The 72,089-nt window shown below is 44.0% G+C and overlaps 1 protein-coding gene across 1 annotated transcript; it reads right to left on the bottom strand.

The window, feature by feature from the left end:
* Nucleotides 1-30,398: 30,398 nt before the first annotated feature.
* On the bottom strand, nt 30,399-56,950 carry LOC125124695 (GSK3B-interacting protein-like). The gene is given in 3 exon segments (XM_047774726.1): nt 30,399-30,521; nt 56,478-56,800; nt 56,803-56,950. Coding segments are annotated over 3 exon segments (594 nt in total).
* Nucleotides 56,951-72,089: the final 15,139 nt, after the last annotated feature.

Raw genomic sequence — 72,089 nt, 5'->3', positions numbered from 1 at the left:
ATCGAGGCCCCATTCTGAGTTCCCAGTCTCCAGGTGTGAAAAGGTGGCTAAGAAAGAGAAATGGGGTTATTAAAGATTGTACGCTTCTGACCCATATTTATAATTTTCCTTGTCCTTAGCATTATCATCCTAACGTTAAAAACTGTTTCAAGCTACTCCAACTTTTAGAAGTGAACATCTTAGGGTAGTATACATACAGAAATCTCAACCACTTTTCACAAAATGAGCACACCTGTGTAACCACTGCAGCCCAAGAAGCAGATGTTACCAGCACCCCCCACAACCCCTTTCTTGTCTCTTCCGGTTACTACCGTCGGCATACGTTAGCTTTTCAAAGGACTTTCACTAATATTTCTCTCCAGCACACTGTGAAACAGTGAGGACACTAATTGCCATCGACCCCACATTAGAAATAAAGATATCAAGGCTCAAAAGATATGAAGTGACTTGCCCAAGGTCCTGGCTACTGAGATGTCAGCCTTTCAATCCCATTTTATTTCCATTACATCACATCACCACTGTGGTGCCATCATTGTGATTGATTAAATGCCCACTGTGGTAGGGCAACTGTCTCAGAGGTCACTGTGTAGAAGAGTCATTTATTTCTTATGCACATTTTTGTGTTTTTGTTAGATTTTCCTCCCTGCCATTTCCACCTGGGACTTCCCAGAGACATCTAGCCCCTGTTTTGATGCATTTGGACATCAGCTTCCTCTACCTAGCATCACTTTTCCTTTTTTTTTTTTTTTGTACCAGAAATCTTCTTTAAAACCTCACACACACACACACACACACACACACACACACACACACACACAGAGCTTACCTTTTCACTTGTGTATTATTAGTCCATTTCCTCTGCTTCTCTCACTGATTTTTAATTGTCCAGATCTGCCAAACTGGCACAACTTTTTGCTAAACAGCTAAGGTCTTTATAACCAGACGTAAGGCCACATCCTTCTCATGTAGAAAAGGGAAGTAAGAGTCAGATCAACTAATTTAACATTTAATGAGCAAGCAAATCATTTTTTTATGAGAATGTGCACCCCTCAAAGATATCACCATCTTTGAACAGCTGCATATGATGTGGCTTACGTGGGTTGTTTCAGCTCCTGCACAGGAGCCTCTGCACTGGAGCCTCCTGAGGGGCATTCCCACTTGGAATGGCCAGAGGTCTTCCTAAAATGCTTCATGGGTGGGGAGGGAATTCCAGACCAGACCACCTGCTGGAATCACATCTTTCCCTTGATGTGAACAGGCATCCCTGCCTGTCACCATCAGAAGCCTCACTGAAGCCCGGCCTCCTCGGGCAGGTGCTGGATGTCCCTTATGAGGACATCCAGGCAGGGACTGCACCTGACCAGCTGTGAGCTGCAGACTGCAAAGGAATGAGTAAGCAGTGATTTTTTTTCCCCTAGAGACAGTGCTTGATGCAAGATTGTGTTGATTTTCTAGAGAAAGTGTTTTTTAAAAAACATTTTTTCTTTTACATTCTCGACTGTAAAAGACAACAAAATTCCACTTCAGGAAGAAAAGCAGTCTGTTAAAATTAGAAGCTTTATTTAGAGAACCTAGAAACTTCTAATTCCGAATTTGAAATTAGAAGGTCTGAAAGGATATTTTTCTAATCTCAAAGTGAGGGTGACTCTCTTTTTCAAGATAGGCTATTTCCCTGTGCGTAGGATGCTACCATTAAGGAGACTCTATCTAGTCCATTAAGCAGAATGTAAGTCTGTGTAATGCACCCACAGGTCCAGTAAGTCCCCTGAGCACCAAGACAAGATCAGGCAGGTCTGAGTGGTAGAGGATGAATCTGAGGCCATGGGCCTTGCCCGGGTCTGTCCGTCCCAGAGGGAGACAGAAACAGACTACAGATTCTCTCCTGCAACTCTGATCAATAACTGAACTGGCAAAGAAGTGGGGGGGGGGGGGCAATATTTTATGCAGAAAGCAGATGTATCTTGGAACAACTGCTTAGGAATTTCTTCTAATATGAGGCAGATATTTTCCGACATTTTCTGATAAGTCAATAATGAAGGATTGTTATCAATGAAAAGTAACTTGTTTTCCTATTTCTGTTTTTATTCGAAAGTTTTATATATTTGAAAATGACTGTGACAAGATTATGTCCTATAAAAATGACTGACTGTGAAGAGGGGGGAAAATCACCCCCGCCCAACATCTCCAAAGTGTGCCACAGAAGAAAAAACGACTCAGAAATGAACGTTAGATCAGTTTTCACACTCCTTTATAGTTTTTCGGAATGCAGAGATGGGTTTCAAGAGTCAATAAGCCTATTTATGTGAAAATGTTTTGGAAGACATAAAACCTGCACGCATATAAAATGCTGATTCCTTTCTGGCTTCTCTTTCACATCCTCTTCTTCCAGAAAGTAAAAAGAAAAACTTCTCAACTTTGGAATATACCCAGGTGCTTAGTTAAGAGAAAAATGTGGCCACATGTGAAAACTCATCTTTCTTCAAAATTCTGACCCTGTCTATGAAATAACTTGTTCTTTAACTCTTTCTAGAAATAATAGGAAAAGAAGTGGCTTTGTGTTTTTCTTTAGTCAGATGTGTATTTGGAGTGATAATTTTCTCCTCCCTTCTAAAATAAACAAACCAATGGTCTTTTAAATCCACTCTTCTAGTCTGTTGCTCTCTTTCTTTTCTCTAGTTACTTATCTACCGATCATCTCTTTAACCTCTAAGCTTTGCAAAGTGGGATTAGTCCGCAGTATTTATTGAGCACCTGCTACATTGCAAATCCCTTTATTCCTGATTTAAATATAAGGAACAAATGAAAGAATTCCCAACACTAAGCTGCCTCTAACAGCAGAAACATACACTCACACAACAAGAGGAACAAGCCATTTCAGCAGGAAACAATGGCGTGGGAGGAAGGCTAGGAGGATAATATTTTCATTTCTCCATTAAAAAAAAATCTGAATTGTCTGCAAACTAAACAGCAGTTGCTTCTTGAAAATATCTTTCTAGTGTGGCAGTTTATTCACAACATGCCTAAAACACCTAGGTGCCTACGTGGTATGGGGGTAACTCAGTGCAAAACTCTTCCATGCAGGGAGCTAAGAATTTGAGTTTCTGCTCAAATTTTTAAGGCTTAAAAACAAACAAACAAACTAATAGTTCACCTATTGGTCTTATTCCTAGTCACTAGTTTTTCTCTGTGAACAACTGAAAAGGGGGAGGAGGATGATTTGTGATCAGGCCCATTACAAAATACTCATACTACTGTGAACTGAGACTGTGACCTACAAGAACAGAGATTATGTTCCATGTGGGTTTGTGAAAGAGTCCAATACAGAGGCACAGTGAACAGTCCCAGGACATTCCCCCCCCCCAATTCTTAAACATTTTATTATAAATCAAAGAAAAAAAGTAAAATAAATTGTAAAAATTTTAAATAAAGAAAAAGACATTTTTCTTGTTTTAGAAATTTTAAATATTTTCCACTTGCAGAAATTGTAGACATACTAATATGCAAACTTAGAGAGTCCAGGATTTGGAAGAGTTTTTCGGTATTCAGTTCAAGCATTAACCTCACCTTTTAAGTTGTCATCGCCAAGGAACAGAGGGCAGGTCACCAAGTTTGGGTCTTGTTTTCTTCACAAGGAACCAGGGGTACAGAGGACAAAAATAAAATGCTGAGGCTCTGTGTTCTGTTTTTCTATTTAAGGAATTTAATATTTCTTTGCCTTCCTCCTCTTTCCCTCACCCTCCTCCCCCCATCTGCATACTTAGCTGGACTCCAGCAAACCAGCCCCCACACGTCATTAGAATTATGTGGGATGGGATCCTTTATTTTAGGGAGTTGGTGGGTGCGAGTTGTTATTGTAACTCTATTCTGTAACTAAAGCTTTGGCATGTAATAAATCTCTCCCCAAAGACTTTTGGATCTTTGATTTGAAAAATCGGATTCCTTTTGTGGAAACAGTTGACAGGAACCTAAAAGGATTAGTTGCATTCCACATAGGATAATTTTTACTGGCAACATTTTGAAACGATTTGGTCCCTTTCAGACCTTAAACAATGTCCAGAAAAATGATCTAAGGAGACTTGTATTGTTTTCCTTTGTCTGTGAATCCGTTTGCCGCTTGTGCCAACGTCTCCATAGGGTTTTGACAGGGTTTTGCGCCTGAGCAGTGCACCGAATTAATTTTTGATCGCCCTTTCTACTTGGTTTGTTACCTCCTTCGGCCAGCGGCGCAGCCGTGTTTTCCCAACATCAGCCCCATGAAATGAAGGGGGAGCCGGTAGTTTGTCTCTCGGTGGCGCCGCGTCTGGGAGGGGGGTGCAGGGACCCGTCGCCGCTCGCAGAAGACCGCGCGTCCGTTGCCCTTCGGCCGGGGGGCCCTTGATCGGCGACAGCTCTTTCTTAGCACGGGTAGGCGAGGCAGCGCTCACTTCCTAACCCTTCAGGGTCTGACAGCCCTGGAGCCCTCTGTCTATCAGGACGGGATGCTGAAATCAAGAGGGCGAAAAGGGAGATGATTTTGCTTTTCCTTCCTAACAACACCCCTCCCCCCCCCCCCCCAAGCCCAAAACAAAAAATCTGGAGAGGCCTGCCTTCGCCCAGCAGACGGTCGCTGTGCTGCTGCGCGCGGGCCGCGGGCAACCGCGCTCCCCGCCTCCCCCGGCCCTCTCCACTGTTTATTTTGTTGTCAGCGGACTTATCAAGATGTTAGTTTGCTGGAGGTTTTGACCTGCCCGGGCGCTTTGGCTGCTCAGCCCGGGCTTTCCCCTCTGTTTTTACACCTGCACAAACTCTACCGCACTCCCTTGTCTGATTTATGGCCCAATTAAAGGTTCAGTGTTCTTGAAGCCACCCGCGCTGCTCCCTTCCCCGCCTCCCGCAGGCCGCGGCAAGCGCTGGAATGCGCCGGCCGGGCAGATCCGCGCCCGGCGACCCGGAGCGCGCGGCCGCGGGGCGCGCCCGGGGCCCTAAGCGGCGGCGCCGCCGTGGGTGACGGGCCTGCGTGGGGAGAAGCGCGAAGGAAGCTCGCACGCACACGTCCAACAGCCGCGCGCAATTAAGCCCCGTCCCCAAACCAAAATTATTTCCTACGTGGGGTTTCGGCCTTACTAGGACTAGGCGCAGCGCCGACGGCGTGCAGGGCCGGGGGCGGGAGTGCGCGGTGAGCGGCCACGTGGTGTGGCGGGACACTGAGGCCTCGCACCGACCTTCCAGTTGCGACCCCCCTCCCCTACGTCCCTGTACCGGGCAGGCCAGCTGCGCTGCCCAGGCCGCGCCTCTGCACGGTGTTCCGGGTGAGGAAGGGGCGGCCGTGGGGCGCGGCAGGGCGGAGAGGCGCGGAGCCGGGACGGGAGGCCCTGTGCTGCTCGTCTGCGGCCCTTTCTTTCAGCCTCGCTCGGAGAAGGACGCTCGTTCGAGGCCCTGAGAAGCTCCCTGGAGAAGCTGGAGGTGATTGCTGTCGGCCTCGGCTGTGCGAGGGAAGCGAGGGGTCAGCGACCGCCCGGCCAGAGAATCTGCCCAGAGCCGCCTCCGCGGGGCGGGCGGGCCGGCTCCGGCTCTAGCCTACTTCTTTTCGGCCCTTTCTTTCTGGAGAGAATAAGCGGCAACCCAACTGAGATTGGCAGCATTGAGCATCTTCCAAACGCAACTCTGTCTTCTTTCCACCTATCAATCCACCTTTCTAATTAGACTAATTAGGAGCGCTCCGGAGTGTCGCTAGGCCCAGGGACTGAAATGCTTAGACGTTGTGAAAAGAGCCCTGAATGGCCACGCTGGGGGCCGGGCGCGGGTCTTTGCGACCCATTCAGCACAGAGTAACAGTGGCTACATTTATCCCCGGCCATTGAAAAGAGGCTCGATTAAAACGTTTGGGAACTAATGCCACCCTGCATCCCTTCTCTAATTAGAGGAGCCCGGGGCGATTTCGAGAACGCTGCTGAGACCCCGCAGACGCAAGTCCTGCTTTCCGCCCTGTCAGCGCAGGCGATTTCCTTCCCGGAGACAAAAGTCCGCCACCTCCCCACCTGTTGCCGGCCCGGCTTTCCCGCGCGTCCCAAGCCCCTCCACTCTAACCCCCAGGCTCAAGGCCCAGAAAACTGCGTTAGAAGGGGAAGTTGAGGCAGCCCAGTGGAAAATGCTCCTAGTTCCTTCTCCCTGTCTCGGAATGCACCCTTGAGCATTCGGCAGGCTCCAGGTTTTCCTCTCCATCTGTTTCCCTTGGTACTTATCGCATTGTCTATGTATAGCTTGGGTTTACCCCCTCTGCACCTTTTCTGAACATGAAATTTCCAAGTCAAGAATCTGGGAATGGGAATCTCAGGTGCCCTCCTGATCGACTGTACTATTTGAGTCGCACATTTTGCTGTAGGAGTTCTTCATTTGCATTAATAATTTGTACTTTTTGTCACCAGCCCTTTCTAAGAAATGTGTATTGAGCACGTACTGTTGCCTAGACAGATTCTTACTATACATTTCAGCCTTCTTGCTTCCTTCTTAGCATATCCCCAGACATGCCTTAGGAAGCTGAATTTGACTTGGTTCAATTCCTCAAGCAAGCTTTAGATTCTATCCCTGGGGTTTCTATGTAGATTTTATCTTTTTTCGTGGCTTAGTGGGAAGGTAGCAAGACACAAGGTATTAGGGAAACGTGATAGAAATAAGAAGTAGCAGACACATTTCAACTACAGGTTTTGTGTATGTGTGTGGTTATTTGTTCATTTTCCTGGTGAGAGGGTGTTATCTGATATTTTTACAAAAATCTGAAACACACTGTGTCTTAGAATAAAGGGATCAAGGGGGTTTGATTTCCTCCTCTTTCTTGCTCTCCTTTTCTTTTTTCTTTCCTTCCTTTTCTTTCTTCCTTCCTTCCTTTCTCCCCTCCTCCTCCTTCCCATTACTCTAATCCTTCATTTTGGAATAGAGCCAGATGTACAAAGAAATATCATCAGGTCATTGTTCTTGATCTTGTTAATTTAGAAAATGGAACCTCAGCAAAAGATGCTATTAACTAAATGTCAACCCACAGCATGCAAAAATTCCTTGGATCCAAACTTCAAAAAAAGGAATGAAAGATGTCATGTGAGTGAAAGGAATCATGGAATTTCTAAAGCCCTAAACTGATCTTAATAGAGTTTTATCGATTCCACACCCTGCTTCACAATATTTTAATTTAACAGTTAAAATATGCATAAGATTGCAACATAAATCTAACTAGTTAAGAAGCTGGGAGGGGCAGAGAAGAGGAAAGAGACAAGCAAAGTGGTTCATTTGCATATAATTTGCAAAAGTTAGTGTTCCTGAAAACTTTGAAGTGAGAAACCAAAATAGATTCTGTCTGTGATTTTTAATCATCAGACCTCTTATTTTTTCATTTCAGTTAATAATTTTAATTTTAATTAAATAACAGCAACTAGAGTAATGTGCTCAACTCCTAATAGAACTTGGTAAACTTTATGTATATCAATGTCTGTCTGTCTGCCTGCCTGTCTGTCTATCTATCTATCTATCTATCTATTTGTGTAACCACTACTTAGATCAAGTTATGGAACATTTTAAACACCCCAGAAAATTCTCCCATGCTCCTGTCCAGTTAATACCACCCCCAACCACTATTCTCATTTCTGTCACTATAGATTAGTTTTAAATGTTGTTGAACTTCAGGTAAATGGAATTCAGATAATTATAGTATGTATATAGTCTTTTGCTTGCCTTCTTTACTCATCAATATGTTCTTAAGATTCATCTGTTCAAACTCCTATTTATAAGACAATATAAATGATAAGTCAATTTATATAGGTCAAGAAGGGCAGATCGACACTGGAAAGCTTTAACCTACTCTGAAATTAAAAACAAACAACATTAATTAAAAACAAACAACCCCCAACTCCACTGCCCCCTTTAAAATACGTCATACTCTAGATTATAAGTATGTAAGTAAACAAATATGATAAAATATTTACTTGCAATAACTGTTAGTTACATCATTTTCAAGATGCAATTGTGGGTAAATGCAAGGAAAACAGAAGCCACAAGATGCTTCTGTCACTGGAATCTATTTCCTACTTGCCATTTCAGTAGTGGGAAGTACTTTGGGCCTCTTCACAAAGAATGGCATGAACTTGAGGGGGAAAGTAAATTGCATCCAGTTTGTTTTATCTCAGACGTGCAAGTACTTAGTGCAACCGCCTGTCAAGTGCACTCTGAATTTTGTTTGAAAGTATAGCGTTCATTTTGCAACTGTCTATACTTTGTCTCATCTATGGGTCATCATACAGCCCATTTGACTTTGAGCAGAGAAAGCTGTTTCCTAGATATGAAAGAAACACAGCAAATCTGCAGAATTAGGCTTGTCCTGCTGTTCCCCACCCTCCCCAGCAACCCTGCCACAAAGCCTGCTCTCTCATGAATTCATGCTGTGGGTGATCAACCAAAGACAACAAGTGCAGCTCATCATCAGGGGTCCTTCCTTCCAAAAAAACAAGAGCATGCAGCCAGTACAGTTTTTTTTTTTTTTTCCTCTCCAGGAAGGACAGTATTTTTAGGCATTGGCATTTATGTGCCATGGAATAAATTATGAGACTAGGCAGAAGAGACTGAAATGAGGTGTTGATTGTATATTACTGGATACTGGTAAAACTAAAGTAGAGAATACATGTTTTTACAAGCTTAAATCTAAAAATCAACATAAATATAAAATAAGCCATATGAGGTTCATACTCAGGAAGACATTATGAAGACAAAAATCATCTCTACTAAATTATCATAGTACCAGTCATATAAATTGAATCATAATTTCTAAAAATAAGCAAAAGAACTACATACCTATTACAATAGCAAAAATTTTTTAAAAAGCAATAACATCAGTTGCTGGTGAAGATGCAGAGAAACTGGATCTTTCATACATTACTGATGTGATTGTAAAGTGGTATAGTCACTCTGGAAAATAATTTGTCAGTTACTTACAAAACTAAATATGCACCTATTATATAGTCCAGCAACTATACTCTAGGATGTTTATCCCAGAAAAATGAAAATTTATTTTCACAGAAAAATCTGTACATAAAGTCCACAGCAGCCTTATTTGTAATAGCAAAAAAAAAAAAGAGAGACAACCCACACATCCTCTGATGAGTGAAACTCTGGGATATTCAAACAATGGAGTACTACTCAATAATAAAAAGGAATAAAATATTGGTGATGCAAAAATTTGGATCTCAAAGGCATTATGCTTAGTGAAAAAAGTAAATCTCAAAAAGGTTACATGCTAGATGATTCCATTTACGTAAGATTCTTGAAATGACAAAGCTAGAGAGGGAAACAGATGGGTTGTTGCCATGGGACAGGGAAAAGGCAAAAGGAGTTCATATATGAAAGGGAAGCAGGAGGGAGTTCCTTTGTAGTGATGAAAGAGTTGGACTGTTGTGGTAGTTACATGAATCTACACATAGAATAAAACTGCATAGAACTACACACACACAAACAGACACATGAACTCATGCAAAAAATGGTGGAGACTAAGTCCTCTTATAATCTAAAAGCTACTTAAAGGTGTTAGACAATGTCAGCTTCTTTGTTTTCATATTGCACTGCAGTTCTATGACATGTCACCATTGCAGGAAGCTGAGTGAGAAATCTGTGTACTATATTTGCAACTTCTTGTGACTCCATAATTTTTTACCAAAAAAGCTAAAAAACAAGTAAAAGATCCTTTAGTCAGTGTCTCATTAATAGACCTCTCTGCTGATGACAAGAACTTTCACTGGTTGATTTCTCATAATTGATATCAACAATGAATATAGCCCTGTCCTGGCAACAGGTATTTATAAGCAATATTTAAAAGACTTATTTCAGATAGTATTTTTCTTCCTTCTTTCTCTCTCTCTCTCTCTGTTTTTCTTTTTAAGGCTGCACCTACGGCATATGGAAGTTCCCAGGCTAGGGGTTGAATAGGAGCTACAGCTGCCAGGCTACACCACAGTCACAGCAATGCAGGATCTGAGCCGCTCTGCGATCAACACCACAGCTCATGGCAACGCCAGATCCTTAACCCACTGAGCAAGGCCAGGGATCAAATCTGCAACCACATGGTCACCAGTTGGATTCATTTCCACTGCACTACGTTGGAACTCCCTCAAATGGTATTTTCCATTGATAGACCCTATGCTGAAAACATCTTGGAGCATAAGACATAAAACATTTTGCCCATTTATTTGAAAAACTTCATTCTTTGAAGGTGTATATATATATATATTTTTTGGTTGTTTTAGGGCCACAACTGCAGCATATGGAAGTTCCCAGGCTAGGGGTCGAATGGGGGATACAGCTGCTGGCCTATGCCACAGCCCCAGCAATATGGGGTCCAAGCAGCATCTGAGACCTACACTGCAGCTCATGACAACGATGGATCCTTAACCGACTAAGCGAGGCCAGGTATTGAACCCCAGTCCTCATGGATACTAGTGGACTTCATTACCGCTGAGCCACGATGGGAATTTCCTGAAGGTGGATTTTACTTTTGCAAATAGCCAAACATCACTCAGAGTCAAATGTCATGAATAAAACAGATGACTAAGTTGGGTAAAAACAGTTTTTTTGGCAAAGACAAAGTGTCCCTGAAAATTTATCATCTTGTGTAAACCGGTCACAAAAAGAGTTCTCAAAATGTCCTTGGGAGTGAGACCATCCTTGGTATCGGTATGGCCTCCTAGAGCGATTGCTTTGAAGGAAACATTCATTTGCATGCATAATTTCTGATGAAGATTTAGAAATTCTGCCTCATTTCTACAGTCTGGCTGTAAATTTGATTCTTGGAAATGTGTGTCTTCGTTTGAAAATAGTATGTTAAACAGGGTTTTGAGTGTATAAAGCGTAGCCCTTACTAATCTCTTTGTAGGCAAAGTAGTGCACCTTACCTTATCTGTTGTGTAATTTGAACTATGGCAAATGAAGTGTTTAGGAACTCTAGACATAGTTGTGGCTCTCTTGCTCCCTCTACCAAAGCGTAAGGGTGACTCAACGGGGACCACTACTGGTTAAGTTGTTAGAAATCTCCATTATGTTGGGTATGAGTGTGTTCAGCCCTCATACTCAACAGTTGGCACAATTAAGGCACAGGCTTCATGCAGACCCAGCCCAGGAGATCTGGCTTGCCTATCTGTAAGTGGACCATGACATGAAAACAATCTAAATTCCTATTGTAAGCAGACCAAATCATGAGTGACTGGATTTCAGACAAGTTTTGAGTCCTGAGGCCAGTATTTTAACCATGGTACTTGTTCTTTTCCTTGAATGTTTTATTGCTTGATTATTTTATTTCCTCTAGGAATTGTGGAGTTCTAAATATTATTAGTGGTTTACCACTTTTATACACATGTATCCTATTATTTTTAGAGATTTATATGTGGAGAGGAGACTGGCCTCTTTTATTCCACCCATTCATCTACCTGCTCACATAGATGAGCTCCAGTCTGTTTAAAGAAGCCAGAAGGGACCATAGAGAATCTAAGACTTGAGCAGAAGAACCAGATTACAAGTATCTGACAAAAAGTTGGTTTTATTATAGACAAGTCTCTAGTGAGCAGAAAAATTTCTCACTTTGTCTTTATTTATTTATTTTTTAAAGGGCTGCACCCGTGGCATATGGAGGTTCCCAGGCTAGGGGCTGAAGCAGAGCTGCAGCTGCCAGCCTATGCCACAGCCACAGCCACGTAGGATCCTTAAGCCACTGAGTTTTGCTCACTTCTTAATTTGTTTGAAAACAGTTTTTTATTTTATTATATTTTTTGGCTCTACATGCAGCATGCAGAAGTTCTTGGACCAGGGATCAAACCTGCACCACAGCAGTGACAATGCTGTAAACCTGCTGAGCCACCAGGGAACTCCCAGTTTATTGTTTTAAAAATAAAGCAACTTAGGAGTTCCTGGTGGCACAGTAGGTTAAGAATCCACCTGTCACTGCTGTAGTGCAGGTTTGATTTCTGCCAGCCTATGCCACAGCCACAGCAATGCCAGATCTGAGCCCAGCCTGTGACCTACACCAGAGCTCACAGCAATGCCAAATCCTTAACCCACTGAGTGAGGCCAGGGATTGAACCTGCATCCTCATGGATACTAGTCAGATTCATTTCCACTGAGCCACGACAGGAACTCCCCTAAAACCACTTCTTATGAAATGCTATAAAAAGTCAAAACCGGAGTTCCCGTTGTGGCACAGTGGTTAAACGAATCCGACTAGGAACCATGAGGTTGCGGGTTCGGTCCCTACCCTTGCTCAGTGGGTTAACAATCCGGCGTTGCCGTGAGCTGTGGTGTAGGTTGCAGACGCGGCTCGGATCCCGAGTTGCCGTGGCTCTGGCGTAGGCCCGTGGCTACAGCTCTGATTCGACCCCTAGCCTGGGAACCTCCATATGCCACGGGAGCGGCCCAAGAAATGGCAAAATGACAAAAAAAAAAAAAAAAAAAAAAGTCAAAACCTGGGAATTTATTACCAGATTCTTGGATCTATATGTATTACAGGCATAACATAAAAAAGGGGTTGAGGAGTTCCCGTAGTGGCGCAGTGGTTAACGAATCCGATTAGGACTCATGAGGTTGCGGGTTCAGTCCCTGCCCTTGCTCAGTGGTTTAACAATCCGGCGCTGCCATGAGCTGTGGTGTAGGTTGCAGACGAGGCTCGGATCCCGAGTTGCTGTGGCTCTGGTGTAGGCTGGCAGCTACAGCTCTGATTAGACCCCTAGCCTGGAAACCTCCATATGCTGTGGAAGCGGCCCAAGAAATAGCAAAAAAAAAAAAAAAAAAAAGGGGGGGGTTGAAAAAAGTTCAGCTAAAGATAACATTAAGACAATGGCAATCAGAGAAGAAAAAGAAATAAAAGGAATCCAAATTGGAAAAGAAGAAGTAAAACTACCACTGTTTGCAGATGACATGCCACTATACTTAGAAAAACCCTAAAGACAGCACCAAAAAACTGTAAGAACTCATCAATGAATTTGGCAAAGTTGCAGGCTACAAAATTATTACGCAATCAATTTCATTTCTATATACTAACAATGAAAAATCAGAAAGAAAAATCAGAGAACCCATCCCATTTACCATTGCAGCCAAAAGAATAAAATAATAAAAGAATAAACCTACCTAAAGAGATAAAAGATCTATACTCTGAAAACTATAAGACACTGATGAAAGAAATCAAAGACAACACACAGATGGAAAGATACCATGCTCTTTGATTGGAAGAATCAATATTGTCAAAACGGCTATACCACCCAAGGCAATCTACAGATTCAATGCAATCCCTATCAAATTACCAAGGACATTCTTCACAGAACTAGAACAGAATGGTTAAAAATTTGTATGGAAGCACAAGAGACCCCAAAGACCCAAAGCAATATTGAAAAAGAAAAACGAAAATGGGAGTTGCCATCGTGGCGTGGTGGTGGTGGTTAACGAACCTGACTAGGAACCATGAGGTTGCAGGTTTAATCCCTGGCCTTGCTCAGTGGGTTAAGGATCCAGCTTTTGCGTGAGCTGTGGTGTAGGTCGCAGACACAGCTCGGATCCTGCATTCCTGTGGCTCTGGCGATTAGACCCCTAGCCTGGGAACCTCCATATGCTACAAGCGTGGCCCTAGAAAAGGCAAAAAAAGACAAAAAAAAAAAGAAAGAAAGAAAGAAAGAAAAAAGAAAAAAACGAAAATGGAGAAATCAAGCTTCCTGACTTCAGACAATACTATAAAATCTACACTTATCAAAACAATATGGTACTGGCCCCAAACAGAAATATAGATCAACGGAACAGGATAGAAGACCCAGAAATAAACCCAATCACTTATGGTCAACTAATCTATGACAAAAGAGGCAAGAACATACAGAGGAAAAAAGATAGTCTCTTCAATAAATGGTGCTGGGAAAACTGGAAAGCTACATGTAAAAGAATGAAAATAGAACACTAACACCATACACAAAAATAAACTCAAAATGGATTAAAAGCCAGATACTAAATATAATGCCAGATACTATAAAACTCCTAGAGGAAAACATAGGCAGAACGCTCTTTGACGTAAATCACAGCAACATCTTGTTTGGTCCACCTCCTAGAATAATGACACAAATAAACCAATTGGACCTAATTAAACTCAAAAGCTTTTGTACTGCAAAGGAAACCATTAAAAAAGAAAAATACAACACACAGAATGGGAGAAAATCTTTGCCAATGATGCAACAGACAAGGGCCTAATCTCCAAAATATACAAACAATTCATGCAACTCAACAACAAAAAACCAAACAACCCAATTGGAAAATGGGCAGAAGACCTAAATAGACAAGTCTCCAAAGAAGACATATGCGTGGCCAACAGACACATGGAAAAAAAAAAAAGCTCAACATCACTAATTATTAGAGAATGCAAATGAAAACTACAGTGAGGTACCACCTCTCACGAGTCAGAATGACCATCATTAACAAGTCAACAAATGCTGGAGAGGGTGTGGAGAAATTTTACATTCCCTCCTTCACTGTTGGTAGGAATGTAAAATTGGTACAACCACTATGGAAAACAGGATGGAGGTACCTCAGAAAACTAAATATAGAACTACCATATGACCCAGCAATCCCACTCTTGGGCATATATTTGGACAAAACTTTCATTGTAAAAGATACATGCTCCCCTGTGTTCATCGCAGTGCTATTCACAATAGGCAAGACATGGAAACAACCTAAATGTACACTGACAGATGAATGGATTAAGGCAATGTGGTACACATACACAGTGGAATACTACTTAGCCATAAAAAATGAACTAATGCCATTTGTAGCAACATGGATGGAACTAGAGATTCTCATACTAAGTGAAGTAAGCCAGAAAGAAAAAAGACAGATACCACATGAAATCACTTATTTGTGGAATCTGAAGTATGGCACAGGTGATTCTATCTAAAAAACAGAAACAGATCACGGCCAAGGAGAGCAGGCTTGCAGTTCCTAGAGGGGAGGGGGCACGTAGTGGGATGGACGGGCAGTTTGGGGTTTTTGGATGCAAACTGTTATATTTGGAATGGATGGGCAATGTGGCCCTACTGTATAGCGCAGGGAACTGTGTGTGATTGGGTCACTCTGCTGTACAACAGAAATTGAAGAAACACTATAAATCAACGACACTTTAATTTAAAAAAGAAAGAGAAAAAGATAACATTAACATACTGATATTACAACTAAAACAAATGATTGATGGAAACCAAACACCTATACCTGATTATTCATTCATTTACTCATCTTGCATTTAGTGAGCACCTACTATGTCTCAGGCATGGTGTGATAGGCTGTGGATACAAAGAAAAATGAGACATCTGGTTGGAGGGTAGGGAAAGAAGACATGTATACTAATTTAAATATTATATGGCATGCTTCCATAGAAGTATGAACTGACTAGTGTAAGATCATAGCAAAAGAAATAACTATGTCTGAGAGGGTCAAGAAAGACTCTGTAGGGGAGATAATGTTTGAGATGAGCCTCAAAGAAGGAAAAGAATTATAGACGGAATAGAATATATAAAAAACAGCAGCACGAAAGACATTTTCAGTGAGCAGCTAATTGAACACTGGAACCTCATCATGCTGAGTCAACCAAACGCATATAATCAAGGGATACTCCCAGTCTGATGGCCAAAATCTAAGGTTTCTTTGGCAATGCTTAGAATCACTTCAAGGTAAAGAGCAGGGAAAGGGTGGACTAGGGGTCCCCTCATTTGAGTTTGTGATTAACTGTTAAAGTATATTTAACACTTCTGGCACATTTCTATTACCTTGACTCCAAAATGGAAAAGTTCTGAGGAGTATCTAATTTTCTGAATGAGGAAAGGAGAAGAAGGGTGTTTACAGAAATGAGTCTCAGACATAGCCTGTTCTGAAAAAGGATGGACAGGGATACAAAGGTAGAGGGCGAGACTACCAGCTGGGTCCCACTGGGAAGAGTGACAAAGGCTAGGCACAGGGAGGACAGTTCTGATGGTTCACTACGATGCCACTCAGAGGCACTGCATCAACCCTCTCTTACTCAAGTGATAATCAGATCTTATCCCAGCATCTTCTCTAGGCTCCAGTAATAGCTTTCTAATGACCTGCTAGGCATATGGCTTAGTAAGATTCAGCTTTAGCATTTCTAAGATAAATGATTGGCTTCCCTTTTTGACCGCTTTACTTCTAACAATAATACTCTATTTTCTCATTAACCCAGGCTTAACATTTTCAGAATCACCTTTTATTTCTTAATCACATTCTCACTTCCACTCATTCACCAAGTTTGGTCAATTCGTCCTCTGCAAAGACTCGCTTTTTCTCCCTTCTCCACTCTCACAAGGGACCTCCATCGGAGATCAGGCTGCTGTCACCCTGTGCCTGTACCACTGAAATAATTTTTTTCCCTTTGGCTCCTCCTCTCCAGTCTCCTATTGCCCAATATATGCAGCCTGTTACCTTTCCAAAAACCTCTAGATCATGTCACACTTCTGCTTCAAGAACTGAAAGTGGTCCTTTATTGGTTCCATGATGAAGTAGTAAGTTTACTTAATAATCAAGACCTTTCACAATGGGCCAAGCCTACTGTCCCAGCAGACACTATAATGTTCCTGCTTTTTCACTATTGATAATACCTTCCTCCGCACCTGTAGCATCTTTTCTTCTTCTATACTCTCCATCCCTTAAGGCCCCGCTGAGCTATTTCCCCTCTCCATGAAAACTATTACTGCACAAGTACTAATACTACACAAACACTGTTACTCCAGGAATACTATTACTACATAGTTAACATGTATGGAGCACTTTGTGTTAAGTGCTTTGCTAATTCTGTTATAAAAACAATCTCATTTAATTCTTACAACTGTCCTATGAGGCACACCCCTGTTTCTCACAGGGGAAAATGAAAGCATGATAAAATAAGCAGTTTGTCACTGTTATAGATCCTTAAGTAGATGAGCTAGGGTGAGCTTCAGATTCCAGAGTCGGCTTCATTACTCTTCACTGCTCCCAGTGAAGACCTTGTCTCGCCAAGCCTGAAGAAGTATTCAACATACTACTTAATTGGCATGAAGTCTATACACGCTTTAGTGATGTGTCTATGTGCACAGTCTGCTATTAAGTTATCTATTATGTTTAAGCTGCTTAAAAGAAAGGCTATGCCTGGCAATTCTTTCTATTCTCATAATGTCTTGCACATAACTAGCATTTCAATAAATATTTTCTGACTGATGAATCAACTGACTAATCTACCATTCCGTTGAAAAATCTGGGTGAAATAATTTGGAGTTGATTGGCTTTGCCTATGAGGCAAAACAGTAAAGATAAGAAACTGATCTCACCATAAACTTGAGCCTGATGGATTTCCACTGTCCAGCTAGAGTGGTAGAGTTATAATGATTCATACTTCCAGGTCTCTGACATTTGTGCTGCTATGCTGGATGACTCTTGCTTGGTTTAACCAAAAGCCACAGACAGTATGAATGTATCTGTAATCTCCATTTATCTGACATGAAAGAAGACCTCTTATAATCTCTGGGTACAACACTTTTAAAAGGTCTTTCCTTTCAAACTGAGCATGCTTTTCTTCATAGTTTCATTTACTTGCTTGCTAAAAGTTGACTTGTAATAAGTGAGCAAAAATTATACCTACACATCTACAAATCAATAACTGGAAAACCATCATTCTATATATGTCTTGGGGGGTATTTCCCGTCGTGGCGCAGCAGAAACAAATCCGACTTGGAACCATGAGGTTGCAGGTTCGATCCCTGGCCTCGCTCAGCGAGTTAAGGATCTGGCACTGCTGTGGCTGTGATATAGGCCGGCAGCTATAGCTCTGACCTCACCCCTAGCCTGGGAACCTCCATGTGCCTCGGGTGCAGTGCTAAAAAGCAAAAAGAAAAAAAAAAAAAAAGTGTGTGTGTGTGTGTGTATGTCTTTGGGGCATTCATTATACAATTTTAAAGTTCTCTTTAATGATAAGGCAACAAATTGGTACTACAAGATCTTTTTTTAATGAAAAGATATTATAAAACTACTAAAAGATTTGCTATATTTCCTTCTGAATTGTTCACTTTAACATGCATTTTTTTTTACTGATGTCACTAACTTGCTGTCAGTCAATAGGAATAGCTATCATTTAGGCCTTTTCTTCAGCATATGGCCACAAAACTGCCAAAGTAGGGCTGTGTGCGTCAAAATTAAAGTACGTATGGTATGGAAAAATTCTCTGTTCGTTATATCCATGGAAATCTGGGAAAGAGGTGTCAGACTACAACAGTAGAATTCATTTTCTGTATCTGTGACCTCTGTGCCAAGGGGGCAGTTGAGGTCTTAGGGCTGCACTGAGATATGATTAGATAGGTTATTGTTGTGCTATAGGGGACAGGACCCTATCACCAATGCAGTCACTCAGAGCTTGGAATTTCCTATTCAGATGAACAACTTTAATACATCATAAAATCAAGGAGGGTGATTCTTTGGGAGAATTTCCCTGGTGAGATATGAACAAGGAGGAGCATCTGCTTACTCTGCATGAATAGCTGACTAGAGCCCTGTGCCGTGGGCTGCACCGTGTACTTCCCAAACATGTCCAGCCTGCTTGAGGACATAGCTCTGGATCCTCTAGCCTTTGTGGGAGAGCTAAGATGTACAAGGTGTAAGCTAAGCACGAGGAGGAATGCAGAGGGAAGGGAGGGTGGAATAATAGTTATTACTCACCTCCTATACACTGGGTACTTGCTGCATCCTGTCACTTGTAACTTATACCTCCAACCTGATGAGATAGATGGTTGGTCTGTCTTACATTAGCAAAGAAGTTGAAGTAACGTGCTTAAGGCCACATAGGTTCCAAGTAGCAGAGCTTAGATTTGCAACCAGATCTTTCAACCTCAGAATCTATATTTCAGTAACATCAATGAAGATCTCCCAAAGATGAGTTTGAAAGGTTAGTAAAGAAACCAAAGGGACACAACTGGGGAGGAGTGGGGAATGTTCCACAGCATTCCATGGCTATGATACCAACTCACTCGGAGTTTGCATTCCTACCAGAAGGACCTAATACAGAGAATTAGCTTGCTTAGGTCACACTTTAGGAGTACATTTGTGGTCATTAATGACTTTTTTTTCCTTTTTCCTGTTTTTTTTTTTTCTTTTCTTTTCTTTTTAGAACATATACAGAATTTAAGAAGAAACCACTTAGAGAATCAAGGTATGTGAACAAACTGGCATGTGGATGATTTTTTTTTTAAAACTGTTGATTAGCTGCTTTGAAGCTTTGTTCAAGGCATATGGTTCCCTTTGGTCCATAAACCTACAAAGTGCCAGCCTGTGGAATTAGGTCCAAGAGAGCCACTAGGTTGAAAACTTAAATCCAAGGTAAAGGAAAACCAAAAAAATCTCATCTGGAGATGCCATGGGAGATACCACTGTGAGAAGGCTCTTGGTTTACATTGCAGGTCGTCGTCATTCCAAACCATGAGAGGTCATGAGTATGCTGATGATGTGGGTAGACCTCCCCATGACTGAGATCTTGGTTTTGTAGGAGAGAAATCGGAAGGTCCGATTAGCTCTGCTCCCTTTGCTCTGAAGGCAATGCTTCTCCATCCTTAGCGTGCTCAGAATCACCCCGGCAGCCTTGTTGGCCTGCTGGGCCCATTGCCAGAGTTTCTGATTCGGTAGGTCTGAATTGGGCTTGAGAATGTGTAATTGCAACAAGTTTCCAAGTAATACTGCCGGTTCAGGACTCACACTGTGAGAATTATACTTAGAGTATAAAGTAGGAACTAGGATGCTAGGGAAGTGTACCCCTAATAGTCATCGGGATACATAGGCAGCTTTCTTTTTTAAATTAAAAACTTTTTTTTTTGTCTTTTTGCCTTTTCTAGGGCCGCTCCCGCGGCATATGGAGGTTCCCAGGCTAGGGGTCTAATGGGAGCTGTAGCCACTGGCCTACACCACAGTCACAGCAACGAGGGATCCTTAACCCACTGTGCAAGGCCAGGGATTGAACCCACAACCTCATGGTTCCTAGTCAGATTCGTTAACCACTGTGCCACAACGGGAACTCCCAGCAGCTTTTTTTTTTTTTTTTTTTAATCTTTTTAGGGCTGCACCTGTGGCAAATGGAAGTTCCCAGGCTAGGGGCTGAATCAGAGCTGTGATTGCTAGTGTATGCCACAGTCACACCAACACCAGATATAAGCTGCATTTGCGACCTACATCGCAGCTCACAGCAATGCTGGATCCTTAACCCACTGAGCAAGGCCAGGGATTGAACCCGAATCCTCATGCATACTAGTCGGGTTCATTACCGCTGAGCCAAAGGGAACTCCATGTAGGCAGCTTTTGACATGGCTCCCAGGGATGTAACTCCTTCCCCTTGAGGGTGATCTAGAACTTGTGACTTGCTTCCCATCCAAGAGAATGAAGCAAAAGTGATGGAATGTCACTTCCACGCTCAGGGTATGAGAAATGGTGTCTTCCATCTTGCTGACCCCCTCTCCCGCCCACTTACTTGCTCGATCTGATACAGCCAGCTGACATATGAGACACCTACACACAGGCCCATGTGGGAAGGAACCTGGGGAAGCCGTCAGCTAACAGCCTTGCAGAAACCAAGGTTTCAGTCCACCAATTGGCAAGGAACTAAATCCTGCTAACAGCCACGTCAGCAAGCTAGGAAGTAGATCCTTCCCAGTCATGTCATAAGATCTGACGGCAGCCACGTGATAGACCCAGAGCCGGAGGATCCAGTTAAGCTGGGCTCAGAATCCTGACCACAGAAACGATAAGATTAATAAATGTTATCTTAAACTGCAAAGTTTGGAGGCACTTTGTTACACAGCAACAGATAACTAATATAAGTGACCTCCTGCCTTTCCATGAAGTACTAGATGGGCAACAGGGCAAGAATGGGAGGCAGAGAGAGATGGTGCCTTGGCATGAGTGATGAAAACCTTCCTGTACACAGAGCCGGGCTAGCACTGTTCAAAGTCAGTTAAAATGTCTCTGTCCTTTCCGTTTTAACTTATTTATTTTGTACTTAGAGTATCACCTTTAAATGAGACTATTTGTTCAAAGAGTTTACTGCTAATTTTCAGAAGTTTTCTTTTTGCACTCTAAGGATGGCTGTATGAAAAAAAAAAATGCTAGCAGAATAAACAAAAAAAGATGCCATCTGTTTGTAGTGCAACTGCGCACTTAAGCATTTGAGAATCAGAATCTCTTTTTAGAGCAAATTTATATATTTTAGAAGCTAATACCTAAAGGCAGATAAGAGCTACAAAATTTCTCATTTCTAACATAACATTTACATATTAAGTAAATGATCAAAAGGAACTTTTCAAACTCACACCATGGTAAACGCTGCTGTGTATTATTTAGGTAGAGTTTTAGGTTTTTCTTTTTTCCTAGAAAAACAGATCAAAGGAAATAGTCAATGTTTTTCATTTTGTCACCATATCTTTAGACAATCTATTAATACAAGTTGGTAATAGAATTTTATCATGGAAGACAAATAGATTATAGGATTTTTCTTTAAGCAATGACTACATGACTTTCATGGATTAAGATCAGGATGATTTAAATATTAATAGATTAATTTATGTGGAGGAAAAGTTACAAATCATTCACTTAAAAATTGGCTTTATGCCCACATTCTAGAGGCACACTAGGGAGAGTCGTGGCTGCACAGCTAATGTCTACACAGAGTGAATTTCTGAACATAATTTATGTAGATGAAGTGTGCAGAATGTTTTTATTTGTTCTACATCTCACTGTCTCACCTCTGCATGAACTTCCAAAACCCAGATCTACTCCAAATACTTGAACTCCCCTTCTCCACACTTCCCTCCAACGTGTTTGCTTTGGCAACTTTCACGTTCTTACAAACAATTCTTCCAGCGAAATCAATCACTCTTGCACCCAAAGAGAAATACTGTGCACTCAGTGCGATGACAAAATGAAACATGTTTGAAGCAAACCATGTGTTCCCGCGTGTCCGGAATTATGCTCTTTGCTCAAGGAACATGTTCCTAATGTGTTTGGCTTCTGTTACCCCTTGTGATTGCAGCACTCATTGTCTTTGGGAATTTATGATTTCAGAAGCAACTGCTCGAACTCACTTAACGGGACACTCTCGGAATGTGAAGCCTCAGAGATTCACCAAGCAGCATCACTGTTCTCCTTTTTCAGGCAAGTCCATCCCCGATCAGGGCACCTGGTGTTTGAGGAATTCTGGGGGATTAGTCCTCTTTTCCATTTGGAACCCCAGACAAATGGCTTATCCCAATGACATGGATCTGTCATGATTTGAAAGCTATTCTGTTAATCAGTCATATTACTACGGGAATAGATACGTTGCAGTGATGGATCGAGGTGATGTCATTTTCTAAAAGAACTCTGCCACGGTGCCTTCCTGGGAGGCACTCGAGGTACTTGACCAGATTGGCCCCTTGATTTGACAGCATATTTATCTGGAAACACCGGTATCACCAGTTCCATTTTGCTAAGCAGGAGACCAATGAGCTAATCAAGATCCAGGGCCCTGTTCTTTCTCTGATTGATGTTTGTCCAACCCATACCCAAGGATTGTTACAGCAGGAGCCATTCCCAGACCCTTTGGGCATTTTTACTGGATTTTCTGCACTCTCTTCCCTTGGAGCTCTTCTTAGGCTTTGGGTTCACTTCCTGCCTGGCATCTAGCTACCTACTGAGGGCTCAGGGAAACTCAGTTCCATGTAGGCCTGATGTTTCTCCTGTATCTCATCAGTCTTAGATTTTTTTCTTTTTTTAGAACAATAATTGGGATAAGTAAATTTTCCCACTAGTCTGGTGTTTAAAACATTAAAACTTAAAGCTATCCATCACTCACTGTAGCAGACAGAATGAGGCAGCTCAGGGAAGGTACACAACTGAATGTAGTTCGAAGTGATGGCGAAAGACCTTAGTTTAAAAAGGGGGAGGGTGCAAGAATGAATACGTTCTAGAGGCTGGAAATTTAGTTTTTTTCACCCAGTAAGAAAAACACTGATACTCAACATTTTAGGCTTTCTTTGATCCCAGGGGTGTTGAAATGAAATGTTACATTACCATCCCCCACGGGCGCTTGAGGGGGGCCCACTACGTGCATAAGGAGGGCTCCTATGAAAGTGCACTGGTTAAGAGCCCAGGCTAGGGTGTTTGAGACCCCGCTCTGCCACTTATTCACCTGGTGAATAAGCTACTTAACCTCTCTCACCTCAGTTTTCTCACTTGTAAAAGGACACTAATAAGACCTGCCTCATTGGTTTATTGTGAATCATCTATAATATGACGCATGCAAGGCACTAGCACATGAGACAGGCCAAATCTACCTTCGCTGCTGTCATCATTGTCACATCACCACAGTTACGGACAAAACCTTCCAGTTGGGGCCATGGAATATAATTAATCTGAAGCAGCTTATTCTAGGAACTAAACAAGGATGCCAGAAGTAAGTGCAAGAAAAAGTTTAACAGAGGAAAACAGAGTTTCAAAAAAGGAAGATGTCTAAAGCTTCAAAGGGGGAGATGGACCCTTTGCAGGGTCTTGGTCTATACCTTGAAGGTGGAATGGGATCTGCCATCCAGTCCTGTCCGACCAGTTTTGCAGTTGCATTGCACTGACATGGTGGTGCTTCCCTGAATGTGTGTCATGTCCCCACCCCTACCCCCTGACAGCATCATAGGTTGAAGCCGTCAACCCCCATGGTATTTGGAAGTGGGGCTTTTGGGAGATAATTAGGTTTAGATGAAGTCATGAGGATGGGACCTCATGGTGGCTTTGTGTCTTTATAAAAGGAGGGAGAGACTGGAGCACTCTCTCTGTGTCCATGTGAAGACATAGGGAGACGTCTGCAAGCTGGGAAGGGGCCCTAACCGAGAAATGAATCTGCCAGCATTTTTTTTTTTTTTTTATGGCCACACCTTTGGCATATGGAAGTTCCTGGGCCAGAGATTGAATCTGGGCCACAGCTGCAGCAACACTGGATCCTTTAACCCACTATGCCAGGCTGGGGATCGAACACACACCTCCACAGCAACCGGATTCTTTTTTTTTTTTTTTTGTCTTTTTGTCTTTTCTAGGGCTGTTCCTGCAGCATATGGAGGTTCCCAGGCTAGGGGTTTAATTGGAGCTGTAGCGGCTGGCCTATCCCACAGCCACAGCAACTCAGGATCCGAGCCGCATCTGTGACCTACACCACAGCTCTCAGCAACGCCGGATCCTTAACCCCCTGAGCGAGGCCAGGGATCGAACCCGCAGCCTCATGGTTGCTAGTCGGATTCGTTAACCGCTGCGCCACAATGGGAACTCCAGCAACGGGATTCTTAACCTACTGCATCATAGTGGGGAACTCCTCTGCCAGTCCACTCTGACCGTGGACTTCCCAGCCTCCAGAACTGTGAGATATCAATGTCTATTGTGTAAGCCATGCAGTCTATGGTATTTTGTTACAGCAGCATGACCTGACTAAGACACTCTCACATGGAGGTGAGAGGGTAGCAAAAAACCCCTCAGTCTGGGCACAGGAAGGTGTCACCTTCCAGCTAGGCAGTCTCCTTGGTTTATTGCATCCAGGCATTTTATTGATGTCTTTCTCTTGAACAAGTGTCCTCTTTTGGCCGGGGTCACTGAGGAAAGGAAATGTGAGTTTGAAATACTGAAACCTGTTCTCTTCTTTGATTGCAAAGAATTTAAGTTCCTCAGCTATGATTTTTTTTGGCTCTCTGAAATTTTTGCTTTCCTTAGTCCCTTCATCTCTGCCAACCAGTTTCAAAGTAATATAATATGTAGGCTATTTTTATGAATGCTGTCTTTTCTTTTTAAAATTCAGAGCCATGGATCTCTTTGATCAAAAGAAGCCATGAGCTCTTTTCACACTTGATGGAGATATAGATAATTTAATTTTGATCTGGGGGAGTGTTTGAGCCAGAATTAGACAGGTGGCAAATGATATTAAGTTGTTCAGATCTGGATGTTTAATGACCAATATAAAGTAAGCAAGTGACGGAAGTACAGCAGAAAAGGGAAATTGTTTTAATTCTCTAAATCTCTTCAGTTGTGGCTCCTCGAATTGAATAAACAAGCTTGAAAAAAGGGAGAAATGGGTTCATGGTTCCTAATGGTTCATTTTACTTTCTTTATCCTGGTATTACATTTGCTTTTAAAAGCTACCAGATAGCACTGCTAAGTGATCTTTAGTTTAGGATCTTTAGAACTCTTTAGGTGTTTTATTTCTATAGGTATTTGAACTGGTCCTACCTTGCACTTGGTGAGTCTTTTTCATGATGGGTAAATTTAGTTTTAGCTTTTCTGATCCAATTTCATATTTTAAATATCTCCTTATTTACTCTCGGTAGGCACTTCTTGACAGTGAGGCTCTGAAGTCCCCGTTCAGGAGAACCCCTTTTCCAACTTCCCTTTTCCCCAAGGCAGAGCCATGAAGTCCTCTTTAGGAAACAGCTATTTAACCCATTGTTAAATTCTCCAGTGTTCAAGGTTAACCATTAGGAAATCATGCCACAGCAATCCCTTTTCTTAATGACTGTTACTGCTATGAATTAGATTTAAATCTGGTTCTCAGTCAACAGCATTTAAAAAATGATCATCCAATATTTCTGCAGTTATCTTTACAGTCCAAGCTGTTCACTACGAACCCTCATTTGTCCGTTTCAACCTTGATTCAACTTCATCTTTCATGAGTTTTCCTAGATAGTGCCCTGTGGCTTTGCAATGACTTGAATGGAGCATGGAGTTGTTTAATTACCTTCGACTAGACTCAATACCTGTACTTCAGTAAAGTTAAAAGCTAGTCTTTGAGAGGAGGTTAAAAGCTAATGTTGAGAGGAAGAATGACAGGGAGGAAGGAAGGCTTGGCACGCTGGAGGGATGTATTGAGGTAGATGTGTTGTGTTAAGCCAGTTTTGTTGTTAGTGTTTATGCCAGAACCTCTGAGCCAGGCTTTCCTTTCTCAAGACCGGGACATTTCCTGCTACTTCCCCCTTTTGTTGCGTGGATAGGAAAGGGCGTGCGTTCCTCTTTTCATGCAGCCCAAACACACTACATGGAGCCTCTCATGCTTTGGGGGGACATATGGTTGTGTTCTAAGCGCCATCTGCAGAAAGATGGTCTTGGGAAGCTTCTTCCCCAGAGCAGAGAAACATCTCCGGAGCGAGTGATCTCCGGGGCGAAGATTCAATAAGCCCAACCGCACTTGGCTCCGTCACAGACCTAATACGGCAGCCCATCTTGTTGCTCGGGAAGTCTCCAGCCAAACCGAGTTCTTGTAAAAATAAATACTCATCAGCAAATATTTTGATTAGTTAAAAATGTTCGAAATGGCGACCCCCCCCCCCCGCTCCTTCCCCCTCCCCGTCCCCCCCCCCCCCGCGGCGCGAACCGGGAGAAGAGACTCCCCCTTCCCCCCCCCCCCGCCCCGTCCTGAGCGGGCTGCCGGCGCTCCCCGGCCCCGCGGGTCTCCGCGTCCCGCCCGCCCGGCGCTCGCATGGCCTCCGGGGCGCGCGGAGCCGAGGGCCCGCGGGGCGCGGGCGGCGGGCAGCAGGCGGCCTCGGCCTCCCCGGGGCCCGCGGGCGCGGCCGGCTCCGAGCCGCCGCCACCTCGCTACACTTACTTGCCTTAAGCTCTTTATTAACTCCCCCGGAGCAGCGCGGCTGCGGCCGCGCCTCCTGCGCCCCGGTGGTCTGGCTCCTCCGCGCGGCGCACATGCTAAACAGATTAACATGCCTTGGCTGACCCATGCTTCGCAACCCGCGGATTGGGTTTCTGCAGCTCCATGTGGAAATTAACCTATCTGTACCCGTGGTCAGCTGCGCCCGGCCGCTCCCGCGCCGCCCGGGCAATCCAAACAAACCCGGGCCGCTGGCTCCCTTTGTTACTCTTGGCTCCCCTCCCCCCCTCCCCGGCCAAATATTTATTGGAAAAGAGGTTCTCCTCTTTGGCCGAAGGTCGGGCACATTTCTGAGAGCTCTTTATTTGTAAATGATTTTTGGCAGGGCCAGGCACCCTTAGGAGAGGGGGTAGCAAGGAACCCAAACTCCACGACTGGAGGGTTTCTAGCCTTCCGCGGGCAGGGAGCTGTTTATGTTTGCACAGGGCACCCTAGTCCTGGTCATTAAAAATACATGCGCTGTCTATATTTTGCTTTTCTAACAACCTCTTTGTTTAATATGGTTGTTTGCTTTGTTCTCGGGCAAGTTTATTCCCTCACCTCCCATCCCCACCTCCCTTTCACACCCAATAAGCAAATTGAGGTGATTCTTCTAGGTTTTCTTTCCTACTTAGAGGAACTGAAAAGGCAAACTCCGAGACTGATAAGACTGATGCGTACCAACCAGCCTGAGGTTAATCCCACACCGTACTAGCAGCATCTGTCTGTCAACTGCTGCTTCTTCCAATATCAGAGGGCACTGAGGATTACTAAGGGACCTGTGGTTTACTTGTTAATCGTTTTTTCCCCCTTTATCCTCCTATTTTATAATTACTTAAACAGTTTGGCTTTCAATAGATATAGATTGGAGGTGTCTGTGTCAGCTGAAAGAGGCTGCTACAGTGCATCCTGCTGTCAGAAAGATGGAGGTGGCTCCTCATATTCCTTTCCATCTTGTTGGTCATGAAACATCTCTGTTGTTTGGGAACCACAATAGCTATTTTCTAGGACCCTTGGTACTCGTGATCCATCCATGGTTGCCTTGTCCAGGCCATCTGAGGTTACCCGCTGTGCCATCGTGCCTCAGTGGCTTCTCGCAGTGTTGCATCACTTTGGTGGGGTGGATTGGGCGTGTCCTTGAGTGTTGTTTCTAAGGCCTGTGGCAGCTATCCATCCCACTTGCATGTATTTTCCCGTCAGCCCCCACTGCAGTGCCCTTTGCCATCTTGGCATCAGTAAACCGTATGAGACTCTTGGGTGTCACCGATCAAACCGTGCGATGGCATCATCCATGTGGCAGGGCCATAATGGCCTCATAGTCAGTGAGAAGACTGGGCACAGCTGCCCCTCCGCAGATCACTGTTTGCCAGTCCACTGAGTGACATGCGGACTCTGTTGATTCATTTTGCCCTTTCTTTCAAGTTGTGTGTTTCTTGGATAGACGGCACGTTCCTGAGGTAAAAAGTGTTCAGAGCTGCAAGCTTCCAGAAAAACAATCAGGAACCAACTGGCAGGACATTTCAAGGGTTTCAGTCTGACACCGAGGAGAGGAACTAGAATTGGCGCCAATAATATGCCCACAGCTAGGAACTCCATTGAAACTGAGCTATAAATACATGTGCTGTGGATAAGGAACATCAGGGTCTCTTTCTGCCCACTCCCCCCACCGCCCAACCCCCGGCCAGTAGGCAGGGCCATGAGAAACCTGCTAACCACTGAGCTCAAAAAGAAATTAAGCTCAAGGTGCAATGCAACAGAAAGTGTAAGCTAGTCAGGAACTGGTGGTTCTTTTTTCCTCTGGCTATGGATAATACCTCAGAATTTCTTCCAGCTCTGGAACTGTGGCGTTTAATCAGAGGCCCTCTCACCATGAGAGCATTTCTCTGCATTTCTCACAAGGCAGCTGGCATCTTGATCTCTGGTCATCCTTCTTTTCTCTTCATCAGCACCTATACTCGATATTGTCCATATGGATCATGTGTGTGGGAACATACAAATTACAACAACTTTTGTCTTTTGTCGTGAAGGGCTGACAGGGCAATAAACACACGCAGCCTCCCGCCTCCAGGAATTCCTCATCCTCCCTGTGTGGCTGTAGCCCTGTGGATAATATCATTACAGGACTAAACAAATAAACAGTCGATCCGAATCAACCGGGAGGCACTGGGGACTACGCAGTTCCTCTCTGCAAAGATGATACAAGTAAATTTACACTCACAGCTTGGAAGTGCTCCAGCAGCTCTGAATAGCCGTTCAGTTCTGTCAGGCTGGGGAGGAGCTGAGGCCCTGGACTGACCCCCCAGCTCTGTCTTCGCTTCAATCAATGTGAGCTTTCAGGGTTCTGTTTTCCTTACTATCCTTGACTGGGAACATCAAGGACCAGTAACACTTTTTATGAACCCTGAGCTCAAAGAAGCAGCTTTTACTACAAAGCTAACGTATTAAACCCAATGACATGGATGAAAGGTTAACAGACTGCTGCCAGCCCAGAGCTTCCCCTGCGAAGGCGATTTCCTGTGTTCAGTCTCACCAGTGCCTCTGCCACAGCCCTATCCCATAAGCACGTGGATTCATAAAACCGGGACATACCACATCAACAACAGAGCAGAAACTGACTGTAGTCAGAGTCACAGCAAACCCTTGTCATCCTCACCAACAAATTCATTTAAAGCCATTTTCCAATTGAAGAGAAATGGTTACAATGATAAGATGAATACCACATATACTTTCTATTTCCAAGGTGAAAAATGCAGCTTTCTCATCTCTTGTCTCTATACATGTGTTCACAGTTCCTGGGATGTGTGGGCCTCTTCTTCTGCCTGTTCTTGTGACTGGAGACTTTCTTTTTTTAAGTATTACTTTGCCTGAAACTATGTAATGGTTCTCTCTCTCTCTCTCTCTCTTTTTTTTTTTAGGGCCACACCCACAGCATACGGAGGTTCCTAGGCTAGGGGTCGAATCAGAGCTACAGCTGCCAGCGTACACCACAGCCATAGCAATGCCAGATCTGCGCAGCAGTTGCAGCCTATACTGCAGATCGTGGCAATGCCGGATTCTTAACCCACTGAGCGAGTCCAGGGATTGAACCAACATCCTCATGGATCCTAGTTAGGTTTGTTAACCTCTGAGCCACGAAGGAAACTCCCTGGTTTTTTTTTTTTTTTTTGTTTGTTTGTTTGTTTTTGTTTTTTTAAGATGGAAAAGAAATATCTTAACACATTAATATTGGTGATGGGATTCTATTTTTTAAAAAATTGCTTTATATTTCTCTGCTTTTTCTCCTGCCCCCACTGTCCAATTTTGGTCCAAGAAGTGTGTGTTATTTTTAGAGTCAGATAAAATCAGTATTTAACAAGATTATCCTTAAATAACGTTGGTCCTCTTGAGGTTAGCACTAATGTCAGTTCAGGATACTCAGTAAAGGAATGGAGTTACTGGCTTCTCTGGTGTATCTGTTCAAAACCTAGGGATCAGACATTCAGGGGGTCTGCCTGCATTTATTCAATGTGTACACATACATACATACCTGAATAAGACAGCCTGACTTTTGACAGATGCTTTCTGGTATATATGACCCATTCTGAGGCCTGATGGAAAACAACTCCATCTTCTTCCAGGGCCCAGGGGCTTCTGCGGGTGAGCCCACACTGAGGCAGTCCATGTTTTTACATCTTCAACTGCAGAGATTCTGGGTGAGCACAGAGGAGGGCTATGGCATTTGGGAGCCAATAAGAGGCTCTCCAGACTCTTGCTGGCAGGAGGGGGACGGTGGGCACTGCCCATGGGTCCCAGGTGGGAGCAGCCTTCCGCAGGCTTCTCTAAGGTCGCTGATCTAGAGAAAACAAGCAGAGGGGCAGAGCAGTTGGAAGTGGTGCAGGAAACAAACCCAGACCTGGGTGTACATGATTTGGGTTCCAGGTGCATCTCTGCCACAGAAAGGCCACAAGAGCCTGGGAGAGTTCCCAATCATTCCCTGAGCCTTGGCGCCTTTCTTTCAAAAGTAAGAGGTTGCTCTACTGACGACAGGTCAGACCTGTGACTCAGCCGCTGATGCGAAGTGTGAGGACTCCTGCTTTATGGACGTGTGGTTGAAGAGCTCTAAGCAGCAGAGTGGTCCAGTTGTGAAGAAGGAAGTTTTTTCTGAGAGAAAGGCCCCAACATGCCCCCAAAGTGGGTGGGACAGACCATTGGAGTCATGAAACTTGTCATCACAATCCCAGCAACCTGGGGAAAGGATGGCGCTCCTACTTGGAACTGAGATTAAGTGGGTTGTTCAGGAGTTCCTGTCGTGGCTCAGTGGTTAACGAACCTGACTAGGAACCATGAGGTTGCAGGTTTGATCCCTGGCCTTGCTCAGTGGGTTGAGGATCCGGCGTTGCCGTGAGCTGTAGTGTGGGTTGCAGATGTGGCTTGGATCCCGAGTTGCTGTGTCTGTGGCGTAGGCTGGCGGCTATAGCTCGGATTTGACCTCTAGCCTGGGAACCTCCATATGCCAAGGGTGCCACCCTAAAAAGACAAAAAGACAGAGAAGAAAAAAAAAAAGCCTGAGAAGTAGTAGGTATAGGTGCTAGGTTTTTCAACCCTTCAGGCTCTAGCAGAGTCAGAATGTTGTGTATGGCCCTGACAATGTGCTGTTTGTATCTTGCTCAAAAAGAAATGACTGGTTCTCAAGGCAAAAACTTCAGGTCAGATGCAAAGTTGCTTTTGTCTCACCTCATGACTCCCCCCTTTCCTCAGTCTCTTCATCTTCGTGTCCTACTCTTGCCCCACTGCAGGGGTCAGAGTACAAACAGTCCATGAGCTGGTAGGTTTGTTTCCTCACTTGTAAAATTTGACACAAAGAGCTGAAAGGAAGGAAGGAGGAATTAGGGGCAGACTCTACTTCATAGACTAATACCTAAGGACGTACCTTTTATCATGGCTGGAATAACCATGGCCTCAGTGTGACTTCTCCAGGCTTCTGATTTTCCTAATCTGAAATATGAAACAGTGGCATCTCCTGCCATGGCCAAAGGTGTTGTCTGAGATTCTGGAGATGACAAGAATTTGATCAGAGTTTGCAAATCATTCAGTGAATTAGAAATTATCCCCACAAGACTAAGGAATTAATATTATGTGAAATTATATGATTTGGTCTGCAAGGGAAAAAATGAGGAGTACTTTTATAATGCTGTTCAAATACACTTTTTTTTTTAACCAGCTGTTCTCAATTTCACCTAAAAAGAATGAAAATAAGAAATGAATTTAAGAAGCACCATGGGGAATGTAAGGCAGATTTTTCTGATACTATCGATCAGTGATTCTTAAGTTTTAGTGTGCACAAAAATCCCTAGAAGCTTGTTTAAAGTGCAGGTTTCTGATCTCTATGCTTAGCATTTTTGACTTGGTGGATCTGGGGTGGAGCCTACGAACCTACTTTTTTTTTTTTTTAATAAAAGAAGATTTATTGAAGTGAAAATTTATTTACAAGGTTGTGATAATTTCTGCTGTACAACAAAGTGAAGAACCTGCATTTTTTAATCTGCCCCTCCAGCAGCTGAATTGGGGCAAATGGCTCTTAGAGCACACTTTGAGAACGGATGGGATGGATGATTGGATGGAATGGATTCCTAGGGGATTCGTTGAGCTTTTTTTTTTTTTTTTTTTTTTTTGGTCTGGAACACATTGTAAAGACATTTTGTTTGATTTATACACAGAAGAGATGATCATTTGTTGAGGGGGAGGGTCTAGGTTGAATAGTGTTCCTCCCAAATTTGTGATCTTCCAAATTGGCCAGCACCTTGATCTCGGACTTCTAGGCTTTGGGGCCGAGATGTGAGGAAAAAAAATGTTGTTTAAGCCAGTGTTCCATATTTTGTTTTAGAAGCTTGGGCAAATTAGTAAAACTGGTCCTTGTAATAACAGAAGAAGAGAGAGACGAGGCCATGTGACAAGGGAGGCAGAGATGGAACTGATATAGGTACAAGCCAAGTAATGCCGAGGATGGCCGGGGCCTCCTCGAAGGTAGGAAGAGGCAAGAGAGGGTCCTTCCTAGAGGCTTCGGAGAGCTTGGACCACTGACACCTTGACTTTGGACTTCTAGCCTCCAGAACTATGAGAAATAATGTAAAAAAATTTTTTTTAAATTAAAGTATAGTTGATTTACAATGTTCTGTTGACTTCTGCTGTACAGCAAAGTGACCCAGTCTCTCTCTCACACACACGCATATATACATTCTTTTTCCCATATTATTATTATTATTATTTGCCATTTTGTCTTTTTAAGGGCTGCACCCACGGCATATGGAGTTTCCCAGGCTAAGGGTCCAATCAGAGCTACAGCTGCTGGCCTACACCACAGCCACAGCAACCCCAGATCTGAGCCGTGCCTGTGACCTACACCACAGCTCATGGCAACGCCAGATCCTCAACCCACTGAGCAAGGCCAGGGATCAAACCTGCAACCTCATGGTTCCTAGTCAGATTCATTTCTGCTGTGCCACGATGGGAACTCCTCTCATATTATTTTCTATCATGTTCTATCATAAGAGACTGGACATAGTTCCCTGTGCTCTATATACAGCAGGACTTCATTGTTTATCCATTCTAAATGTAATACCTTGCATCTGCTAACCCCAAACTCCCATCCATCCCACTCCTTCCCCCTCCCCCTTGGCAACCACAAGTATGTTCTCTATGTCTGTGAGTCTGTTTCTGTTCTGTAGATAGGTTCATTTAGGCCATATTTTAGATTCCACATATAAGTGATGTCATATGACATTTGTTTCTCTTTCTCACTTCACTTAGTATGAGGGTCTCTAGCTGCATCTGTGTTGCTGCAAATGGCATTGTTTTGTTCTTTTTTATGTCTGAGTAGTATTCCATTGTGTGTATGTACTACATCTTAATCCATTCATCTCTCTATGGACTTTTAGGTTGTTTCCATGTCTTGGCTATTGTGAATAGTGCTGTGATGAACATAGGGGGGGGCATGTATCTTTTTCAATGAAAGTTTTGTCCAGATATATGCCCAGGAGTGGGATTGCTGGATCATATGGTAGTTCTGTATTTAGGCCAAAGAACTTCTATACTGTTTTCCATAGTGATTGTACCAATTTACATTACCACCAACAGTGTGGGAAGGTTCCCTTTTCTCCATACCCTCTCCAGCATTTGTTATTTGTAGCCTTATTAATGAGGGCCATTCTGACTGGTGTGAGGTGGTACCTCACTGGAGCTTTGATTTGCATTTCTCTTAATAATTCATGATTTTCAGCATTTTTTCATGTGCCTCTTGGCTATCTATATGTCTTCTTTGGCGAAATGTCTATTTAGGTCTTCTGCCCACTGAGAAAATATATTTCTGTTGTTTGAAGTCCCTGTTTGTAGTACTTCGTTATGGCTGCCCTAGGAGACTAATACAGGGGTTTAGATATAATCCTGCCATTAAACAGAGAAGTAGATGAGCTCTCAATATAGGCATTTATTGTTTTATAGACTTATGTGCTCATATTTTGAAGGATATTGGTATTCAAATATTTGGAATTGTCCTGAATTAGGTGGTGGTTTTTAGTGCTTATAACATCTTTGCCTTAAATTGCCTCTTAAATTGCCTTTAAGAACATGCATGAGGGAATCCCCATCGTGGCTCCGTGACTAGGATCCATGAGGATGCCCATTCAATCCCTGGCCTTGCTCAGTGGGTTAAAGATCCGGCATTGCCATGAGCTGTGGTGTAGGTTGCAGACGCACCTCAAAATGCGAGTTGCTGTGGTTGTGGTGTAGGCTGGCATCTACAGCTCCGATTCGACGCCTAGCCTGGGAACCTCCATATGCCCTGGGTTTGGCCCTAAAAAGACAAAAAAGACACACACACACAAAATTTGGAAGCTAACATCAAGAATAAATCTGATTTTCCATTTATTTGAAATAATGGTAAAATTTTGTATAGCAAGTTTATTTACCTGAATGAGACTTCTGTAACTCCAACCTAGCCGAAAAACTCATGCAAATTTATTTCCTTTTAAGAGACAGGTTAAGGGAATCTTCCCTTTTTTGGTAGTTGCTTTGTTGTTGTTAAATGTAAGAATAGATTTCACTTCTCAACGCTAACAGGTCCTTGTGTTTTGTGGTTGGCACTTTAGTGAACCTAACATCTGACAAGCCATTGATTTGCTAGCGTTTAACTTGCAATGTCCGACTTCTCAGGGAGGTGCTATATTATGGTGTAACATGATAGAGAAGGGGCAAAGAACTTGAATTGTTGCTGGCATATCAGTTCTTTCCGTTAATAAAACACTCAACTGAGTCATTTTCTCTGGCCACTTTTCCATTCTGAAAAAACTTAAATCAAAGAACATGACTGCTTTTATTGGCAAAGCAGCAGATAAATCAGAGGCGTAAAAATGCAAAAAAGAAGGATTCAGCACAAGCGCTATGCAGAGTGGACTCTCTGGTTGAAAGGTTTATTCTGTCAATTTTCCTCTTGAGACACTTAGGTTTAAGGAAATGTTTGCACTGTTCTAGAGAAAAAGTTGGCTGTGTGTTTTTCTTTTGTGTTTAGGCCACTCTGGAAGTAATTCCTTTGGGCACAATTATCTAACATATGGTGATTTAGAAAAAGCCCCAAGCAAAGGTCATTTGGATGTTTTAGACAGGAAAGAAGAAAATCCATCTTGGAGAATAAAATGATGTCAGGAAGGGTTTATAGTCAAAGAAACTTGAAAAAAGTGAGAGACTTCAGGCAAAAATGCAACTCAGGTTTTTTTTTGTTTGTTTCTGCTTTTTGTTGTTGTTTGTTGATGCGAAGTGTGCCTGTGGAGTTGACCAGAAAACCTTGATAGCAGAGAATTTTGGTGCTGGACAAGGCACAGAGGAGATCAAGGCCGGCTTTGAGCCTGTGTGAGCTATTCAGCTGCGCAGGGCCTTGTGTGGCTATGGGCTCTGCCCTTGATTTAATGTCTACTGTTGTCCTCTTGAAATTCTTAATAATTTTTGAACTTTATGCCCTATATTTTAATTTTACACTGTGACCTGCAAATTATATACTTAGTTCTTTGAAAGATCTTCTATTATAAACCTCTCATTTTTTCAGATGAGAAAATAAGGTCCAGGAGTTCCCGTTGTGGTGCAGTGGAAATGAATCCAACTAGGAACCATGAGGTTACAGGTTCTATCCCTGGCCTCACTCAGTGGGTTAAGAATCCGGCGTTGCTTTGAGTTGTGGTGTAGGTCGCAGACGTGACTCGGATCTGGTGTTGCTGTGGCATAGGCTGGCAGCTGCAGCTCCAATTCGACCATATGGAAGCTCCATATGCTGCAGGTGTGGCCCTAAAAAGCAACAACAACAACAACAACAAAAAAAGTCCAGAAAGTATAAATGACTTGCCTGGTGAAGCTAGGAATAGAAACCTGTTTCCCTGGGTCAGAACTGCAAACAGAATTCACATTCTAAGTGTCTAAATAAGAGAAATGCTTTTCACCCTCATGTTGAAAAGAAGCTCTTTCACGTACCATAAATGAGCCAAGAAAAACACTGAAAGAATCCGAAAGAAAGAAAGCTCTGGACATGATTGGGACACAAATAAGGAAGACCTCACATTGATTTTTCAACTTACTTTTGAAAAAACATTGGCTGCCATATTCATTTTCCTTACTCCAGCATCAGCCTTGCAGATCATCTGGAGTTAGGGAATCCTGGCATACACTCATTGTCTTCTAACCCGAAAGATCCAGGTTGCCAGAACGCCTAAGAAGAGGGTCCAGCCAAATCCCTGTTCTGTCTACTCTCAAACCACTGCATGCTTCTGCTGTGAAGAACTGTCCTGTTCTATGTCCCTTCGTGGCTGTTGCTGTCCCAGTGAAAATGGATGATTAATTTTAATAACGAGGCACCTTCTTCTTGCATGATCAGGAAGAGAATTAAGATTGTCCATCATCAGGAGTTCCCATCGTGGTGCAGTGAAAACAAATCTGACTAGTAACCATGAGGTTGTGGGTTCAATCCCTGGCCTTGCTCAGTGGGTTAAGGATCTGGCATTGTCGTGAACTGTGGTGTAGGTCGCAGATGCAGCTCGGACCCTGTGTTGCTGTGGCTGTGGTGTAGGCCAACAGCTGTAGTTCCGATTGAACCCCTAGCCTGGGAACCTCTACATGCTGCAAGTGTGGCCCTAAAAAGCCAAAAAAAAAAAAAAAAGATTGTCCAACATCGGCCAAGCAACAAATAACACTATGCATCAGAACTGAGCACATACAATGGTGGACCACAGCCTAAGGCTTCCAAAATGGCACCAAACTCAGAGGAGACCAGCCCAGGGAGTTGGTTCTCACTCAACTGTGAAATGTCCTGACATTGTGATGGGCTGTGTCTTCAGGCTGACCTGGATCTCAGAATTCATACTCATGGTGGATTCTAGATAAAATGAGCTATATTCAAGAGTTAGTTTTAAACTTTCTTTTAAGACTGAAACAATAGAGCTGCTTTCTAGCACCCTCCCCCAATCAGCTCCCTAGGACTTTCTGATGATAAACAACACCAATAGAAATAAAAATACAGGTGTGCAACCCTGCCCAGAGGTGTCAGCTGGAATTCTGCTGGGCTAGAATAAGCAAAGGAATTCTCAAAACGCACTTCTCCCCCAGGAGAAACAGCCTGGTTGAAATTCTCTAGTGTAAGTCAGTGATGAATATAGAGACTGGCATTCAGCACCCAATCCACAGAGAAAACAATGTCTGAAAAAGTCAAATTTGATACCAGCCTGAAGGAACCTGATGAGAATGAGCTATCTTTCTGATGCAGGGCTTCCTCCCTGTGTTCTGAAGAGGTGTAAGGGATTTTACTGGCAAAGAAGAGCCAAATGCATAGAAAATAAGGCGCAAGCTCTTTAATAAAAGAAACATTCTTGATTTTCACAAGTGTCTGGTCAGGGTGTGGGAGGGTGAGGCATCAGCTATTTTCCATGTGCAGGTCAAGTAGAGAGGAGGGAGGTGTGGAAATACAAGAAAAGATTTGCCTTGGCAGGATTTTACGTCATAGCACCTTGGTCCTGACAGACTTGTTCTTCCACTCACATTCTATAGATGAGGAAACTGAGGACTGGGAGACTGTGAATTCCCTGAGGTCCCTTGGCTATTTGGAGACAGAACCAGGTCACTAACTCCAAGGGCAGTCTTCTTTCACAAAGTGTGCAGCCTGGGTAAGCTCTAAGTTTGGAGATATTCTGGGGGGAGGAAGTGGGTCTTTATTAAACATAGAGGCAGGCGCAACAGTGTTAACTCCTGTGGCCTTGGTGGCCTGAAGCGTGTATCTTGGGGTGGCATTTCTGAGCTGGCTTGGGGGTTTGAATGCTGGGACTGCTACAGACAATTCATTCAAAGCACCTTTCTCAGAGCACTCCATACCAAGACTGCAATGGCTAATAGCAAAGAGGAAAGAGAGCTGATGGCCCCGAGCCCCTTTGAAAGTTCCGGCTGCCAAACCACAGAAACAATAGCGTGGTGCTAGTTGAGGTCCAGACCCTCTATCTCCCAAGAGTTCTGTTTTTGAAGGTTGGTATTCTCTTCTGACCTCAGAAATCTTGAGCCTCTTAATCTGACCAGGTTTGGATGAATAGCTCAGAGGAAAAAGCTGAAACAGTACACAAGTGAGCAATGATTACAATCACGTAAATGTGGAATCAGCTTCTACAAGGCAGCTGTCACAGAGGAGGTCACTGTCACATTCAAGAATCTGGGGTAGGGGGGAGTTCCCGTAGTGGCTCAGCAGAAATGAATCTGACTAGCATCCATGAGGATGAGTTCGATCCCTGGCCTCTCTCAGTGGGTTAGGGATCCGACATTGCCGTGAGCTGTGGTGTAGGTCGCAGACTCGGCTCAGATCCAGCGTTGCTGTGGCTGTGGTGTAGGCTGGCGGCTACAGCTTTGATTTGACCCCTATGTGGAGGGTGTGGTCCTAAAAAAAGGAATGGGACGTGTCAGACGAATCCCCTTCCACCAACATAATAGTAGTGGTAATTGTTCTTTTACCAAAGATTGTGCTTTCATTTAGTTGGTTTAGAAATAAAGATAATGATGCTAGTTATAAAAGTACTACATCCTCTGGACCTGGTTGGTCTATAGATATACCAACTTTTAAAATAGCTCTAAGTAACCTGGAAGGGTTAATTAGTAAGAGTGACTTACCATCTACTCATTGTTATAGGATTTTCAAGCTTACAAAAGTTGCTTTTGAAAACTTTCCTTAAAACATACAAAATTTAGCTAAAGCAGCCTTTTTTTTTTTTTTTTTTTCCCCCCCTGGTCTTTTTGTCTTTTTACGGCTGCAGCCATGGCATATGGAGGTTCCCAAGCTAGGTAGGGGTCCAATAGGAGCTGCAACCACCGAGCTATGCCAGAGCCACAGCAGTGCTGGATCTGAGCCACGTCTGCAACCTACACCACAGCTCATGGCAACACTGGATCCTTAACCCACTGAGCGAGGCCAGGGATCGAACCCGAGTCCTCATGGATGCTAGTCAGGTTCGTTAACCTCTGAGCCACAATGGGAACTCCAGCTAAACCATCATTAACTCTTACCACTTGCATGAGTATAATAGCAACTTATCATGATCATGTGCATTCCTAGTTCCTACAGATTGTATTTGAAATTCACTTCTCTCCACAATGAGAATATGAACCAGCCAGGTCCACGCTCCCCAGTTCTCTACTCTTGATGCTTAGGAGCACGTCTAAAAGTAAACCACCTACATGCAAACCCATGGCTTAGGCTCTGCTGTTTAGAAAGGAGAAAATTAGGTTATGACAGCATTTCTTACATTTCTTTCAATTCGCCCACCGCCCAGCCCCCCGCCCACCGCCTCTGGCCTTTCCCGCCCCCTTCCTTTAACAGTTCAGTTTCATTCTTTTCCAGTTTTTCTTTCTTAATTCTGACATCCTGTTTGGCTTGCAACCATCTAATTTATTCCTGATTTTTAGCCTATTTTTCTCATTCAAGCCTAGTGTACTGATGCCCCAAATCCCTTCAAATCCACAGCTATAAAAATGCCTCAATTCTTCCTCCTCTGAATCCAAATGCTAACTAATTTCTGTGGATTTAGCCCAGGATAAGGTGAGCACAGCATTGTGTCTTTAATTAGGCACTTTTCAAATCCCTTGTGGTATGTACAGTTTGGATTACTAAATTATGCCAAAAGCGTTTCATGTGAGGGGGGTGTGAAGATTAATAAACCGTGGTTTCTAAATCGCTTTAAGTGTCTAGATATGCAAGGTGTTTTGCAAACATATGGCAGTGCCTTTAGTAACCGACCTTGCCTCAGCCCCCAGAATAAATTCTATTTTGGAAAAACATCTCGTCCAGCTAAGCCTGGAGAGGGTGAATGCACTGCAGTCACTATGCTGTGACAGTCCAGGCTGCTGCAATTCATCCATCCATCCCCTCATAGACACTCATTAGATATTTATCATGTGTCAGGAGCTCTGCTAGGCCCTGCAGATTAAAAAAATTCCCCTTCAAGTTGCTTGCAACACCAGTCTGTGCATCTGTGTGCGTCTGAGGGGGGGGTTGAACCGTACACAGTGACAACATGTGGAATGCCACTGGAGGAGGTCACCAAGTGCTAGGAGGGTTTAGAAGAAGGAAAGTTCACAGCTAACTGGAAGATTTGGTAAGACATCGCAACAGAGAGGCTCTTTGGGAGAAACTTGAAGGGGAAGCGGAATTTTGTTTAATGCATTTTAAAAGTTTTGGAATAAGTTTAGATATAGAGAAAGTTGGGAGTTTGCCCATATATTTCTCACTTGGTTTCCTCCATTCTTTTCTGCGCTTTTTTTTTTTTTTTGCTTTGTAGGGCTGCACCTGTGGTGTATGGAAGTTCCCAGGCTAGGGGTTGAATCAGAGCTGCAGCTGCTGGCCCACATCACAGCTCACAGTAACGCCGATCCTTAACCCACTGAGCAAGGCCAGGAATCAAACCCGCATCCTCGTGGATACTAGTTGGGTTCATTACCACTGAGCCACAATGGGAACTCTGGTTTCCCCTCATTCTCTTTTTTTTTTTTTGGTCTTTTTTTTTGCCATTTCTTAGGCCGCTCCTGCGGCATATGGAAGTTCCCAGGTTAGGGGTCTAATCAGAGCTGTAGCCACTGGCCTACACCAGAGCCGCAGCAATGCGGCATCTGAGCCACGTCTTCGACCTACACCACAGCTCACAGCAACGCGGGATCCTTAACGCACTGAGCGAGGCCAGGGATCGAACCTGCAACCTCATGTTTCCTAGTCGGATTCGTTAACCACTGAGCCACGATGGGAACTCCTGGTTTCTCCCATTCTTAATGTCCTACATTTCCATAGTACATTTGATAAAACTAAGAAATACACATCAATGCATTGCTATTAACTACACTCCACACTTTTGGGGATGTCATCAGTTTTCCTATTCGTGTTCCCTTTCTGTTTCAGGGAATCACATTGCAGTTGGTTGTCCTGACTCCTCAGACTTCTCTCATCTCTGACAGTTTCTCGGTCTTTGCTTATCTTCAGGACCTTGACAGTCTTGAGGAGTACTTGTCACATCCCCTGTAGAATGCTGCCCACTCCTGGCTTTTGCAATGGTTTTCTCGTGGTTAGGCTAGACTTAGGGTTTGGAGGCGATCACAGAGAAGGGCCCTTTTTACCACATCACATTTGGGGATACCTGCTATCCACATAACGTCATAGCCAAGAAGGGGTATTTTAATGGGGGACATTGCTGCACAGGTGCAACAGGTCCGTGTGAGCAAGGTGTGTTGGTGGACTCATGGTTAGTCCAGGTGGGCTGGCAGGTGGAGTACTCGAAAGGGAGCAAGAGAGATAAGGCATATGTTGATTATTGGCACTTTTAAGTGTTTAAAAGATTTTGTGGAAACTAATTTTTTCAACACTTAGCACCCATGGTAAAGAAATTGGGTGGCTATCACAGCCCTCAGAAAAGGTGAGAAAAACTGAGGCCCAGGAAATTAAAAGGGTCACCCAAGTTTGCACCAACAGTAGCAGGCCTTAGACATCGTTTTCCTGATTCCCACCCCAGCATTCTTTGCTCTTCATCTTGGTCATTTTGGAAAGGCCCTTGGAGCAACTATTGGGAGCGAGGGCACCGCATAGGCATCTGATGAATCTGTTAAGGTCGGACCCCCTCCCTGTCATGCTCTGTCCTGACTTCCCATCTAAACTCTGCTCACAGAAGCAGGGCAGAGCAATGTCAGCTCTTGTTTCTGAAGAGACCGAAGGTCTTCCCTGCAGGTCTGAGAAAGGTTTCTTCTGGGCTGCTACTTCACTTAGTGCTTGCCATGGTCTGGGTCCAGAAAGGGAATATACCACTGAGGTTCTGAGGGTGGAGGATCAGCCATGTGTTTCCTATAGCATGTCCATTGGTGCCTTCCACAGCAATCAAGGCAATGCGAGGAACACAACTCTTCCAGCACCTGGAAGCTAACCATTGGTCTTGGTTGACCAGGTACAGATTGAGGGGAGATGCAAAAGATCAGAGGGATCTCTCTTCCCTTTGTTCCCAATGAACTTGGGAACTTGCCTTTACTATGTCAGAAAGGGAGCTGGAAAGTTGGCTAATTGGGAGGTTCCCTTATCCCATCATTTTAGATTTAACATGTACTTGTTTATTTCAAAAACATATATCATGTGCTCGCCATGAGTCTGCTTTTTAGGCAATAGGAATGTAAGATAAACAACATCGGAGTTCCCTTCGTAGCTCAGCAGTAATGAACTCAACTAGGATCCTTGAGTATGTGGGTTCGATCCCTGGCCTCGCTCGGTGGGTTAAGATTCTGGTGTTGCCCTGAGCTGTGGTGTAGGTCACAGACACAGCTCAGATCTGGCATTGCTGTGGCTGTGGCTGTGGCTGTAGGCTGGCAATTGTAGCTCCGATTCGACCCCTAGCCTGGGAACCTCTGCGGATGCAGCCCTAAAAAGACAAAAGAAAAAAAATTAGAAGGAGAGAGTAATTAATTGCCTGGGCTTCATAGAAGAGAGGACGATGGAGCTGGGTCTTGTAGGACAATCAGGGGTTTTAGTGGTCGAAAACGACATAGACAGAAGTGTTGGGAGAGAAACAGCTTTGCATGTCGGAGGAAGTGGGAGTCATTTGGCATTGCTGGAGCATAACAGAAGGTGCTGGGAACACAGCTTCTGCTCCAGGCCTCTGTCCAGAGCCATTCCCTGGGGGCGGAGGTGAAGAGACGCCCAAAAGAGTGTCCTTTAGTGTTCTACCTTCTACCATGCCATCCTTGAGACAGCCAGGCACTGGGATCTTAAGGATTTTGCCTGACTTCCCATTCTTGCAACTTGATCTTGCAAGTACATAGCCATAATGCCTAATCCCTTAAAATGTGTTGAAAGCATAACAGCATTTGGTCTGTGATCAGCAACAGATTCTCTTGCAACTAATTTTTATGCAGCTCAACATTGAGTGGAAACATCCCACTGTACTTAATGCAGGGTTCCTGTAGAACTGCAGGGTTTTTGTGGGGGAAAGAGTCTCTGTTGATCTTTGATAGTCACTTGTTCACAGAGCTCTGTCATTACGCTCTGTCACATGGCTCTCTTATAGTTTCCAAAGCCATTAAATGCTAAAGAAAACAGGATTTTTCCAGCTCTGATCTCATTATATGTACAAATTCCAAGAGCAGCCTCCCAGAAAATAAAAGTTTTTATACTACAGAGTGGATGTGTTCATGAAAGATATATTGTTTATTTTCTTGGCACAGAGTTAACTCTAAAATAAGATTACTTAATTGAAGAAAACATTTCCTGACATGCTGAGAAGCAGCATTTGAACCAAATCTCCTCTTTCTTAGATTAAGTCTAGGGTGGATGTGTTCTAGGCTATTTAATCCATGTGAATCTCAAACAAAATAATTTTAACTACTGAGGCATTTAGTTGGTAAGGCAAAATGTAACTCAATACTGTAGGCAACAGCTTGTAATCAATTATGATTTTTAGTTGGGGAAGTTCCTGGTGTTTGTTGTTACAGTAGTAGTTTATTTATTTATTTATTGGCTCAAAAAATTCTTAAATCTGGAAGCATTCAATTCAATTTTTCATTGCTTAGGCTGCTTCTGGCTTTGGTTTGCTGGGTAATTCAGCTCACTTTTTTGTGGTTCGGTTATGCTCTTTTAGGAGTCTGGGCCAGCATCATAGTATACAATATTATTTATTGTATTACTATGTATGTTATATATGGTATAATATGTATTCTATATATTTATTATGTAACATATGTGGCATTACATATTATTCTATAGTAATGTATAATATTATATATTAATGTTGTCTATTATATATAGCAATATTCATGTTACCAAAACTAGTCTATGTGGTAGAGACAGCTGGTTGTTCACCAAAATGCTTTTTCCGTTTCTTCCTGGGCACGTGGCTGCCTCACTAGAACAGATTTCCCAGTCTTTCTTGGGGTCGGGTAAGGCATGTGATGGAGTTCTCATCTGCAGAATGTGAACAGAAGTGCTGAGCGCCACTTCCATGTGGCGTGTACCTCCTCCCTACCCTCTTGTCTCATCCTGCTGGCTGGAACTTTGGTGTGGAGACTCAGCTTTGACCAGCTGGATGAAGACTGTGCCCTAGAATGCTGGTACAATACAGTGAAAGCTACTCGGGTCCCTGAATGTTTGTATGGAGCAGAGCTGTGCTGCCCACCTGGATCGCTCACCTTTGAACTGCTACATGTGAGGGAAATAAATGCCTCTATTCTTCAAGCCACTGCCTCAGTTGGGGTTCATTCAGAGAAGCAACAGCTCAAGGAGCTATACCTGTGATACAGGACCGATTACAGAGATTTGATCTTAAGCAGTGCAGAGGCTGGTGAAGCAGCTTCTGTCAGGCTTTGTGACTGATGTTAGAAATCGGAGTCTGCAGTGGGGAAGGAAGGTGAGTGCAAAGCAGGGTAAACCAAGGCAAGGGTGGAACCCATCTGCTGCCTCTGACCTCGATGGTGTGAGGGTCTACAGGAGAAGCTGATGTCCTTCATCATGGGCCTAACTTACTGGGTTCAGGAGTTGGAGAAGCCGAAGACAGATCCAGGGGAAATGGGGAGAGCAGAGGCCTCGCTCCCGATCCTGCACCAGGATCCGCAACAGCCGCTGCTGATTCTCTTCCACCCTCCTGATCTCACATGTGAGTCTCTCTTGTGGCACACTCTACCTGGACACAAACAGGGAGTGAAATTCTGGGGAATAGACTTCAGCCTAGCCACGTTGACAGTTCCAAAGCCACCACAGTCAACACTTGTCACCTTACACTGTACATGGCTCCTTAAGCCATGTTTTATCTCCAAATCTGAAATCAAGTCCCACTTCAGCCAGGTGTGATAAAACCATCTCACGTTCAACTCAACCACAGCAACCCTTTCACCAAAAGAGGATACAAAGTCCCTTTTTTGATTTTGGATACTGTTAATTTTTCTTCTGGCTGATTCACAATCCCTATTATTTGAATATTGGTATTTAAAGCAAATTACTATATAATACATTTTCATTTAGGTGATATGGAGAGGAGAGGAAGGAAGAAAAAATTTTGATATATATATATATATCTCAAAATGAGGAGAAATGCTCAAACTGTGACAGCCCTCATTTATGCAGTGGTCACGTGGTCATTGCTGGTACATAGCGTCACTTTCTTCTACCAGCCATCCTCTTTACCCTAAGCAAGCACTTGAGCTGCTTATGGTTCCTTGCCTGGTGGGATGACTCAAACATTCACTCTTAAAGGGCCTGGGTCATTCGCGCTCCTGCCTGAATTGGGTTGTTGTAGATTTCCATTGACTTTAATCCTAGGAAATAGGACTAGTAAGAGGTGCCCCAGAGGGTCTCCTGCATACCAAATATATTGTTCCTTAGCCCTATTTTGAAGTAATCCCAATTACCCCATGATTCTCGGGAACAATCCCTGGAGCCAGTACCCGACCCTCTTCTCTGCTCGTTGATTCACTGGCACAAAGAGCACATAGTGTGCAGGTAGGAGTCTTGTTTTCAGTGCAGTGGACTCGTTATGTTCCTTGGTGAAAGTGCTTTCCACCTTGGGTTCCCTTTGAAGCTAAAACCCTTACCCCATCATGAGAAATGGCAAGGATGGGGATAAAAAATGTTGCCGTGAATCTCAAGGGGATAATAGTGATGAGAGTTGTCCCCATTTCTTCCCTGATTCCCACACCCATGAGTCCTGGCTATAGGGTAAAAATCATATATTGGATATCAGTTTGAAGCATATACTGTATCCTGGAGGACATTGCCCCAGTCCTGCAAGGCATTTTCACCTAGCTGGCATCCAACTGAGTCTTCAGAATGCTAGTCCACTATTACATCAAGCCAGCTTCTTCTTCTTCTTCTTCTTCTTCTTTTTTTTTTTTTTTTTGATTTTTTAGGGCTGAACCTGTGGCATACAGGAGGTTCCCAGGCTAGGGGTTGAATCAGAGCTACAGCCACCCACCTACACCACAGCCACAGCAAGGCAGGATCTGAGCTGCATCTGTAACCTACACCACAGCTTACGGGCTGTGATCCTTAACCCACGGAGCAAGGGTGGGGATCAAACCCGCATCCTCATGGATCCTAGTCAGGTTCGTTAACCGCTGAGCCATGAAGGGAATTCCAAGCCAGCTTCTTTAGGATGATGGGAAATATGATAAGACTAGTGAATTTCATGAACACGGGCCCATTATTGCAACTTCACTTGTCATGAAATGAATTCTTTGGTCAGAAACAATGCTGTTTAGAATACCATAATAGTGGATAAAGCATTCTCTAAGTCCGTGGATAATAGTTTACATAGAAACATGGCAGGTGAGGAAAACAAGAAGAGAAATCATCCATACCAGTAAAAACAAAGTACTGCTCCTCTCATTATGGAAATCATCCAACACAGTCAACTTGTCACCAAAGAGTTGGCCAATCCCCCTTGGGAATGTTCCATATTAGGAGCTCAAAAGCTATTGGAAATTTGGACACTCAGCAGTGGCTAGAGCTAAATCAGCCTTGGTGACAGGAAGACCATGTTGCTGAGCCTGTGCATAATCTTCCTCCCTTCATCCTGACCATGGCCACATTGTTCATAGACCACTGGACAAAGCCAAGAATAGAGAGAGAAGGGTACTGATTGATGTCCACAGAAGAGTCATCACCTTTCTGTAAGCATTCACATGAGACACAACTGTCTCACACTCTGTGCCCACTCATAGGAGGCTATCCACATACCTCTTCCTCAGATTTCCTTGTCACCTATTTTTCTTTTTTCTTTTTCTTTTTGTCTTTTTAGAACTGCACCCACAGCATATGGAGGTTCCCAGGCTAGGGGTCAAATCGGAGCTGTAGCTGCTGACCTATGCCAGAGCCACAGCAATGAGGGATCCAAGCTGCGTCTGAGACCTACACCACGGTTCACAGCAACACTGGATCTGTTACCCACTGAGCGAGGCCTGGGATTGAACCCACACCCTCATGAATGCTAGTCAGGTTCGCTAACCGCTGAGCCATGACGGCAACTCCAGTCACCTATTTTTCAATCATGTTCCTTACAAGTCCCTACCATTCCTTCAAACCTTTAGCCACAACCCATGAATCACCGTGGTCATACCTCTGTCCATCTCTCCTTCTCCTTATATAGCAGGTGGTACAGACTGAGTTGCTAACCTCGGAGAGCTGACTTCGGCTATTTCCTAAGTATTCTACCACACTCCTAGGACATTCTTAGCAAAAAATTGTTTCCAACTTACCTTGGTTCATAAACATTGATCCTTGAATACCGTAGCACTTACACATGCACATTGTCACAAAGTCTTATACGTGGTAGGCAGGCCCTCCATCAGTATTTGTGCAATGAATGGATGGCCTCGACCATGCTACTGCTGAGCCTGTTGGAAAGTAGCCAAATGCAGAACAAATTCATGCATCTGCTCAGCAGCTGCGATTGTGACCACCTACAGCCAACAAGTCTGTATTGATCAACTACTGCAAACCCAGTTACTGCTACACAGTAATCTTTTTATACCAATTGTTGAACTAGGTTAATTTTAATGATGCATGACATCAATTACATAGTATTACATTTATTTCTTGTTCAGGTTAAGCACATGTGTACCTCTGAGCCTGGGGTTATAACTACTGCCTCAGAAGGGCTCAAAGGGGGAAAAAGGAATTTATTGCTTCCTACTAATTATACATCTCGATCACTGAAACGATACACTCATAAGCTCTGGGAGGTTAAGGCCTGTGGCTGATGTTGGTCTTGTTCAATACTCTCAAGCTTGCTTTGGTGTTTGGCACATGATAGGGCTTTATAAATAACTGTGGGGAGAATGAAGGAGTTGTTCCCTAAAATCATGCCAGAAGCTTCCTGAGATGCCTCAAGGAGTTGAACTCTAGACACAGAGGGAGTGTAGCAGAGTAAAAAATCACCCGGCCAGGGCCAGGACAGCTGAGTTCTAGCTTTCTCTTTGCCTACTACCTGGTTGGGTGTCCTTGAACAAGGTACATATCCTTTTTGGGCCTTGCTTTTCGGTCTGAGGATATTTGAGAATGGAGTAGCAGCCATGAGAGCCCTCTGAGGCTCAAAAGTGTTCCGTTTAGATTGCACAGTGTTCCAAAAAACTGTAGGCGGATGCCTTCTAGGACATACACATTCTCCAATTTTCTGCAGTTACCACCCCTTCCTATCACCTTTGTGCATTTTTACTCCCAGTCTGGCCCCCGGAGCTATTTGAGTTTGTAAATTCTGAACACTATAGACCCCTGCTCTCACAGTCTCTGAGTTCATGCCACTGGTGTTTAAGTGCCCTCGGGGCAGGAGTTTGAGGGTTTTGATCACCACTGGATTGCCCAATCCTAGAATGGTGTCTGGAACCCTGATAGATGCTTTGTGAATGTTTGATGAATGAGTGAATTCAGGAGTGAGAATGCAGCAGACCCATGTAGAAAGGGAGGTGGGAGACCATGTCAGGAGATGTCTCCTTCTAAGGTGGTTAAGTTCGTTTAGGCTTTGCGATGGCTTGGGAAAGTCTTCAGTCTTCTCTGACTCCTAAGCTTGACCTGGAGCTCTCAGGTTGATTGCAACAAAGAGAAATAATATCTCTGCAAAAGCTTCCAACATCAAGTAATACAAGTTGTTTTAAATATTACCTGGTGCCATTCCCGAGCGTTCCTCAGAAAACTGACACTCTGTGCAGCCTCTGTAGCTGTGGGCACTGTCAGGCGTCCTGTTCCCGATGTCTCTGCCCGAACTTTTCTCCTATTTCCTGACCAAGTCAGTGCTGTCTTACTGCTGGGTCCCATTGAACTTCCTATATGGGCTTCCTACTGTGAGTTTTGAAAAACTCTCCTTTCTGAGAGTTCAACCCGACAGCACTGCTGTTAACACTCAATAAAAATTTTTTTCCCCCTGGTAGCTGTTAAAAAAATTTTTTTTTTCCTCTTTAGGGCCGGACTCATAGCATATGGAAATTCCCAGGCTACGATCGAATTGTAGCTGCAGCTGTCGGCCTACACCACAGCCACGGCAACACCAGATCCAAGCTGCATCTTCGACCTACATCACAGCTCATGGCAATGCTGGATCCCTGACCCTCTGAGTGAAGTCAGGGATCGAACCCACACCCTCGTGGATAGTAGTCAGATTCATTTCTGATGAACCACAGTGGGAATGCCCAAGGTGTTAAACTTTAATATCAGATTCTAATACACAACAGCAGAATATTCCACCCCAATCTTCCCTGCTAAGCAGAAGTGAGTCCCCTGATTCATCACCTTTGGGGAGAGTAAAACCTAGCTCACTTTCCTAGCACCTAGCACCTGGGGAGAAATTCTACTAAAACAACGTCCAGTCCTTCAGAAACAGCCCTGGTGGCTAGAAGATTAAAATTTTTCTCAGATGGAGTTCCCATTGTGACTCAGTGGTTAATGAATCCGACTAGGAGCCATGAGGTTGCAGGTTCCATCCCTGGCCTTGCTCAGTGGTTTAAGGATCTGGCGGTGCCATAAGCTGTAGTATAGGTCGCAGACTCGGCTCGGATCCCCCATTGCTGTGGCTGTGGTGTAGGCCGGTGGCTACAGCTCTGATTGGACCCCTAGCCTGGGAACCTCCATATGCTTCAGGAGCGGCCCTAGAAAAGGCAAAAAGACCAAAAAAAAAAAATTTTTCTCAGATGAATGAACCAGATGGAATTAGAGGCTTGAGATGTAAAGACATCGTTTAAAATTACTCCTAAGCATGGATGCTATTTTGTTACATTTCCCTCGCTCTGATAATTTGTAGTACAAATCTCCAATTTGTGAATTTAAAAAAATAATTCACTTGACTAATTTTGTCTGACAAGTCCAGGCTTATACTCTTTGGATTTATGAAGGGAAAAAAAACCTGCATTCAAGATGCCATGGAGAGAGGACAGAGCAAAAAATTCTTCTGGTCTCTTCTAACTTAAAACTGCAACACTAACCATGGCCTGGACGCTGACAGCCTCAGTCAGCATTCCAGACCCCTCTGGTGGAGTAATATTTCATTTACAACTTGGGCACCAAGGTGGCCTCTAGTCTGGGCTGACAGGGCTGGGGACAAGCAGAGCGGTCTTCACTGAGAATAGGAGGTGGAGGCTGCCAGCCGAATATTACCCCTCCAACACAGAGGGAACCCTGTTTTCCCCATGCTATAAATGTTCACTTGAAATATCCCAGCCAGGGTTGTGTGTGTGTGTGTGTGTGTGTGTGTGTGTGTGTGTGTGTGTTTAGGGCCACACCTGCGGCATATGGAGGTTCCCAGGCTAGGGGTCGAATCAGAGCTGTAGCTGCCCGTCTATGCCACAGCCACAGCAACGCCAGAGCTGAGCCATGTCTGTGACCTACACCATAGCTCATGGCAACACCGGATCCATCACCCACTACAAACCTGCATCCTCATGGATACCAGCTGGATTCGTTTCTGCTGCCACGACAGGAACTCCAGCCAGAATTTTTTGGTTTCATTTGTCATTGGTAGGTGACTCGGCCTAGATGCTTTCATTCTGCATGTCCGGCCTATCAGAGCACAAAGTTAGAGCTATCTTGGGAAAATAAACATGCACAACAGCCTGGCCCACAGATTCAAAGGCTTTGCAAATTAGACCTAGAGACAGCACAGTGCTGTGTCATGTCCTCATGAGGGAACAGCAAATTTGAGGTTTATTCATGAATCTCTGGCTTCTACTGCATTTGTTATTATCTGTATCTAACCACCAGATTGAAAAACAAGGGTGTGAAAATTCATTTTTTCTCTCCACAGATAGGCCCTTTATTTATTTTTATTTTTATTTTTCAAAATTTCACCAAAGTATGGTTCATTTACAATGGTGTGTTGACTTCTGCTGCATAGCAAAGTGATTCAGTTATACATACCTATACATTCTTATTGAAAAATATTCTTTTCCATTATGGTTTATCACAGATATTAAAAATAATTCTCTGTGCTCTACAGTAGGACCTTGTCATTTAGCCATTCTATATATAATAGCTTACATCTGCTAACCCCGACATCCCACTCCATCTCTCCCCCAACACCTTCCCCCTTGGCAACCACAAGTCTGTTCTCTATGTCCACGAGTCTGTTTCTGTTTTGTAGATAGGTGCATGAAAATTCATTTTAATAGAGAGGGGGAGGAGTTTAGTAGACTTAAAATTTAAAACAAGAGGGATCAGCCGAAGTCCTTCCAAGCATAGAACATCACACAGTAGCCTTGAACAGGACAATGGGAGAAATTAGAGGGTAGGTTATAGAAATGATCCTGCAGAACCCTGTACTGATTTATATAGATTCAAACTATACCTTGGGCAGTTGAAGAAAAAAGAACTGTATCTTTTTCTTCAGTACCTGTGAAAACTATTGTTCTTTATCATCATCATCTCAGAAACCAACAAAGGTCATTCAAACTAATTAGATTTTAAGCGTTTCTGGTATCAACCAAATTTACAGCCAAAAGAAGACAATAGTGATGAAGACGGCCCTTGTAAAATACTCATGGATTAATTACCTAAAATATACATTGAGAGAAAATCCATTTCCGAGATACGCAGTCATAAGAGTGTCTGATAGGTCTGTACCCACGGCATACGGAGGTTCCCAGGCTAGGGGTCCAATCAGAGCTGCCGGCCAGGGCCACAGCCACAGCCACAGCCACAGCCACAGCCACATGGGATCCAAGCCACGTCTGTGACCTACACCACAGCTCATGGCAATGCCAGATCTTTACTGCACTGAGCAAGACCAGGGATCGGACCTGAGTTCTCATGGATACTAGTCGGGTTCATTAACCACTGAACCACGATGGGAACTCTGAGGCGAGTTCCTTTTACGTTCATTTTATATTGCCCATAGCAATGCCATTGCCTTGCACACGATTGGTGTCAGGAAGATTCTGTGAAGAAGATGGAATTTTCAAATTTCTTTGGAGACTGGTAGAAAGTTTACCTCCGAAGTTTACTTTCAAAGCTTTTATTCTGGCTCTCGTTTTATGTCTTCCCTCAGAACTTTCCTCTTTAAAATAGGGAGAAATATCCTCCCTCAATTTACTGCAAGTCTTTCCTCTTAAACTGGGATCTTCTCATGGTTTACTCTGCTTCTACCACTTCCTGGAAAGGCTTGTTTCTTTGGGGATACTTTTTAGTGGCTGCCTGCTCACAGGAGAACCAGAGACAAGTCTGGAACATCTTTCCTTGGAGCCTTCACCACATTGTTGTCTGGACTGTTTTATGTCTGAGTTGCATTGTCTGTGTAACTCAAACTGGAAAATTTCTCAGGGACTGTGCTTTTGAGTGAACTCTTTTGGACTGCTGACATTAGCTGCAATTGCTTGAAAAGGCCAGAAATAGCTCATGTTCTTAGTCTGGGTGGAGGTAATAAGATTATTACATGTCAGAGTTTTCATAACCAAACATGGAAAGTAAAAGCGTTCTAAGCCTTCTGGTTTTGATCTTATTATCAGCCACCCTTGCCACTGAATCTTTTTTGTTTGTTTTTGTTTTGTTTTGTTTTTATACCGAAGAGGTTCCCTTCTCATCACTCTGAAAAGACGGTGAGTGTGGTAACTTCCAGTTCTACCCCTACCTAATTAGCCTTACCTTGCAGACGTTCTGGGGAGAATCAGAATGGATTAGAAAACCATGAGAATCATATAAGTTTCACACTAGAACTAAAACAAATGGTTGCCTGAGACCACCAAGGCTTTTAAAAAGCAGCATCTATTGATCTGTATTCAGTCTCTAGTTGTCTTCAAGAATGTGCCAAGCAGAAGCCCCGCAATGATGTTGTTTTTTATTTAGTTTTACTTTTGTCAAATATACATGTGCACACATATAAAGAGGCAAGGAGCTGTATAAGGCTTGCATGAAAAGGAGAATTCTCCACCTTTTGTCTCTCCCACTTCTTAATTTCTAAAGGCAAATCAACTTGACTTTTCTAAAGAATTATTTATTTTATCTCTAAATCGCATGATTTTATTGCTACTTCTTGAATTTTCAATTTTAAATATTATCTATTGACTTCGTACAAAAGACAATAAGGATTTTTTTTTGTCTTTTGTCTTTTTAGGGCTGCATTCAAGGCATATGGAGGTTCCCAAGCTAGGGGTCTAATTGGAGCTGTAGCCACCAGCCTACACCACAGCCATAGCAACGCGGGATCTGAGCCGGGTTTGCGACCTACACCACAGCTCAGGGCAATGCCGGATCCTTAACCCACTGAGCAAGGCCAGGGATCGAACCTGCATGCAAATGGATGCTAGTCAGGTTCGTTAATCACTGAGGCATGACAGAACTCTGACAATAAGGATTTAACACTCTTTCTCTTCCCCTCCTACTACCCATGTTTGCGTGATCAGTCACCCTCCAACTCTGTCCTCCCACACACTCTACATGCTTTTGGTTAGATCATTATATATGTTTCCATTTTACAACCCTTTAAATGCTATTATTAGATAAGCTATGTATCATATGATGATTGCTTTTCCTTTTATTGACAACTTACTGTTTTCCCTGGTATTAATAATTGCCTTACTGTTTCCTTTGCTTGTTTTTTTATACATTTGTCACCAAACAAGCCCCAAACTTTCTTCCATATATGGAAATCTCCCCTCAATGTGCTCAAACACATTAGATATTTCATCAGATGTCACTCCAAAAGCCTTCTAAACCTCTTCAATCTTGATTTTTTTGGTTCCTGGGCTGGTTACATATTTGCTGTCTTGGGTTTCCCCTTAACCACATCTCAGATATTATCTTGGCCCCTGGCTTCATGTCGAAGCCCCTTTTTCTTGGCCCTTGTGTCTTTCTCTTTATTTATTCAGTTTTTTTTTGCTGGAGCACATCCTCCAGGAGCATTCTGAGAATGGATTAATAGTGGTAGAGGTTTTGAAAATAGCATTTCTGAAAATGTCTTTATTCTACCACTCCACTTGATTCATGTTACAGCTGGATATAAAATTCTAGGTTGGAAGTAATTTTCCCTCAGGAATAGAAGACATTTCCTTTTGGCCTTTGTATTTCTGCCATTGCTGTTGAGAAGTCAGATGGGATTCCACTTCCTGATACTTTGTAGTTGATTTTTAGAATCTTCTCTGTCCTAAAGTGTTAAAATTTCATAATAATGAGCCTAGTTGTGGATTTACTTTTATCCAATGTGACCAGCACCTGGTAGGCCTTTAACTCTGTTGACTTTAATGAGCTATTGGATGAGCTCTCCCCATCTGTTTTCTTTTTCTTTTCTTTTCTTTTTTTTTAGTGAACAGAATTTTATTTAAACTTTACAAATATCCTTTACATTTAGCCTGAGATTAGGAATGAGAAAGTTCAACCTGAAGTTAGACTTCATTGCCCAAACAGTTAAGCATCTGAAAATAAAGAGGATGAACATGCATTTATCAAACATAATTTAGGCATTCCAATGAACTTTGACAATAAATAGTGACCCAAACCAAACTTTAACTTACTCTGGTCTACATGATCTTCAGACCTAAAAGTACTAATTATTTAATAATGATTTTTAAAAAAGTCTTCAAATGACAAATTATGGTGTGTCCAGATGCAGAATTTTAGTTTGACATTTCTATAGCTGCTGCTTTAGACTAGTATTAAAAAAAGACTCCCTGATCATTATTCAACATGTAGTTGAAAACATGTAGCAGCATGGTATAGTTTATTTTTATAAATATTAGTACTGCAGTAAACAAAATACAGAGTCTCCCTTTTTCAAATATTAGATCTCCGAATGCTTCATTCATCCTTAGGCTTCAAGCCCATATGAGGCACGCATATGACATTGGAGATTTATCATCAACACAGAACACCATACATCTGCTGGGGAAGGAGGGGTATTGTGGGAATATACCAAAGCACTACTTACAGAAAGTAAATGCTGAAGCAAAATACTTTCTGAATATATACTGTACATTATGTAAACAAACATTCATAATAAAAATCAACACAGGCCAAAGTATCGTTTTCTAGGAAATCAGAATCTTTCTTCCTTTTAAATTGCACACATTGAAGATGCTTTTTGTTAGGAAAAGAATGGAGCCTGTTCTTATAGTTGCTTATGTGCTTAAATAGCTTGGAAATAAGGAATTATTACATTCATTTGCTAATGGTTTGTCCTCTTAGTTGGCTGGCTGCTGCAAACAAGGAATACAGTACTGTTTCAGGACCTGTTTTTCTTTTTTTTTTTTTTTTTGGTCTTTTTGCTATTTCTTTGGGCCGCTCCCATGGCATATGGAGGTTCCCAGGCTAGGGGTCGAATCGGAGCTGTAGCCGCTGGCCTACGCCAGAGCCACAGCAACGCGGGATCCAAGCCGTGTCTGCAACCTACACCACAGCTCACGGCAACGCCGGATCCTTAACCCACTGAGCAAGGGCAGGGACCGAACCTACAACCTCATGGTTCCTAGTCAGATTCGTTAACCACTGCGCCACAACGGGAACTCCCATTTTTTTTTTTTTTTTGCTTTTTTGCTTTTTAGGGCCACACTGGAGGTATGTGGAAGTTCCCAGGCTAGGGGTCGAATTGGAGCTATAGCTGCTGGCCTACACCACAGCCACAACAACTCAAGATCTGAGCTGCCTCTGCTACCTTACCTACACCACTGCTCACGGCAACGCCAGATCCCCGACCCACTAAGCAAGGCCAGGGAAGGAACCTGCATCCTCGTGGATACCAGTCAGATTCGTTTCTGTTGCACCACAACGGGAACTCCAGGACTTGTTTTTCATGTAGAATTAGCTAAGTAATGTATAATTAACTCATTTTATCAGTCCATATTAATAATATAAATGGATTAGATGAAGCAGTGAATTTCAAAATTTGTGCAGGGGAAATTAGTTGATAATTTGTTTCCAATAAGGCTAGTGGCAAAATAATTACTACAAAGTCAGTCCAAGCTAGTTAGGAAACCCCTGATTTAGCAAGCTGAATCAAAGTTTGAAGTTAGGTCATTTTAATTTCTATATGATTGTGCACACCTAGAACTTCCTATGTAAGAGAGAGTGCTGGCAGCATCAAAGTCCTGCAATAGGGGAATGAAATACAGAATAGATTTTCGAAACGCAGAGACACTATAGGAAGAAAACATGAATGTCTTAATGATCGTGTCACAGTAGTTGCCTCAGGATTTCCTTCGTGAATGAGAAACCAAGAAAGACAATTCATTGGTTGATCATGTTCTCAATCAAAAGCCTAAATTTGAAGCAAAAGATGACAAAGACACAAAACCCAAGGTGCATTTTCTGCTATGACCTTACGGCAGGAACTTCAAGCTTTATGTCAGCATTTTGTACCGGCAGCAGCCCCCTCTCACGGGAAAAAAACTTAGTCATGACTGTCCTGTTCGAAGCTTCCAGCCTTTGAAGGAGTGCATTTCCAAATGCTTCCTGGTCGGCAGGGCTGAGTGCGTCCAACAAAGGGTAGACCGTTTCGTGGTAGGGAGTTTGAAGATGGTCATCCACCTGGTCAAATGCATAACCTACCACCCTGAGCCCTGCTTCAGTGAGCGCCAGGCAGTATCTGTTCCTTTCTCTTGTTTCCACATTGATACAGGTCACATCAGCGGCACAGCGTTAGGTTTGTTGCTCACAGCAAAGAGAACAGCATTAACAACTGCTTCAGCTTCCAGCCGCATGTCTTTCATATCTGTTCTTTCAAAGCCATTAAGTGCTGCATCTCCTTCGAATCCTGACATACTGCTCAGCTCCACGGGATTACAGTCTGTTTCCATTCTGTGCTCGCCCCGCGTCTTCCTCTTCCTCCCTCTGGAGGCTTCAGGACCCAACCTGCCCCCACCTGTTTTCTTTATCTTTTCCTGGAACTCCTACTCATCAGATGATAGACATCCAGGACTGGTTCTCTAAATTTCTTACTATTTTTTTCTCCTATTTTCTATCTCTTTGTTTTACCTTCAGGGCTTTTTTTTCCCCTCAACTTCCTTTTCAACACTTTTGTTGAGATTTTCACTTTTGCTTCCCACTTTTCATTCTCTGAAGATTTTTTTTATATGACATTTTGTTCTTGTTTCATGTATGTGATAATCATTTGTTAAAGGTTTTATCTCCCTGCATTGTTTTCTTCCAAACCATTGTATATTTGCTTGTTGGTTTGGCCTCTTTCTTTCCTATTAGAAGCCTTCCTCAAATGGTGGTAATCTTGACCATCTGTTGGTATATAAGAGTAGGGTGCTACAAAGCTGATAGGAAGTTCTGTATGCAAATCAGGGCTTGTTGGAGTTGCCTTGTGGCTCAGTGGGTTAGAGATCTAGGATTGTCACTGCAGCAGCTTGGGTCACTGCTGTGGTGCCGGTTTGTTCCCTGGCCCAGAAATTCCCACATGCCCTGGGCATGGCAAAAAAAACCCCAAAAAACCAAAAAACAAACCAAGGCTTGTCAGACTCTTCATAGCAGGGGTGATCTAGCTAGGACATTGTGTAGGTGAATCCCTGATGTCAGTTTCCAGGTCCTTTCTCTTAAGCTGGCCAGATTCACCAAAGAGATTTCTTCTAATTAGGAAGGCAAATTCAGTGAAATTATGTCACTTATTCACCCTGTTTTCAGGACACATTTTTCACTTTGACGTCCTTTATCGTATCCTCTTCAGGGAATACATTTCTATCTTCTGTCAGAGTAGTGGAGGAGATGGTGGTGGGGGGTGTCTCACTGCTTCTTAAACAAGCACAAGCAGCCCTCTGGATTTTAGCCCCATCATTATCCCCACTTCCAGATGTAACTGGTACTGCCAGTTCTTAGACCTATTGGGGATTTCATGCCTCTCAGATTTTACTGCTTTCTGGGGTCTGCTAAGTCATGACCACACTTCCAAGTGCTTTTCAGCTGCTAGAATGTTGTTATTGTTTCTTTGTTTACCTCTTCTCTTTGTTTACCTTTTGGTGTTTGTTTGATTCCTTAGTTGTCACTTCCGTGGAGTTCCTGGAGGAAGTGGAGGCAAATGTGTATCTAACCAAGTATCTTTAACTGGAAGTCCACTAAGTAATCTGATATGTTTATTAAAGAAAAAAGTAGCAGTAAAGTTCTACAAAGAAAGCTTCCCTCGTGTGCCTGACTTGGATAGAATCTCGGCCTTACTGTGAGTTGCTGAAGGAAAAAGAAAATCACACCTTGGTCTCTAGTATCTAGTGTCTTTATTTCTAGTATCTGATCTCTAGGTTGAATCCTAGATTCACATCACTGCCGTGTTGACCAGGGGTCCTATGGAAGGTCCATTGGGCCTTTACTGACGACATAAGAGTCTCAAGAAGGATCTCAGCCTCTCTCTTCATCACTCTATTCATGTACAGCTGATTACTGGGTAATAACAGAGAGGCTACAAATAGGAGGAGAGACCCTAATTCGGAATGGACGAGGAGGACTTGAAACTCTGTGCCCTTCCTTCCCTCCCTTGTGGCATAGCCACACGTTTGCCCCTCCAGCTGCCCTTTTTGACCTGTCCTTTCTCTGGTCACCTTCACAATGCCAGGACAGAGGAGAGAAGCACATACTTCGTTAGTCTACTGACGACTGCTCAGTGCATGAGGTCAGGAACCAGAATTCTGCAGATTATTATTCTCAGGAGCCTCTTACATGCCTGTAAGAGGATAATTTAATCTGCTCCCCCTCCCCCCATTTTCATTACTTTTTTGGAAGGGGAAAAGGGAAAAAATTAAAAGCCTTTGAAGCTAAGAGCTTCCAACAAGATCAATTATTTTAAAAAAATTTTTCATTTTAACCATTTTTTGTTGTTGTTGTTGGCTGTACCTGTGACAAGTGAAAGTTCCTGGGCCAGGGTTTGACCAGAGCCATGGCAGTGACAATACCAGATCCTTAACCCACTGAGCCACCAGGAAACTCCCAGGATCAATCCTTCATAAGAGAGTTTACCTGTGGGGCTTTCAGCTCTCTGTTATACACATGCGAATGCCTCCTCTCTCTTTTTCTCTCTCTCCACTCAATGCTTTTATGTAGGGCACATGAGACGTGGATAAATATCAGGCAAACCTGCAATGGGAGAGAACTGTCACAATGGGAATTGTGTATTCTCGTGAGGGGGTTTGTGGGGGTGGGGGAGGGAGGGCCCTCAGCTTGACAGGCCTGGGATGAAAGTCTGAATGCACTGACCATGTGTAGACAAGCCTCAGGATTGCCTGTGTGTTTGGTTTTTAAAGTTCCACCTGACTACCTAGTATCTTAAGCTCCCTACCCTGGGCATTTGTCAACCAGCCGTGACCCAGCAATATCTCTGGCTCCCAAGACTATAGCTCCAGAGTCAATGCTTGCTTGACTTATGACTTGGATCATTCACACAAAAACTTCTAGACGTTCCCGCTTGGGTATGAAGTGTTGGCAAGAGCTCTCATCTCATGGGACCTTTCTTTCCCGTTCCCCTCCAGCTTGCTCCGAGATCTCGAATGCAGGTTTCTATTCCTTGGTCTCCTGCAGAGCTGAAAGTCTCAGCAACTGGAGGGATTCCTGGATGTGCTGGGAGGCTCCTCAGGACATGTAACACTGCTTATTTCAGCTACTTGAGCAAGTGCTGCAGGCTCCATCCTGCTCTTGTTCCAAGCTGCTTCAGAGCCAACACCATTTTCTGCATGTGTGTCTTTATATGTAATTTTCCTATTTAAACTTTGCAGGCAGTTGCCTTTCTACATAGGATCATCTGTCGGAAATGCAGGAAACCACACAGGCCAGAAACAAAAAGACACTCGAGGTATTGTTTAGAGAACACATGTAAGACGTTAGAAACCACAACATCCTACACCTGTAGCAACATCTACTGCAGATGGCTGTGTGCTCTGCAGCCCTTTTCAGACTAATGCGAATTACTTCTAAGAAAAAACTCAAGCTGCTTTTCTGCCAAGTTCCCTGCGGTAGATGATTACTCCTGAAAGGCTGCATACATTACAGCTTTACTACCTCTGGAGCAGAGAGGAGATTTCATTTGCAAGGGTTTGCCAGCTCAAGCCAAGGTCATCAACTGAGGTTTCTGTCAGAGCAGTTTTGGCCCTGGAGATTCTGCTTGCTCTTTCAAAGTAAACAGGAAACCCAAACAAACTCTATAGGGCTCATGCCTAACAAAAAGCAGACCCGGCCAGTCTCTCATTCACTCATTATTGTCCAAAAGTAGCACTTACCACTTCAAGATTCGTTCCACCGAAGAGCACATTAACTCTGTGAGTTTTAACTCCCTCCTAATTGCGTTTTCTGAGACTGGGCCCAGGGCTCAGCGATGCACTCAAAGAACTCACTGTGCAACAGGGAAACTTTCCATTGACAGGGGTTTGCGCACCTTATCAAACAGAGATTTTATCTTTATTAGTTTCCTATTTAAACCCAAGCTATAAACACCATAACCATTAACAGTTTTCGCTGGTCAGAATATTTGAATGTTCTCAAAATTGATGACTATCTACAGTTTTGGGCAAGATCCAAGACCCATAAACTCCTGTGTGCAATGAGAACCAGAAGGGCAGAGAGGCTGGGAGCAGCAAGAGTGTAGTATGTTGCCGACTGCCTCTTAGGAGATATTTTAAAATGAAGGACTCTTTGGGGATTTCTTTCATTTTTATTGTATTTTTTACTGATTCTGAGTCATTGCGCCTGAGCCAACTGCTAAACAAGGACTCTGGAAAGGCTTGGTGAAAGAGACCTAAAATGTTTTTCTTTTCTTTTTTGGTCTTTTCTAGGGCCACACCCGAGCAGCATATGGCGGTTCCCAGGCTAGGGGTTTAATTGGAGCTGTAGCCGCCGGCCTCCACCAGAGCCACAGCAACACCAGATCCAAGCCGAATCTGCTTTGACCTACACCACAGCTCACAGCAACGCTGCATCCTTAACCCACTGAGCGAGGCTGGGGATCGAACTCACAACCTCATGGTTCCTAGTCAGATTCATTAACCACTGAGTCATGACAGGAACTCCCCAAAATGTTTTTCTATTACTCTGGTCCCTGGCTAACTTTGAGTACCTTAAGCAAGTCTGTCTGATGATCACATTTTCTGAGATGACACTTCCCCTATTCCTTTCGTACGGTTGTGGTGAGGACCACATGTGTCTCCCTGAAAAACAGAAATTGACAAACAAATCTAAAATTGACAAACAAATTTATATATATATAAAACTCAATGAATTTTATTATATTTATAGTTGCACAATGATCATCACAACCAAATTATAGCATTTCCATCCCAAACCCCCAGTGCATTCCCCCACCCCCCAACCTGTCTCATTTGGAAACCATAAGTTTTTTGACGTCTGTGACTCAGTATCTGTTCTGCAAAGTTCATTGTGTCCTTTTCTTAGATTCCACACATAAGTGATAGCATATGATGTTGCTGTCTCACTGTCTGACTAACTTCACATAGTATGATAATTTCTAGGTCCATCCATGTTGCTGCAAATGCTGTTATTTCTTTCCTTTTAATGGCCAAGTAATATTCCATCGTGTGTATGTACCACATCTTCTTGATCCATTCTCTCTCAATGGACATTTAGGTTGTTTCCATGTCTTGGCTCTAAGGTCCTTTTTAGCCTTTCAAGTTAAGTTTATTCAGCTACCCAATGCATTAATTTATCTATTGCTCTGTACCAAATTACCCCAGAACCAAGCAGCTTAAAATAATAAACACTTGTCTCGAAGTTTCTGTGGATCAAGAATTTAGGAGTGGCTTAGCTAGATGGTTCTGGTTCAGGGTCTTTCGTGAAGGTATAGCTGAGCATTGACTAGAGCTGAAGTCTGAAGTTTGATGGGGGCTGAAGGACCCACTTCCAAGGTGGCTCACACACATGTGGATATTGGCAGGAGGTTTCAGTTTCTTGACACACTGGCCTCTCCAGAGGGCGTCTTCAGTGTGTGTGTGTGACATGGCAGCTGAATCCCCCCAGAGTGAATGATCCAAGAGAAAGCAAGGCAGAAGCCATGATGTCTTTTATGGTCTAGCCTTGGAAGTAGCACTTTGTCAGTACATCCTATTGGTCACACAGGTCAGCCCTAGTCATTATGGGAGTGACCTACGCAAAAGCATGATTACCAGGAAGTGAGGATCATTGGGGGCCCTCTTGGAGGTTGGTTACCACAAATCAGAACTCTACTGACAAATAACAAGTGAATTAAAGGTTGTTATTAAGTGTAGGTTTGCATTTTTCATATTCCAAACATTTTCCCATGCTCCATTCACATCTGTCTGAGCATAGTATTAGACTTAAACACTCAGACCTTAGAGTCAGAGAGTGATGGGTACAAATCTGGTTCATTCACATACTTGAGACTATATGTCCTCATTCCTGAAATGGATGTAATTATTTATTTCACAGGCTTTCTATAGTCATTAAGCAGAAGAACAGTACCTAAGTACTCAATCAATGGCAGGCATTTTTTTTTTTTTTTGTCTTTATAGGGCCACACCCATGGCACATGGAGGTTCCCAGGCTAGGGGTGTAATTGGAGCTGTTGCTGCCGGCTATGCCAGAGCCACAGCAACGCCAGATCTGAGCTGCATCTGCAGCCTACACCACAGCTCATGGCAATGCCAGATCCTTAACCCACTGAGCAAGGCCAGGGATCGAACCCACAGCCTCATGGTTCCTAGGCGGATTTGTTTCCGCTGCGCCGCAACCGGAAACTCCAGTGGTATGCATTTTTATTAATTATTGCTTTCATGATATAATTCAACTTGAAAGATGAGCTCAAGTGCCCAGGGTTTGCCTTCTGGCACCCACACCATGAGAAGTCTGGATATTGCTTAAGTTTGGGCTTGATGAATGCAATGGCTCAGTGACATTATCGGGTACCTGGTTCTTTTTATCTTTCCTCTCTGCAATCTTAATATTTGGATTCTCTCCTTGATAAGATAACTGCATAAAGTAACTCCTGCCACTTGGATCATCATGTCCTCCCACAACCACAAACAAATACTGGCTGAAAGCCCAAGTCCCCTCTTTATACCTCTTTTTGAGTTGAAGAAAATCTTCCCGTACCCCTAGGAGACTTCTCCTGAGATTTAATTGATCTCACTTGTGTTACACACCCATTTCTATGCCAATCATTGGCATAGAAAATACAGTTTGTTGGCTTAGATTAATCAAGGCTACTTTTCAGGCTGGGGAAAGGCTTGGCTTATCAGAGCACATGGCTAGGTGATGCCTTAAAAAATAATAAGAAACATGAAGATGGAGGTTGCATGGGTCAGCAGTGTCTGTTTAAGGGTACAGGGACATAACATTTTGAGAGTTTTGCATGGTTGAAAATGTCTTTGTTCTGACTGCACACTTGACAAATAGTTCAGCTGGTTATAGATTTCTACTGGAAATGATACTTCCTTAGACCTGTAAAGGCATTGCTCTATGTTCTTTTTACTTCTGGTGCTATTTTTGAGAAGATCAATGCCATTCTGATTTTTGGCATGGGACCTGTTTTTCTTTCTGGAAGGGTTTTGGAGTTTCTATTTATTCTTGATTTTCTGAAATCCTGTGATGATGTCTATTAGTACAAGTTTTTTTTATCAGTCTCTGTACTAGGCATTCAATTGGCACTCCTAGTCTGAGAACTTAGTAAGTTCTGGGAAATTTTCTGGTACCGTGTCTTTGAAAAAAAATTTTCCCTCCATTATCTCTGTACTTTCCTCCTGGAAGTCAATTTGCATGTAGAATTTCCTGTATTGATCGTCTAGTTTTTTATTTTCCCCCTATTTTCCATCCATCTTTTTGTTCTTTTCTGAAAGATTTCTTCAGCTTCATCTGGAGTCTTTAACTGAATTTATTTCTGCTACTATATTTTTAATTTTCAAAATTTCCTTTTTATTCTTTTAATGTTTCTTTTTTAGAGCATCCTTTTTATATTTTATGGATGCAATACATTTTCTCATCTCTCCAGAGGATTTTACCTGGAATATTTGTGTCTGTGTTTCTTTCAAATTTTCCCTAATTCCTGGAGTTCCCATGGTGGCGCAGTGGTTAACGAGCCTGACTAGTATCCACAAGGACGTGGGTTCGATCCCTGGCTTTGCTCAGTGGGTTAAGGAGCTGGCATTACCATGAGCTGTGGTGTAGGTTGCAGATGCGGCTCGGATCCCGAGTTACGTGGCTGTAGCTGTGGCCATCGGTACAGCTCCTATTGGACCCCCAGCCTGGGAAACTCCATATGCCCCAGGTGTGGCCCCCCCCAAAAAAAAGACAAAAAAAAATTGCTCTAATTCCTCCCAACTACTTGTTTTTCCAATTTGGTTTTTGTCTTTTGTTAAAGATTTTCCTTAAGTATCTGGTGATTCTTCTTCATTTTCTCACATTTAACAGAAAAAAAACACTTTACCCCCCACTTTGCTTTCTACCCATAAGATAAATTGTAATAGAACAGACAGGAATGTCAAAGGTGTAATGACATTACGTATGGTGCTCCAGGTGAAATTGAGAGCAGTCATTGCTGATGTTTATTCAGTGCATGTTATTTTATTTAACCTTCATAACTCCGTGATATATATATTATTACTATCCTCATTTTGCAGGTGAGGAAACTGAAGATCATAGGATTATATAACCTGTCCAAGGACTTACAGCCTGAGAGTGGTAATCATGGGCTCCGAACCATGATGTCATACTGCCTCTTCGTAGTTGAAATTTGTCCTTGGCATGCCTCGCCTCCCCGTCTTCCATCTTGGGGTGTTCTTGTTCCCTAATTCCTTGGCACCCTCTTGATTTCCTTAGGTACCTTCATTTGTATTGATACCCACCCCTATTATTTTTCAAAATCCTCTGCCCTTCTATACTTCTTCTTTTCCCCACTCCCTTTCTCCTCCTCTCATCAAAATTTCAGTTTCTTCAATGGTACTATCTTGATGTGGGTTCAGAAGAAAAACAAATCTACTGACATAACTTAGAATGAAGCAGAATGAATGATGAGGGGAGAGTTGGTAACTTCACCAACCACCCACCCTCTAGCAATTAGTATTTTACAGGGCACTGTATTTATTCTAATTAGCTGTGGAGTCAGCAAGGCAACACTTCTTGATATGGCATTGCACTGTGGGAAAGAAGAGGCAATTGGTCTTGGTCATTGCTCCTAAGGGTTGTGACAACATTTTAGTGAGGGTTCACCTAGTGCTACCCTTACTTAGGTCACCAGAAGAAACGGGGTCTGTGGCAGGGCCTTCCTGGGTAAAGCAAGGATGAGGAAGATGCAGGAATGATTCATAAATGATCTGGAATCAGCAGTCACACGGGTTGCTCCCAAGCTTGGTTCTCAACGTGAAACAAAGCTGCAGGGAAAGAGGCCTTCTTCAGAGTCTGGCTCTTCTGGCCTTTTGAGTGTTGTTTAGATGAAAGTGCTTTCTTTTAATATATCTGAAAAATCTGGAAGGAATAAGATAAACCAATGCCTTGAGCTTTATCAGCTTCAAATTTAGTCATGTTTCTTGCACAGAATTCCTTACAGTGTTTAAAGAGCAATAAGAGAGCAGAGCCACGAGCACCGGAGACTTCAGGAAGAACCACCAGATCGATTTTTATTCAAAACAAACAAATCCCCTTTCCACTTATATCTTTGGCTTTCAAAACCCAGCACCCAGTAGCAGATTGAAAATGCCTCCTGAGTCAGCCTTCCAGGCCCTCGCTGCTGCAAGGGATGGGTCCTATGCTCCACTACGCACATACTCGGTGTCTCTGGTCTTCTCTCCGTCCGTGCTCAGAAGGAACCGATTTGCTGTCCCTTTGCGGCCCAGGGCGCCGCAAAGACACCGAAGGGTCGCCAAGCAGCAACCCAACGACCCGTGTCGAGCACGCCTGGCCTGTGCTGCTGGGATGTTAACTGTGGGGTTTGTGTTGTTGGAAGAAAGCAGGACAGATGTTTCTCAGAGACCAGCAAGTTTCCCTGGGCGGGCCTGCTCCCTCAGAGCCAGCGGGAGAGGGCGCGTGCTGAGCTGAGGGCGGCCCCGAGCGGGCCTCGACGTCCCCGGCCGCCAGGACGCCAGGCGGCCTCTGCTCCCGTGCGGGTCCCTCCGAGCGGCCCCGGGCTCATTTTCCACTCGGCTGCTTCCCGGCCGAGCTGTAAACCCAACCTGACGTGGGCTCATTAATTTGGCAGCGACTGGAAGGCTGGGCCAGGGCGGCGCACCCGGGAGGCCTTTGTGCGCCCAGGGTCAGGTCAGAGGGCAACCGAAACACTGCTGAACCCTGCACGCGGCTCCTGGGCGCGGGGCGGCGCGGCCCGAGCGGCTTCCTCCCGCCCCGCCGCCCCGCCAGCGCGGCTTCCGGAGCCCGGGAGCGCGGTGACCTGGGCGCTGTGCAGCGCCCGACAGAGCGCGGAGCCGGTGCGCCCCGCCCGGCCTCTCTCCTGCACCCCCCGCCTGGGCATCCTCAGGGAGGGTCTCAGCCGGGCTGGGCCGGCCATTTCGGAGGCCTCCCGCCTAAGAGATTAAGTCTCCGGGGAGCAGGCTCGGGCCCTTGTCTCCGCGCCCCGCATCAGCCCGGAGGCGCGGGAAAGGCCTGGACAGCAGGGTTCGCCGCAGGCCCCAGGGAAAGGCCCGGCTGCGGTGTGCCCCTCGGGCCGGAGTCGGCCCGGAGTCAAGCCTCCTCCTGGCAACCCTAGGTTGGGTCTGCGGCTTCTCGGGAATTTCCTTGAGAACTTAGGCCTGGGGCCGGCGAGGCCGGGCTCCGTATTCTTTATGCACGTGGTTCAGCATCGAAGGCAGCCTTGCTGTCCTGTTTTCTCGCTCCTTTGGGCAGGCGTGCGAGAGCGGGGACATGAGACTCCGGGCCGGGAGAGGAGGCCGCGGCCCCCATGGCGCTCGTGGGCTGTTTCGCCTGCGTGCTCCTTGGACTCGACAGACTGGCGAGCGCCTGCCGGATTTTCTTTACCTTCTCCAGTTTTCTCGATCGGTGGGTTCAGGCTTCGAAGCCCTAGAGCCTGGATCCCCAAAATGGTTCTGTCCTTCACAAAGGCTTGAAGTCCAGCCTGGGGACGGGGTGTAGGGGGGCGGTGTAGGGGGTGGTTCTGCTTTGTACAAGTGGCTCCGGCACAGATTAATTTTAGCAAGTTTTGCAAAAACAGAGCGGCTTCCTTCTGTGCCTTTAGGTGACTTTTGTGACATTTAGCAGCAAAGAAAACTATTTCCTCTGCCATTCAGAGCTAACCACGTGTAATTGGCCCAGAAGTCTGTTGTATTTTGGGGAACCGTTTGCGATATCCCATCTGTTTTCATCTCGCGGTTCAAACGAGTCTGTGTTTACCCTTCTGTCGGGGAAATTGGTTTACATGCGCAGCAATTTCAGTGCGACACCGAAATATTCCCTTGAACTAACGCTCCGGGTCGGACAGGCTTTGTACTGCTAATAACCCTCCATTACGTCTGTCAGGAGACATTTACACAGCCTCTCGGTCGGTCCCTTAAAGGAAATTCAGATCCTAGGTTTATCTTAACTATTTGAAAACCAATTGGTCTCTGGCGATAGCCGGAGACTCAGACGCACGGGTCGGAGGAGGTGACGAGGGCCCGCGAGCAATCGGGTCGCAGGGGAGCGAAGTCCCTACGCGTTCTGGCTTCTGTAGGCTGACACTGAAGGACCACCAGCAGCTCCCTCCTTCTGCTCCGCAGACGCATTTCACCTCTTTTCTCCGCACCGCGATCCGGAGCTGCGGATCCAGCTCCCCGAGTCATACATCTCTAAATCGCAGGGAAATGGTGCAAGTCCGGGACGGATGGGTCCCTGATCCCTCCTGTTTCGCAGATTGAGGATGGATGGAGGCGTGGGCGGCTCAGGAGCCGCGAAGAAACGATTCGGTGCTCCCAGGAGGCACAAACCTCCTTCCCAGGGCTGGGGGCGAGGAAATAGACCCAAACGGTGGAGCGCAAAGCTCCCGCCCGCAGCGGTGCTGGTGGGCAGTGGCCTCGTTTTGTCCCGCAGGCAGCCGCGAGGTGGCTGCAAACAGGGTTCCACAGGCCCCGGAGTGTGCCCTGGAGCCGCGCCCCGGCTGTCCTAGGGCTGAGTAATCGGAGAAATTGCTCTGAAATAGCGTCGGCTGTCTTGGCTGAGGGGCCCGTAATCAGTCCCTGGCATGTGTGCAAATGCTGATTTTGCGGGTGTTACTTAATCCACGCCGGCGGTGAAAAGCCTCGAGTTGGTGGCAGGCTCACCTCCCATCTCAGGCTTCTTCCCACTCTGGTGTGGGGAGCAGACTCTGCGCCCAGGATGGGGTGGGGTGACCGGTGAGGATCTGCGTCTACTTTTGAGGCTTCTTTTGCTCAAGGATTAAGGACTGAGAAAAAGAAAATGAAGCTGTTGACAGACTTGTGCCGCCTTAATTCGGGCTGTCCTCCCAGTGTCTTGGTAGAAATTAGTCGTTTCCTTGGTATTCCATGCAGCAGCCTTGGTATAGTGGTGAGCATAGCTGCCTTCCTCTGTATCCCATGCTAATTTACTCTTTCAACGGAAGGGGCTGGGAACCATGATGATTTACACACAGTACAAAATGTAACCAAGGCCGGCTTGGGGAAGGCGCAGGGGCAGCAATATTCAGTTGTCCACTTAAATTAAATACCCGAGTTCCTGCCATGGCATAGCAGAAACAAATACAACTAAGAAGCATGAGATTGCGGGTTTGATCCCTGGCCTCGCTCAGTGGGTTAAGGATCCAGCACTGCTGTAACCTGTGGTGTAGGTTGCAGAATTTGCTTGTTGTGGTTGTGGCGTAGACGGGCAGCTGTAGCTCCAATTAAACCCCTAGCCTGGGAATCTCCATATGCCACGAGTGTGACCCTAAAAAGCCAAAAAATAAAATAAAAAAAAATTAAATTAAACTTGAATACTAGAAACAGTCAAAATCGTCTGCTGAAGGCCATAGGATCAGTAAAGAACCCTCTACAAAGGAAGACCACATTTTAGTCTTTAGCAGAGGCTTAAGTGAACCTTTGGTAACTCCATTAGGGTGGAGGCCTGGTTCTGGGTAAATGCAGGAAAGCAAAGATCTAAGGCCAGAACCCATGTCCCCACAGATAAAGTGTCCATCTTTTCCAAAATCAGCCCCTCATGATCACCAGCCCTCAATTCCCTCCACCACCCTTAATTCCTTATTTCATTTGACTTATTATTATACAGGCAATTAGTAGTTTTTAAAAGCAAGATATTGGGGCAGAGGGAGAAGTGAGAATTCCAAACTACCTCATCCTTTAAATTTCAAAAAGCCAATAATCCATGAAGTCATGACCACACCCCCTCCCCCAAGTAATGAGATTTTAAGTTCACACAATTACTTGAATATAGGTCTAAATTATAAGGAACAATATATCTTTTCAGCTCCTTGAGCGTTTTATTTTGTGGCATTTCCAGTACTTTCTACTAAACACAAGCCTGCAGAGGATGTGAAAGGATCCCAGCTGTAGAAACTAGTGAAGACTAATTGGAAGGTTTGCTCTGAAAAACAATGATTTTAAGGTTTTTTTTTCTTTTTCTTTTTGCCATTTCTAGGGCCGCTTCTGAGGCATATGGAGGTTCCTAGGCTAGGGGTCTAATTGGAGCTGTAGCTGCCGGGCTACACCAGAGCCACAGCAGTGTGGGATCCGAGCTGCGTCTGCAACCTACACCACAGCTCACGGCAATGCCGGATCCTCAACCCACTGAGCAAGGCCAGGGATCGAACCCGCAACCTCATGGTTCCTAGTCGTATTCATTGACCACTGAGCCACGATGGGAACTCCAAGATTGTACTCTATTCATGATCAGCATAGCCACAAAGTGTGAGGAAAGAAAGACAGCAGCATTATCTCAACAGTATAGTGGTCACATATCAGAGCCTCAGAAAACCAATTTTACAAAGTTTAGTTTAACAGAGTTTCTTAGAAGAGGCTGTCTTGGCCTCACTAATTGTCAAATCCCGATGTTTGCTTTCTTTTGTCCTTGTTACCCATCTAGGACAACTGACAACTTAACACGAAAGAGCCTCTTGTTTTGGAGAGACTGCTATTTGCTTAGCACTGTGCCAGCAATAACGCAGGGCACAAAAGGAGCAGACGTATTTCCTGCCCTTTTGTAGTCTCTAACTTGCTTGGGGAGAAGAGACTTGGAAACCTTAGGACATTTGTGTCTGTTATAGAATAGGAAGAGTCTACACGATATTGCTGAGGGAACAGAGTGAGGCAGGCAAGTCACCCAAGTGGTGTTCAGGTCAGGACGGAGAGAAAACTAGATGAGGAGGTTGGGATGCTAGCAGCCAGACGGGTCCTGGCTCAGCTTTGTGCTTCTTTTCTGACCCCTTCTGCTCCTGCACTGAGCAAGGACAACAACTGCAGAGCCAAGCTGGAATTCACGGTGTGTGTCTGCATGTGTTGGGGTGATGGGGTGAGGAAAGGGCCACAGACATTATTTGATCCTTCTTTACCTGTGGGGAGGTTAGGGAGCTCCATTTCTGGCTGTTGACCCAGAGCTACTTGCCTTGCTATTTGCATTGAGATGATGCCCAAATGTAATCTCAGGAAAGTAAACTAACTGGATTATGTGCTAAAGAATCATGTGGCTTTTTTTCCCCTGCTAGGATCTCAGCAGCTGTTCTAGGACAAACATGGCCCAACAAGACCGCCACCATCACAGGATGAATCTAAAGGACTTAATTGCCTGTGAGTAATTTACAGAAAGTACTTGAAATTTGGAATGTGATTAGAAAGCATGACCGCAGTGGAACACCAGCTGCATTTCTAATCATGTTTGAGACCATTCTTACCTGGTTGGTGTTTGAAAGCAAAATAATTCTGCTTGAGAAAACTGTTTGATTCTGTCCCTGCACATGCATTTCTTTGGGAGAGTTAAAAACAAATCTGGATACAGTTGCCGTTTCGATTCTACCCTCCCTCTCCCCTCCCCCTGACACCCCACCAAAACATAAGCTCTGTCTGGTTTGATTTTTCAGACCACACACACAGAGAACTGAATGTTTCATAAGTGATCATAGTCTTATCAGTTCTATAGTTGGCAGAAGGCTTGGTCTCTAACCAACCACCTCCTCATGGTATTGCTCTGTGAAAAGAGGTGCCCCCCCCAATTAATGTGGCCCATTGAGTCTGTCATTTAAAACATAGCTAATTTAAGTCCAATTGGTCTAAACTGTGCTTTCTTCAGATCTCGCCCACGGTCTATAACCATAATCATCTATAATGAGTGATCAGATCCACCCAGCCCCTGTGCCAGTAGACTAGGGCCAGGCAGGGTCAGCACCACTGCGGGCACAGCCTCAAAGGGCCTGGAGAAGCTCTGGGAGTGAGCTACTGCTTAGCACTTCCGCACGACCCCGTTTCCCCCTCCCCATCGGAAGTCCTGTCTGCCCCTAAAATATCTGAAACAAAATGCACATTTAAAGATGTTTGTTGGAGTTCCTGGAGTTCCCGTTGTGCCACAGCGGAAACAAATCCGACTAGGAACCATGAGGTTGCAGGTTCGATCCCTGGCCTCCCTCAGTGGGTGAAGGATCTGGCATTGCTGTGAGCTGTGGTGTAGGTTGCAGGTGCAGCTCGGATCCCTCCTGGGAACCTCCATATGCTGCGGGTGTGGCCCTAAAAAAAGGACAAAAAAAAAAAAAGATGTTTGTCAACCTGTGCACAGTTGAATATGTCACATTAACGAAATTATTAAGTAATTAATTTTTATTTCCTCCATGAATGCAGTCACATGTTCATAAAGATCTTACCCAGCACACGGAGCACTTGGCAATGTGTCTTCTTCTTTGGAAAATCACATGTGTGAGCCTCAGCTAGTGGAGGCCATGCTCCTGGCAGAGCATGGGACAGGGTAGATGGGGGCAGTGGATGTCGGGAGGGAGGGAGGTTGGCAGATGACCCAGCAATTCTAGTGTCTGATGTTTCTTAGAAGGTTTTGAGTATGAGAGCTTAGGCGGGT

This window comes from Phacochoerus africanus, chromosome 4 (genome assembly GCF_016906955.1).
Source record: "Phacochoerus africanus isolate WHEZ1 chromosome 4, ROS_Pafr_v1, whole genome shotgun sequence".
NCBI classification, from domain to species: Eukaryota; Metazoa; Chordata; class Mammalia; order Artiodactyla; family Suidae; genus Phacochoerus; species Phacochoerus africanus.
This window is presented reverse-complemented; position numbering and strand designations above follow the sequence as displayed.